Source organism: Benincasa hispida, chromosome 11 (assembly GCF_009727055.1).
Source record: "Benincasa hispida cultivar B227 chromosome 11, ASM972705v1, whole genome shotgun sequence".
In the NCBI taxonomy this organism is placed as follows: domain Eukaryota; kingdom Viridiplantae; phylum Streptophyta; class Magnoliopsida; order Cucurbitales; family Cucurbitaceae; genus Benincasa; species Benincasa hispida.
The window spans coordinates 75929499-76001587 of NC_052359.1; the positions used below are offsets into that span (position 1 = coordinate 75929499).

The 72089-nt window shown below is 32.3% G+C and overlaps 2 protein-coding genes and 1 long non-coding RNA gene across 4 annotated transcripts; 2 read left to right on the forward strand and 1 right to left on the reverse strand.

The window, feature by feature from the left end:
- Positions 1-2148: 2148 nt before the first annotated feature.
- On the forward strand, positions 2149-3509 carry LOC120091788. The gene is made up of 4 exons (XR_005485835.1): positions 2149-2306; positions 2861-3087; positions 3176-3263; positions 3345-3509. It is a non-coding gene; the product is annotated as an uncharacterized LOC120091788 (long non-coding RNA).
- A 21271-nt stretch (positions 3510-24780) lies between these two features.
- On the forward strand, positions 24781-30659 carry LOC120090932 (bZIP transcription factor 17-like). The gene is made up of 2 exons (XM_039048629.1): positions 24781-26785; positions 29900-30659. The coding sequence occupies exons 1-2, from the start codon at positions 24940-24942 to the stop codon at positions 30343-30345; spliced, it is 2292 nt and encodes a 763-aa protein (XP_038904557.1). The 5' UTR covers positions 24781-24939; the 3' UTR covers positions 30346-30659.
- Positions 30660-37665: 7006 nt separating this feature from the next.
- LOC120091120 (probable mediator of RNA polymerase II transcription subunit 26b) lies at positions 37666-41776 on the reverse strand. Of its 2 annotated transcripts, none has more exons than XM_039048975.1 (9): positions 40479-41776; positions 40320-40388; positions 40118-40200; positions 39549-39601; positions 39310-39449; positions 39160-39187; positions 38771-39063; positions 38601-38691; positions 37666-38373 (listed from the first exon to the last, which is right to left on the reverse strand). In XM_039048975.1, exons 1-9 carry the CDS (start codon positions 40947-40949, stop codon positions 38249-38251), a joined length of 1353 nt encoding a protein of 450 aa, XP_038904903.1. In that variant the 5' UTR covers positions 40950-41776; the 3' UTR covers positions 37666-38248. The 2 variants fall into 2 exon arrangements, with proteins under 2 accessions (XP_038904903.1, XP_038904902.1); XM_039048974.1 differs by having other exon boundaries at positions 39310-39455; positions 40479-41775.
- Between the last annotated feature and the right edge of the window lie 30313 nt (positions 41777-72089).

Consider the following 72089-nt stretch of genomic DNA (forward strand, 5'->3'; position numbering starts at 1 on the left):
ACGCCATTAGTAGCAGAGGTTCAGAAAGGATGAACGTGCCTAACGTCAGACTTAGAACAGTCCAATTAATGTTGTCGGTGGCCAAGCTCTATAAATAGAAGCCGATGAACTCAAATTCATTTTATCCAGGTTTTTTGCCTAAGGATGAATCCAAGGTTTTCGCCTAAGGTTCGCTTATGGCAGATCCTTGTGATCCAGACAAACTGCGTGAGAAGATGGCTGAGAGTTCTTCACCTCCTTCATCCATTCCGAGTGACGATCGGAGCCTTCGACTGGAGTTAGATCTCGAGAGAGTCAGCTCCTCCACCCATCCATGGCACACCAGTAGCCTTGACGCACATCCGCTGGAAGCAAAGTTTTGCTTCCAGCCGGTCATTTCTTTTTTCTTTCCTTTATTTTCTCATATTATATTATATAACATTTTGGAATTAAGAAATTAATACAATGTGTTTTAAATGCATTTCTCTTTTCCTTCGACTTCATCTCCATCTTCTTGCTTAGCATCTTTACTTTCATTGCAACACTTAGTGGGATTGCTTGGGTATTGCATACTTAGTCATTTGGATTAGGGATATGAAGTATGTAGCAAACTACCGAGAGGTATGCGTTGCGCGAGTATGTGAGTAATCTTATTTGCTTAGTGTGAAACTGCTGCAATGCCTGTCTATGGGCTAACGCATTGCTTGTCTATGAGTGAAGTTAGCAACAATCAACTGACCAAGAGGGTAAGTGGTTGGACGCATTAAGCAAGGTATGCATTGTTCACTAGGGATAGTAACAATCGTAGGTCAGCGAAGTTTATGCGATTGTCTTGTATTATGTATGCTTCATTCGTCCATTAGGGATACTTGGGAGGGTAGTCTAAGGACAGGATCTAGGCTTGGGAAAGTCAGGTCAGAATTTAGGCTTGGGAGAGCCAGATTAGAACACATAATACCAGAGATAGGCGCTTAGAAATAAGCACTATTTGTTATTAACGCATCACATGCATCCTAGAGATAGGATAGGATTGAATGTGGTCACCTTGCTTTCATGCATTTTGCATCATCGCATAGGACAAGAGTAGAGACTTAGGAATAAGCTCTATGGACACTTTACTTTCAACACATGCGTCCTAGAATTAGGAGCACAGCATTTCCATTGGAAAATGACTTGTCGTACGTGGTTGTTACATGATCACATAATCTGACGCTGACTAAGGTTCCCTTGCGGTCACTCTTAAAGGTTACAATGAAAACATCTCCGTATTTTATCCATTTTTCCATTCATTTATTTTATGTCAGGGTTTGTCGCATCTCTACCTTTCATGCATATTCTTATTGCGTTGTCTGATAGATAGGACTAGGAGTAGGATTAACGTAGCAATATCCCCTCCATTCTTTTATTTATACCGCTACATGCTTAATCACCGCAAACATATAGTTACAAGTCCCTGTGTTCGACCTCGGATTACCCGAGAAACTTGCATTCATGTTATACTTGGCGTGAACGTAAGAAAACTGTGGCAAAATGCATGGTCATCGGCATATATTGTTGGCAACATTTTCATTCCAACGCATGACCATCAACGCATGGCTATCAACACATATTTTAGGAACATGCATCGCATAATGCATCCACAGGATTGGGTTGTCGAATAAAAATTGACTTCTAATTTCCACGCATCAGCGGGTCCCGCAGGGACCCACCTTGTTCGAGTCGGGATTCCCCAGTTTGACCGGGGATGGGGTCAAACCGGGGAATTTATTCGAGGCCCTGTCCGGGGATGGGGACAGTATCCCCGCCCGACCCTGACCCCGATTAATCCCGTCCCTGAATTTATATATATATATATATATCTTTATAAATATATATATATATATATATATAATTTTTAGAAATTTTATAGACTTATTAATTTGTATATAAACAGACCCAAAATAAAAAAAGTAAAAAGCCCAAAAACCCAAAATTAAAAGAAAACCCAAGCCCAAGCCCAAAATTCCTCTCCTCCTTCCTTTCTGCCAAAATAGTAAATCCCTAAAACTATTGTAAGCCTATTGCACGGCCGTTGAAGTCTGTTGCTTCTGCCTCCAGGTGATTCGTTGCGTTGAAGTCGTGAAGAGTCTTCTGCTCCAGCCGTTGAAGTTGTGAAGAGTCTTCTAAGTCTCCTCCCTCATCCGCGTCCGCCTCCAGCCTCTGCGTCCGTGTCTAAAACTAAATCCCTCTGCATCTGCCTCCATCCTCATCCCCATCTGCCTCCAGCCTCGTCCGGGTCCGCCTCCAGCCTCCGCGAGTATGCGTCCGTCCGTTCGGTGCCATTTCAGGTGAAGACAATGTGCTATTTTAAAAAACAGACTTTCTGCTCTTTTAAAAAATAGACTTTGCCACTTTCTATGTTTAGATAATGACTAATGAGTCTTTGTTTTTTTTTATATATTTTCACGGTTCTTGTGTTGTTTTTCTTTCGAAAAAAATAGACTTTGTGCTATTTCGAGAGGCAAGATCTATCCGTTCAACTTTCAAGACTTCAAAGTTCAAGCCGGTGCCGGAAAAAATTTTCTTTCGTTCTCTTGTTTGACCATTTGATATTTTTGAAAAGTATGCTTGAAATTAGTAAATAATATGTATGAAAAATATGTTTGTGTATGTTTGATATTTGACTGTTTTTAATTTTAGTCTTGAATATGTTTGGAAAATATGTTCGTGTATGTTTGATATTTGAATGTTTTGAATTTTAGGCTTGAATATGTTTGGAAAATATGTTTGTGTATGTTTGAAATTTTAGTCTAGAAATTTAGATGGAACCTCACAGAATATCGAATTTAATGATTTTAATGATTATGACTTGTTTGTATCAAATTCCAATAATATGAATCAGATGCAACAGTTTGATGCATATTTGGATGAACCTGTCTTACCTCGAACATCCGATTTTGACCTTTTGAGTTGGAGACATATTAGCCATCCCGTTATCTAGTGTTGCATCAGAGTCTGCTTTTAGTACCTATGGTAGAATTGTAAGCCCACATTGTAACAAACTTCATCCAAAGATGATAGAGGTTTTGATGTGCGCTCAAAATTGGATTGCAACTGAAGTTTTGACAGGTTAGTATGTTTATTTTGTTTTACATCTTTCTACCATTTAATATATTAATAAATATTTTCTTTTATTACAAATATTTGACAATGTAAGGTACTAGCACGGAAAAGAAATAGTTACACATTTAGCAACTGTTTTAGAAGATGCAGATGATTCTGATAAAGATTGCCTGGTGACTAAGGTATGCTCAAGGATTAACATTATTTCGTGGTCTAGTTTTTTTTTTTAATGATATTATTTGTTTATTACATTTTAAATGTAGGAATGAATACAACTAAGGATGTGATGATGCCAAGAAAGGTGAAAGATTTGATTGTAACGTCGTTGAAGAGAGAAATACGAGCTTTATTGAATTTTAAGTTGTAAACTTATTTGAATGTATAAGACGTTTGACTTTAATTGACTTCCTTATTCAAACTTTATTAAATTTTAAGTTTTAAAGTTTTTTAATGGATTTTTTAGCTTTTAAATTGTCAATTGATTGTCAGTTAATTGTCAATTGTGTTTATTTCATAGAATAATCTATTGTTTTTTGTTCATTTGTTGTGCATTAGTCAAATTTCAAATAAAATCACTTGAATTAAAAAACGTGAAATTCGATAAACTTATTTAATGGATTTTTTGTGGATTAAAAAAATTTTAATTAAAAAGAATGGGGAATCCCCGCAGGGAAACGAGGAATGGGGCCTCGTGGGGACCCCATTTCCTCGACGAGGAATCCTCTTGAACCAATGAGAGGGAGGGGCCCCATTTTTCAAGACTCAGAGTCGGCGCTTAAGGGAGCAATTCATCTACTTACCCTAAAGACGAGGAGTGAATTCCATCTTGTAGCTATGTTCCCAGCTCCCTACTCAGATAAATCCCAAAAAGGTAGGCATATTGAGTCATCAAATCTGACCACTCTCACCCATACAGATCAAAGGACTACCCTCATAGACATGAGTTCGTAACTTACTTAGGATTAAAATCGAGTCACCTATGGTCATCCTATGAAATGTTAATTTCTTCAGTTAACGATATTATAAAGAGAGAATAATCATTTTGCAATCCAGTCTTATACAAACTCTTTGTATAAGATACCCCCACTAGCATGTCTCCACACGAACGATTAGGATCAAATCGTTTGCAACACTTTACAGCTCTTGTAACAATTAGAAAGTGAGTCAAATCCATATTGTCACTAGGATAAGGCACCCAACCTTATTCATATACTACAGACCATTTAAGTTATTACTTGAACATGATTCACCTATATGTCGACCACATACTATTCAAGTTTCATAAAATAACCTTGAATCTTTCTTTAATGGATAATTGTATATATAAAATAATCAACCATTATTTCAAATAACATATGAACTACGAGGCCTTAGGACATATATCCCAACAATCTCCCACTTACATTAAAGCCGGTGAGACATGTATCCTAAGACATACTCTATACCGACATACTGCCCTAGCACACTAGAGACATGTCTCGTAGTCCTAGATATTCTAGGAGATCATCTCACGATTTAGCCTAGAGAATCCTTTATATTATTCAAATTTGTTGTGTCAATAAATACCATCTGGTCACCACCATGATGTTTTGCTCATTTTGTTTTTATTCCTACAACTTGGTATTTATAAATATCCTCATACTTAGTCCTTATTCATAAATATCCTCATACTTAGTCCTTACACCACATTATCTCATAAAGTAAATAGGCTAATTCATATTTGAAATGGCTTTCAATACTTAAGATATACTATGGCTATGCAATTATTACTTCACAAGCAAAAATATGTCTTGTAGTCCAATTTACACCACATAGGATAAAACATGGATTTCTCTAAATCTTGTATGAAACAGTGTATTCTGTAAAAGATCAAATCATAAATTTTATATACCAACGTCTCATTATTCATAAGTTTTAATGTTTAAACTCAATGGTCATACCATCGATTTAACCGACATGACTAACCAACTGTATATTAGATGTTAATTAAGTCTCGTGTAAAAATGAGTTACATCCTCTCAACATTTGAACGATCTTATGAAACTTTTCCTTAGACATATCAACTTCATTGTAGAATGAGGCATTACCATTCCATCTGAAGCTATTGCATCGAACATTCAACAAAAACTTTGTAAATGTAAGATGCATGAGACAAACTTAACATCATGTCCTTAACACCTCTATGTGGATATTTAATATACAAAATCATTTCAAATCAACTATTTGCAATTGGTTAAATAATCAAACTTTCATACTGGTCTTTACTTCATCCATAATGAGTAAATATCAATATAAAATAGATAAATACCCACTATTCATTTTCTTTTCATTGTCAACGTTCAAAGTCATGGGTTATGATGTTGGGATTGGTGTCCTAATTCTCCTGGTAGTCTCGTAGATTATAAACACTTTGTGAACATATTGTTATTAATAAAATACATGTCATTTTATAAGCATTTACTCAAATCCAATAAACTAAGATCCATGGTTATTTCATGTAACTTAAGCATGTATGTGGAGACATACAAGTAGATCATGCCTTAAGTAATAACCTAAATGGTCTATAGTAGATGGATAAAGAAGGGATACCTTATCCTAATGACACTACAGATACGGTCCACTTTGTAGATGTTACAAGTATTGTAAAGTACTACAAATGGTCTGATCTTGACCATTCAGTGGAGACATGCAAGCGGGAGTACCCTATACAAAGAGTTTGTATAAGACCGACCACGAAATAATTGGTCTCTTTATATAACGCCGTTGATAATTGAGACTTACATTTCACTAGAATGACCATAAGTGACATGACCTAATTCTGAGTAAGTTGGGAACTCCTGCCTATGAGGGCAGTCCTTTGATTTGTATAGGTGAGAATGCCAGATTGCCAACTCAACAAGTCTACCATTTTGGGGATTCATCTGATTGGAGAGTTAGGAACTCAGCTACACAAGACAAAATTCACTCCTTCCCAAAGCAGGGGTAAGTAGATAAATTGCTCCCTTAAGGGCTGATTCGGGATCTTGAACATAATAGCCACACCCTCTCCTGGCTCGAGATGACTTAGTCATAGTAAGACTATGACTTATTGTTCATTAGAGAAATCAAGGGTACTTAAGAAGTTAGATGTAACTACATGGGGCAAAACGGTGAATTGGCCCAATTGTACTTACGAGCAATTTGTGAAGGGTCATCGTACTATTGATTGGTTTATGTCTATAGTGCGAAGAGTGCAATTGTCGGTTTTAATGGAGTGACCAATAGTTAACGAATGGTGGATCTCGTGATTAAAGAGTTTAATCAGTTATTCACGTACTGTTGAAGCTTCAAGTTATAGGTCCATGAGGTCCCCTTGGTAGCTCAATGAGTTCAAGTTGAGATGACTTAGTCATAGTAGGACTATGACTTATTGTTCATTAGAGGAATCAAGGGTACTTAAGAAGTTAGATGTAACTACATGGGGCAAAATGGTGAATTGGCCAATTGTACTTACGAGCAATTTGTGAAGGGTCATCGCACTATTGATTGGTTTATGTCTGTAGTGCGAAGAGTGCAACTGTCGGTTTTAGTGGAGTGACCAATAGTTAACGAATGGTGGATCTCGTGATTAAAGAGTTTAATCAGTTATTCACGTACTGTTGGAGCTTCAAGCTACAGGTCCCTGAGGTCCCCTTGGTAGCTCAATGAGTTCAAGTTGAGAACAGATTTTAGGTTAATTTGAAGTGTTTAAATTAACAAGAGAAAATTCAATTATATGTGATATAATTGATTCAATGTATTTGATACATTATCATTGGAGAAATTAATATAAATATGATTTATATTAAATACCATAAAATAGAAAAAGAACTATGGTTTATATATTTCATATGATAAAATATTAAAAATATAGGTTATAAATATAATATAATAACTTGGTTATTATATTTATTTATAACATATTCATTATATGATAATTAATTATTCTTTTTTTTCTACTAACCGATTTGAGTGGGAGGTTATTGGAAGTTTTATGGTAACTGTGAGATAAAAGAAAAATGGTTTTCCAAAATTCAGTTGATGATTCATTCGGAATAATCTCACAAAAGGCTATCAAGTAAAAGTGTTCTATTAAACAATAGCATAGAGAGCATACACGATCGAGTTACGAGTTTATGATGCGATAGTTACTCATTTACTCATTGCTACACGATCGAGTAGTAAAGTCTATACGATAGGCTTCGTCTTTATAAACGATCGAGTATCTAATCTATACGATAGGTTTCATCTCCCACTTACTCGATCGTCTACCTCCTGCTTTCCTCAATCCAAAATCATACAGAGTCCACAACTCCTGGATTCTCACACCGAGAATACCAAGGTAACCATTATGGTGGTGTTCTAGTTCAGTTCGAGGATCGGGTTGAACTTGATTGTGATCGAGGTGCATCCAGTCGTTCGCTAAGATCGTATTCTGATCATTGCATTCGAGTTCATGTTGTTAAACGAGTTGTTGAACGATCAAGGGATACTTGAAGAAATGTTCTTCAAAAGTTTACATACTCTATCCCTTGTTCAGTCTTTTAAAAAAGCATGCTTTAATTTACTGTTTATGCATAATAGTTTCCGTTTAGACTATAATTGTTTGTGTTCTTTCTTAATGGAATTTGGAACGATCCGCTTCCGCTCACTGGATCTCAATTTAGAGTTCCTTCATATGATACTATCAACCATTATTCTCAAAGATCTTAATTGTGAAATTTATTTTTGAAATGAACATCATAATTTTGCAAACCTTTTACAATTGGATCTTTGAAAATTTGCTTGAATTTGTGTAGATGCATTGAACTTCTTTTCACAAAAGAATTAAATCATTTTTACATATCTCATATGGAACAATGAATCAAATAATAGATAAAAACTCTATTATAGTAACTAGTGAGAAAATTGACTCATAGTCTTTTCATCCACCAGTTCCATCGCTAGTTTTCACCTTACGCCAAGAGTCTTATTTTAAAGATCTCTATCTCCAAGTTCTACACTTTCGAGTCTCCCTTTTGTAGATTCATATCATTTAGGTTCTCCCCATCAAGAAAATCTATAAAAATAGACTGAGATTGAATATATATGCTTTATCTCTAGTTTTATGACTTTGACATAATTTATTTTGTCAACATTATTTAATTTTTGTCATTCATTATGACAACTTTGATTTTCAATAAGTCATAGCGAAGGTCGAATCATCTCATAACTCTCCTACTACTTTTGAGATTTATATGTTTTCATCTTGTCATCTAATATGACAATAGACTTCAAGTAAGTCTTTATAAAGGTTGAGTTATCTCCTAATTCTCCCACTATGATCAAGACTTATCTAGTTGACAATTAGAAATTGACTTTTAGATGAAAATAAATGGTTAACAACACTTGTTAATTATTAAGTAGTTCTACTTGGAACTAGTTCATCAACACAAATTAACTTTTCTACAGGTTTGTAGCCTTTTATATGACAATCCTAATAAAATTAGTATTTGCCACACAAATATATTATTTTATTTTGGAGTGTACAAAAGGTCATTTTATAACTCCTTTAAGGACTATCTACATTTAGGTGTAATTTCAAACATTTGTTTCGCCACGCGTATTTATTAAAGGTTCGTTTTGACACGAATATCTCAACTTATCCAAATACTAAAATGTTGTAAACCGATTTTTCAACACTTTCATAATCCAAAATTGTTTCTCAAATATTTTTGGAGGAAACAATGTTAAAAAATTGCAATCTCTATTGCATGTTCTTAGTGGAGTTTGGCGTCGGTGTAATGAATATGTTTAATAAAGTACTTAATATATACTAAGTTTAACAAGACCACGTTTCTCCTGTTGCAGCACAATTTCATCCAAATTGTACCTAATGCTTGAAGTTAAGATCTTATCTCATCTCTATTAATCAGACATAGTACATTAAATTTCATGTACTAATCATTATGATATGATCATAATGTCACTGATAGCACCGAAAATGTGCTATCTTGCTCTACTTAATTCGTGATTTTTCTTGTATTTTATGTGTTTATTTGGCTATTTTACAGGTTTTAAGCACTTAAGTGGTAGAAGGGGTCGTTAGTGATGAAATGGATTTAAAACAGGCTAAAATGGAGCTTAATTGCATCAATTGGGAAAGAAAATGCCAAAAATGACCAAAATTCCTTTGGAGGCATAGTGCATAGCATAACGTCTAGTGCTCGACACTCTTTCCAGGAGCACCGAATTTGGTGCAATGCCACGACACTGCCCTATGGCACTGCGATGCTTTGAAATCAACTTCACAAGGATTTTCGTCAGCATCGCGACACTGCACCTTAGTGTCGTGGGGATATCAAGATTTTATATAAATATCTGTTTCTACTGCCTAGGTCAAGGGTTCTGCCAATCTGCCGATTTCAGCCAACTTCCACTGATTTCTCTTCTCTTATCTTCTCTTTTTGTTCAGTAGATATGTCCAAACTCTACCCCATTGATCAGCATGTTGATAATGGCTAAGGTACTTAATCTAGCTTGGATCTTAGGATTTTTCTACCTATTCATGTACTTTGTAAGTATTTGAACTTGACTTTATTTGTATTACCTGGACTCAATTCTACTTTAATAGAATTTTATCATATTATCGGACGCTTGGGGATTGTATGATTTTTGCTTTTTGATTAATGTATGATACGTGACATTTAATTATACGTTAATATGCAAGAAGCAATAGGTTAGTTTAACTTGTGAGGGGTTAATGACAAGCATTGTTCTAATCAACCTATGATTGAGTCAAACAAAGGATTAATTAATACTTTTCCTGTTAGATATTCGACTTAACTTTGCCTTTGAACTTAATGCTATTAGACCACTTGGATTTGTTTGCTTTTCATCTAATCCGATTTGGGTTAATAAGATAATTGGGATGATTAATTGTCTTTACCAATTAATTCGGTTAAATATAACAAATACTGAAATTCATGTTATGAGAATTCTATAAGAAAATATATTGAATAGGGAAATTTTGCAATAACAAACATTTTTCTCATTTTTATCACAACTACTCTATTTATTTTTATGCAATTTAATTTTCTCGCAGTCAATCAATTTCAAAACCTTCATTTGGTTACCTCAGATAAAAAACTGTTTAATTGAAAAATTCGAAGGCTTTTTGAGTTTGATCTACTGTTACCACTATAACATTAGTTTTGAGTGGATATGGTAAAGTTATTGGTCCAGATTTAGGCTACCAAATCTACTTGAACCAAATTAGCATCGTCGCCTAGGAGCCAAGTATTTTCTCTTTCAAAGGATTTTTAATTCTTTGTTCGTTCTTGGATTTTTCTTTTTCTATATGACCTGATCCTCTTAGGATCGAAATTTTTTATTGTATTTTGAAGAGCTTGGTAGGGAGGAAAAAAGATGAAAGGGAGAAACTAGAGAACAAAGAGCTAAATAAGAGTAAATCCATGCAAAAGGCACATTGGAGGAAGATCATTTAGAAGAAGAAGAGGAAACGATGGCCCAGCCTAAGATGGAACGTACATTAAGGGACCTTGTTGCACCTAATGTTAATCAGCACTAGATTAATTCACTTACTACTTATTTTCTATGGTTTGACATGAGGGGACCCGCCCAAGCACTTAAAGGAGTTCCATATTGTATGTGATGGTATGATACCTCATGGTGTTATAGAGGAGCAGATAAATTTGAGGGCCTTTCTCTTCTCCCTCAAAGACGAAGCTAATGATTGGCTTTACTATCTTTCTACTGGATCAGTGACCTCCTGGGCCAAGAGGAAGAAGAAATTTTTGAAGAAATTCTTTCCTACCTCTAAAGCTGCAAGGATCAGGAAAGAGAATTAAGGCATCACCCAATTTGGAGGCGAGACCCTATATGAGTATTGAGAGAACTTTAAGTGCCTTTATGGTAACTTTTCCCATCATCAAATCTCTTATACGCTCCTAATACAGTACTTCTATGAAGAGCTTGTCTCTAATAATAGAAGTACCATTGATGCAGTTGTAAAATGAGCCCTTATCAATAAGATGACTTTAAAGGCTAGAGCACTCATCTTCATCATGGCAGCCAATGCCTAGCAGTTTGGAATGCAAGATCATATTTTCAATCTTCTACATCTTCACAAAAGGTAAGTTAACTTAAAGTTGAAATTGATGAACTCCTTATCTTTGTGAAACAGGTCTGTTCTGCAAAGGCTCTGCAAGCTCAAAAGCAAGTAGTTGAAGTGAATTATGTTGGGAATCAACAAGGGGGACGGATGTACAATTACAACCGTTGAGGCAATCGAGGGAACCATGGTGGGAACAGTTTGAGTATGCCCTTAGAGGACATGGTCAAGAGCTTGGCAAAGTCCACTATGCACATCAAGTAGAGCCAAGAGTAGTTCCAGCAGACCACTGCCTTTCACATCCAGAGTATGGCCACCCAGATCTCCCAGTTGGTCAACACGGTTAGTAGGCTAGACACTCAGTATGGGAAGCTTCCTTTCCAACTTGTGTCCAATGTGCGTAATGTTAGTGTCATCTCTGCTATTAACTGCATTGAGAGCTCCTTGACGCTTGATTCAGAGCCAGTGATTGAGCCAATTGAAGTTGTAGATGCTGAGGATGTTGGGGAATAGATGACCTATATCCACCTAAAAGACGTGGGTTACTTTGATAAATCCCTCAACCCCCTTAACCTCAAGATACGTAAAATATTGGTGCTAGAATCTCATCTCCTCCCTAATGAATCTCTATGTATTTTCTCTCAAGCTCTCAAGCTCTCCCTTTACACAAAGTTAAGAATTAGAAGCCCACAACTCTCTAATGTTTCTCATCCTTGAGAATAACAAGGAAGGTCTCGTGGTGGTTTCCTCTTCCTTGTTGTTGTATTCATGGTGTCGGGTTCGTGAGATCGGGAGAAGAAGACATGTTGTGGAAAGGAAGTAAGAAGACGGTACTTCAAGGATATGTGATATCCTTTTCCCTTCTTCTCTCTGTATTTTCACGTAGTAGCATGCTTAGGTCGTTGTTTATCCTTAGTTTCCATCACTTTGTATTTTGAATGTTCTGTAAAACGAATTTAGAAAACACGACTGCCAATTGCTTCCGCTGCGAGGAATTCCAATCCCGTCATGACTAAGGGTAGAATGGCTACTTTTACTATGATTATTTAGGACATTCACGAGAAAATAGTGAGTATAGTTCCTTGCAGTGATGTGTGAAAGCTAATGCCCCTAGGTAAAAGAAATGCAAGTTTAGGGTACCCTAGAGTTTAATTTCATGCACCTTAGTTGAAAAATTACTGCTTTGATTTTTTATTTTTTTTTTGGCACTTAATGGTTAGTGCATGAGCCAGTTTAGGGAGAAAACAAATTGAAAGCCATTAATACCATTTTGGGTTGCTAGAACTTAACTAGAAAGGCTTTGAACTCACTCTTGCATGATCAAGTCTATAATTAATTTTAAATTGTGCTTCGTTGATTGAATATGGATTGATTTCATTGTTGAGTGAAAGTTGAATTCTAGGAGATTGTTTAGACTTGAGTAACGACACATCATGTGAATGAGCATATCATTTGTATGAATATGTATTTATTCCACCTTGCTCGAGGACGATGAAAAATTAAGTTGGGGGTGTTTAATAGCACAAAAAATATTCTATCTTGCTCCGCTTAATTCGTTATTCTTTTTGTATTTTATGTATTTATTTGACTATTTTATAGGTTTTGAGCACTTAAAAGGTAGAACAGGGTGTTAGTGACAAAATGGAGTTAAAACAGGCCAAAATAGAGGTTAATTGCATCAATCAGGAAAGAGAAAGCCAAAAAGACCAAAATGCCCTTGGAGGTGAAGAAACTCTTAGAGAAGAGAACCTTGAGCAGAAGCAAGATTGAGCCAAATCCATTTTTCATTAAATATAAATTTTACAATAAACAAGAGACAAGATATGCATTTATTTATAAATTATAGTATGCTAATGAAAGGGTTTTAGAAACCTCACCTTTGAAGATCGTTCTTCAAGAATTCCCTCGAACAGCACACGAACCTCTTGAAGACTTTCTCCCAAAAAAAAAAACCTTGAACAAGTTCGAACACAACGACAAGGTTTTCTCGGTATTCTCAGGGTGAGAACTTATGAGTGGTGGGCTCTAGCTATTTTGGATTTGAGGAAAAACTTAATGGTAAGAGGAAGGATTGAGAATATTCTCAAAAACTCAAATACACACAGAACTCTTCTGTTGTTTTCTCACTGTCAATTCGATTCTCTTAGCAAGAAAAAGAAACCTTTTCTTTTTCTACATGCCAAAAATAACCACCATCCGCACTGGGTTGAGAGAAAAGAAGGGGAAGGGAGTTGTAACTCTCTCCCTTATTATTAAAATAATAATTAATATAATTATAAATATGACAACTAACTTATCATATTTTATATATATACATATATATATATATAGATATGTATACTATTCTTTAGTTTTAATATTTATCACATACAATATAAACTATAGTTTCTTTTCTCTCTTATATGACATTTGATAATAAATTATATTTATTAAAATTTAACAACTATGAAATGAATCCAAAACTATATTTAAATCTTATTTAAATATTAATTTCCTCTCATAAACTATAATGTATCAAATACATTACAATAATTCTAGCACATATAATTGAAACAACTTAATATATATATTCCTCTATTAATTTGAACAATTCAAATTAATCCAAGAACTGGTTATCAATTAATCCTATTAAGCTACCAAGGGGGACCATATGAACCTGTAGCTTGAAGCTCCAATGGTATAAAATAATTAATTAAACTCTTTAATTAAATTATTCACCATTTGTTAATGTCGGGCACTCCACTAAAGACCGATAGCTGCATTCTTTGTACTACAGATATATTTCTATGTCTATTGGATATAACCAATCAACAGTATGATAATCCTTCACAAATTGCTCGTAAGTACAGCTAGGCCAAATTATCATTTTGCCCCTGTAGTTACATCTAACTTCTTAAGTACCACTGATCCTTTTAATGAACAATAGAACATAGTTCAACTATGACTAAACCCCTTTCGAGCTAGGAGAGGGTGTGGCGCCACATTGTTCAAGACCCGAAATCAACATTTAAGATAGAAATTTATCTATTTACCCCTACCTAAGTGAAAGAGTGAATTCCATCTTGTCTAGCTGTGTTCCCAACTCCCTATCAGATGAATCCCCAAAATGGTAGGCTTGTTAAGTCAGTGATCTGGCCACTCTCACCCATGTAAATCAAATGGTTGCCCTCATAAGCAGAAGTTCACAACTCACTCAAGATTTAGAACATGTTACCTATAGTCATCCTGGTGAAATGTAAGTCTCTATTATGAATGACGTTATATAACAAGACTAAACATTTCATGGTCTGATCTTATACAAACTCCTTTGTATAGTATATCTCCGCTCACATGTCAATACACAAATGATCAGGATCAGATCATCTGTAACACTTTACAACAATTGTAATACCTACAAAGTAGGCCATATTCGTAGTGTCACCAGGATAAGGTACCCAACTTTATCCATCTACTACAGACCATTTAGATTATCACTTAAACATGATCCACCCGTATGTCTCTACATACATGTTTAAGTTACAAAGATAACCTTGGATGTTAGTTTATTGGTTTGTGGTTAATGCAACTAAAATATCATATATTTTATTGACAATGAATTTGAATAAAATATCATATATTTTATTCAAAACACAATGAGTTTGTTCAATAATGTTTACAAACTATAGAACCTTACGAGATTTAGGGCATCAACCCCAACAATCTTCCACTTAACTTAAAGCTAGTGGGATGTAAAATATAGTCAAAATACAAAGTACACAAATAATAAACTAGAGCATAACACGCGCCTAGTACAAATCTCCCACTTGCCCTAGTCTAGACGTTGCCTGTCCTATAGACCCATACTCTGCAGATGACCCTCAAACACCTTAGCCGTTAGGGCCTTTATAAACGGATTAATAACGTTATGCTCTGAAGCTATCTGCGTGACAATCACGTCCTCTCGATGCACAATCTCTCGGATGAGTCAATGATGGTGGAGTCAGCGATACACCTTGGTCACTACATACTCAGTCTCTATGGTGGAGTCAGCGTTGCACCCTTGCTTGCTGCTTCACCATTCTACTGCTCCTCCGTTAAGAGTGAACACTGATCCTTATGTGGATTTCCTAGAATCTTTATTAGTCTGAAAATAAAAGTTCGTGTATCCCGTAAGGATCAAATCCTTAGAACCATACACAAGCATGTAGTCCCTCATTCTCCATAGATACTTGAGGATGTTTTTAACGGTGGTCCAGTGATCTAATCCTGGATTAGATTGATATCTACTAACTAGCCCTACTGCATTACAGATGTCAGATCTAGTACATAACATCGCATACATCAAATTGTCCACAGTAGATGCATAAGGGATCCATCTCATATCCTCAACTTTTTTAGGAGTCTTAGGACATTGTGTCACACCTTGTACCAGATTACCCTCCTAACCTGGACGGAATAGTGACTGCAGCAGTTACCAACCCTTTTGCTGGCACTTACTGCCTATTTTACTTGTTAACTAATACTCAAACCCTGAATACACATATATTAACTCAGAACTTAATACATTTACACTACAAGGTTCCGCAACATTATTATACATGGATATTACCACCTAGTGAGCCCCATCAAGAATACTAGTCACTAGATAGACACATGTGTACTAGCTAATATAGGTCTTCAATTACGCTTCCCTCAACCTGTTTCTTTGAGTGGCAGAGCAGCAGCAGAAAAGTCTTTTGGGAGCTAACCGCTACCTGGAAAGGAAAACATTCGAAGCGTGAGCTAGAATCCCAGTGAGTGACTTAATAAAATGTAAAACTCATGCTTAAACTGAAAGCTTGAAAATATAATACTAGAACTTAAAATATACCAAGCAAATGTGTACTTAAAACCTTTTAAACCAATGTATCTGAAACCTGTATCTTAGTTGAGAATGAACATTCACTGCTCTAATTCCTAACATCAAGCCATGGCCAGATGAGACCTCTACTTCAACCTGTTCACATTAAACTATGGCTAGAAGAGATACCTACATCGATCTCTTTAAGTATACCGATGGCATCTCAAGCAACATCCTTAAGACATAAACGTTGATAACAACTTTTATGCATCAATAATCATCATTACATCCTGGTTGAGAACGAGCATACACCGCTCTAGCTCCCACCGTCTATTACCAGCCAAAAGACCTATACCTCGGCCTCTCATTCAGACTTGCCTACATACACACGGAGTTTGTTACGTACCGTCAACACCTTAGGTAAATCTATTCAAATACTTTCCCTACCATTATCCCTACTCATTATGTTTAGAAATACCAATGCATGTACTTTGGCAACTTTAGGTATTTAAAACATAGTACGTCAAGCTTCATTCAACCTTAGCTTTAACCCTAACGCATGCTTCATATTTTGTGAAATAAGTTACTAGCTTGTAAAACCACTAACATGCATTAGACATGAAAAACATACTTGGAAAACTTATACATTAGTAAACATCAAACGTTGATAAACATTCACAAGCATTAGAAATTTCAAACTATCCTTCTAGCCTAGAAGAATATATGACTGCCTTTATCCTTAGTTGAGAGTGAACTAATAGTTCTAACCCTCAACGTCAACCTTAGTCGGGGAGAACTCTTTTGCTCAATCCCTCGTCGTCGTATTACCTATGTGCACGTGGTTATAACTGAGTACCGTCGTACCTTATGTACCTGACTAGGATACCTTCTCATTGTCCTTCAGTATCCTCAGGTACTTCTACTCAGATACCTTCTCAAACGTCCTTCAGTATCGAGCTGCTAAGATACCTACTCATATGTCCTTCGGTATCAATTTGGCCGGATACCTTTTCAAAAGTCCTTCGGTATCAAATTGGCCAGGTACCTTCTCAAGTGTCCTTCGGTACCAGTTAGATACCTTCTCATATGTCCTTCGGTATCAATTTGGCCGGATACCTTCTCAAAAGTCTTTCAGTATCAAATTGGCCAAGTACCTTCTCAAATGTCCTTTGGTACCTTGTTTTAAGTAAAACTAGTCATAAACATTTAATTGAAAGGATACCTTCTCATTGTTCTTCAGTATCCGTACGTAACTAGTCACAGCATTCAGTTGAACACTAAAGATTAGTGCTCAGATCATCATACTAATTCATCCATCATACTAGTTTATCATAAAAATAAAGTTACTTAAACATGCTGAAAGCATTTGAAAAAGATAACATATTTAAATCATATCAATTCCATGGAAAACATGCTTTACATAGCATGAGAAATAGTTCCACAGTTACGTTGCTTGGCATTTCATCTATACACTTAGCATGAGAATAACTTTAAAGAAATCATAATTTCTAAATCAATAAAAACATTAATTCATCACATAGTCACTCACAGCTTGTTGGCCTCTTAACGAGTTACATGCTTCTCTTAGCTCTTCTTGGCCTGAAAGGAATATTTTCCGATTAAACCACTGAGAATTCCTAGTAAAATACCTTAATTAATTCATTTACTAATACAACTTTTATCAATAAAAAAAGTATTTCTAGCGAGAAAATCATCATGAGCGAGATCACCCTTATGAGCGAAATTTACCATTCCCAGCGAGATTTGGCACTTTCCAGCGAGATTTAGTGCAAACCAGCGAGATTTAGTGCAAATCCAGCGAGATTCAATGCAAACCAGCAAGATTTCCGTCCCTAGCGAGATCCACCTCTCGCTCTCACTTCCTCTTGCTCTCTCTTTCTCTCGCTCGCTCTCGCTCCCTCTTGCTCTTGAGCTACCTGCTTAATCTTTCTAAGCAGCTGTCTGCTTATGCCCAGATCCTCTGTTACAACTTTAAAAATTCATAACTCAAAATCTAAACCTCTTTTGAAGAAACTTCCTTCTACAAACATATTTAGAATTGAGTTAGCTTTCTTATCTTAAAATTTTAGCCACAAATTCCTTATAGTTTGGCCTAGAGATCCAAATCTTCACCTCAGGCTCTGATTAACCCAAGATTTTGTCCCTCCTATAATTTCATCACTTTCCATTCTTCTTCTTCTGCCATCTTTCTCCGGCAAGACAACTTTGAAAATTAGATTCTTTCATCTTTCAAATGGCACTGATTTCACTAAATTTGTTCTTGTAGATTGTCAAAACCAAACTTTCGAAGTTCCTTTTCCCTTTTAATCTTCCTGCTACCTCCTAAATTCAAGGATAATTCGCCACGTCAACTCATATCTAATGACTCAGCCCAAGCCAATAAGTGAGTTTCTTTATTTAATACGTTTTTCTTTTCTTTTCTCCTCAACCTCTATAATCTGCATAGATTTTCACTTATATAATATTTAGTATATCATTCCTTTGGCGAAACATACTTGTTTAGGAACTCGGGGTTTACACTTAGCTTACATGAGCTTATTTCTTCATGGCTTCATTCAACTCATTAAGAGACATCTCATTACTTTCTCTTACTTAAAATAATTAGGGTTCGAGCTTTACAAATTCTTCCCCCCTAAAAGAAATTTCATCCTCGAAATTTGCTCGAACCTACTTATAACTTAGGCTTTGACAACATCCTTTGGTTGTAAACTTTACAACCTTCTTCTATTCCTTTTTACTGCGCTTTCGCTGTGCTACTCTGATATTAACTTTGTTCATTTTAAATAATACTGGTATGTATGAACAATTTGATCATCATAGTTCACTGTATTTGTCACATTCCTCTGGTTACTCTTTCATTTTCCATTGAGTCATAGTATTCGTTTACTACTAGGGTGGTCATTTCCATTTCCTAATAGTACTATTGGAACACTCTTTTCCAGTTGTTATACCCTTGAATTACTATAAAGTTTTAGGACACAAATCCTAACATAAACTACCTATGTCAATATCGATATTGAGATTTCCATTTATGGATATAATGATGGACATATCGATATCAACAAGTATTTATGTAAATAAAAATGTTATAAAAAATTATTTAAATCAATAATTAAATTGTTTTTAATTTCAAACCTATATATATCATATTATTAGTGTACATATTTATATTGAGATCAATAGATGTTTATATTGATGTTGAATCCTCTAATTTACAAATTTTAAATATCAATAGGTATTTCAAGCCTTCAACAATAGAGGGATTTAAGTTCTTTTCCATCATATTCTTTGAAGGAAAAAAATATGAAGTTCGAGATAATGTATATGTAGCTGGTTTAGTTTTACCATAACATGAATATTATACAATTATAATAAATAAGAAAAGTGAGATGACGTGACCAGATCGTAGGAAGCACAAGAATGTTGAAGTTGTCAAGCGTAGTTTGAGCATTATAGATGGGAGCGAAACTTCTCGTACTATAATGTAATTCGAGGATGAATCAAGGTAGAAGTTTGTGGCCATCTAACACCTAAGTACATTAGCAGTACACGAATGAAATGAATTCATACCACATTCAAAATGAAATGGATCATCAGAATATGCAAGTATCATTAAAAAAGAATACTCAAACGTCATTTGGTAACCATTTGATTTTGTAAAAAATTAAGTTTATTTTCTTTCAATATCTTACCATGCTTTTCATCTTTTTTTTTTAAGTAAAATAATATAATTTTAATCAAATTTTTTTAAAAAAATAATTTTTTAAGATACACATAGGTAAAGTCGAGACGAGACAATGAGTAATTAAATTAAATAAGAAAAAGGGAATATTAGGGTTTAAGAGGGATCGAAGGGGCTTGAGACAAAACCATGTGAAGTGAGAAAAGACAAACGTAACGGCAAAGAGACTCAAAAGCAAAAGCAAATCAAAATCCTTGTTCAACACGTGCCCCACTCAAGAAATCTCTAGACTCTACCATTCCTCCGCCACTAATTTCCCCCTTTCTTTCTTTTTAATTAATTATTATCAACTCTCCCACGCGCCCACTCTTCTTTTATCTTCCACGCGCTTACCTACCTTTATTTCATATTCTTCTTGGGATCCAAAATTCCATCGAAAACGTTGATGTAAATATATAATTTATAATAATATTTCATGGAAAATTCATTTTTTTATCCTAAATCTTTTTTGGTTTATTTGATTTTTAATATTTAAAATATCACCTCGTTAAGATTTAAGTTCGAATTTTATTCATATATTTCAAAATGTTACAATCTTATCTTAAGTGTTGAATTTGTTTCAATTTAGATCCAAGATTCATACTATTACTCTTTATTTTTTTTCTATTAAATACTCACTTTTCGTCATTATATCTATTAATTAATTTAAAATAATTATGAAGTAAAATTTTAAAAATATTTTTAATGGTGACGGAAATAGTAAAATTGAGTAAATTACAATTCTTTTAATTTTTTAATTATTTTAAATTAATTAATATATATTAACATTCAACACGGAAAGTAGATATTTAATGAAAAACTAACATTATAAGGATAAATCTTGAAACATAAGGATCAATTAAAACAAAATTCAAATCTCAAAGTAAAATTATAATATTTTAAAACATATGGACTAAATTAAAATCAAACTCGAAATTTTAAATAGGTAACATTTTAAAATTTAAGAACAAAATGAAAACTAGACCAAAAATTTTGAACCAAAAAAGTATTTTTTTTCCTAATATTTAAATTGATAAATAAACTTAAAGTAGATCTTCCTCGATTTCATATAATGAAAATTTTGATTTACCTCTCACATTAATGTTGAACCTATAAATATATGTAAATTTTAATTAAGATGTTGATTGAAATGTCGACATGTTGACAAAAATTTATAACATTTTATAAGATGTCAATTATCATCCAAATCTTTCTAATTTATTTTGATTTCTAACCTTCATAATTGTTAAACTAAGAAAATCAACTTAATTATATCATTTGTTGCCTTTTTGTGAAAAATGATACTTTTAGTCATTGAGATTTAAATTAGGTTTGCATTTTTTCACTTTGGTTCGTCAAATTTTTTTTTTTTTATGCCCTATTATTTTTATTAAAAAAATATTTCGTTCCCAAAATTTTAAATTATTGATTTTTTTTATAAAAAAAAATTGTATTTGTATTTTTTTTTTTTTTTCCTTTCTTCTTTTACTATCGATGGCAGTTGCCGCTGCTGACTATAATTTTCTTCTCTTTAATTTTTATTATTCTTTATTTGTTAAAAAGAACACAAACTAAAACGAACGGAAATTTATTTTTAGTTATTAATTTCCCTATTTGATTTTACACTGCAATTTCCCGTTCACACTATTATTTATTTCTGCTAAATTTCGCTTAATGTAAATATTTCTTAATATCCTAAAAGTATTAAACTATTATGATACTTAAAAAAAATCAATTAGGAAAAAAAAAGGTGTGCAGATTTAGTTACATTTTAAAATGAAAAATTCTTATAAATAGAAAAGTCTACAAAATATTTACGCTGTGTAACTTTGTACGTTTGAAACTTTTTATTACAAAGTGTAAATATTTTTAAATATTTTTTATATTTAAAAAGATCTCTTTTAAAATAGCGAAATCTTTTTTTTATCAATTATAAATATATATTTTAGAATATTTTTGGATATCTCCATTTTGAACCTAATTTTTAGGTAGTTTATAAATTTTAAAATATTACACTCTTACCTTTAAATTTTGAATTTAATTTAATTTTTTTTCTAAATACTTATTTACCGTTCTTGATATTAGTTACTATTAGTTAACTTAAAAGAATTAAATAAATTCTATTCAAATTAGTTTCAACTAATTATCTATCTCTATTAAAATTAAGTAAAAAAAAATTACACCATAATTATTATAAATGAATCAATTAAAATTAACGTCAAAGACCAAATGTGAGAACTTCAAATTCCAAGGTAAAGTATAAAATATTAAAACATAGGAACCAAATAAAAATCGAATTAAAAAATTTCAATGATGAAAATGTATCATTTAAAACTTAGGGGTTAAATGGAAACAACATTCATAACTTAAAAAGTAAAAGTATAACAATCTGAAACCTAAAAACTAAATGAAAATTAGACTTGAAATCTAGATAGTAGAAAGATATTTTCTCCAATATTTTAAATTACTCGATAAATTTTTTTTCCTTTAAAGTAGCGATAGATAATTAGAAATGTTCACGGGGCGAGTCGAGGACAAGGATGACTGACCCGTCTTCATCTCCACTTCCCATTTTATTCTTCATCCTAGCAAAAATTTCTACGGAGATCGGGATGGGGATTCTCCAAGGAGAATTAGCGGGGATATAGCTTCCATGAAAATTGTTTTCCCGTTTGATTATTTTTAAAAAAAAAATCAATTAATTTAAATCACTACTATGGAATATTTTTATTAAGTAGTTGAAATTTAAACATAATATTTATATAATAATTGTTGTTGACAAAATCTAGACATAGAAACTCACTTAACCTGTGCCTTCAACGGGAATTTATAAACTTGGGGAATGAAGGCGACCTGCAAGGTAAACGAATAAAACATCGATATGGTGTCTGCCACAAACTTCCAGTGCTTAAGTCACTATTTAGCAAAGGGTCAAAGTAAGCTAGAAATAGGAAGAAAAACTTACCTTGTATGATGGCTATGACCCCTTATTTATGGTGGGATGGATTTAGTGTTCTGAATATTAGAGGGATTAGGAAATGTCAATTCAAGTCACCCACATAGGCTAGGATCGTGACCCACAAAAGGTGGACCTTCATGGATGGAGGATAGCTTGCCTCGGAATTGGCCACCAAGGGTGAGTTGGGCCAACTCATTTCCTTTCCCCTAGTCCTTTCCTCCCTTGAGCCCGTTTCTCACTCTTCCCTAATCCTCACATGATGATCACTTTTGGTTCTACCATTCGATAATCCATTCTTCTAAACTCATAATTATTGGTCCCAAAATGATTCATAACAACAATAACAATAATAATAACATAACATTAAATTAGTATAATAGATTAAAAAAGAGGCTAAAGGGGTGGGGTCGGCATCCGTCCATTTGACCTATGAAGAATTTTCCCTCACTCCCTCCTCCACTTTACAACTAAATAAAATAAAAAAATTAAAAAAAAAAAGTCTCCAATAAAAAAATGGACATCTCTATAGATAATATATTTAGCATAATAGTTTTCTTGGAAAAATAGAAAACAAATAACTTTAAATAGATAAAAAAAAAAAAAACACTCTTTTTTGTAAAGGGTAAATCCGCAAAAATGCAAGCAAATTTTCCTTTTATGAAACATTTTCCCTTCTTATTATTATTTTTCTTTTATTTTAGATTTTTCCTTATTTTATTTTTGTTGCCGTTTAGGAAATATTTGTACTTAGAAAAAGAATGTGACCTTCAATAGTATATTTTATAAAATTATTTCGGATCAATGTTGAATTTCCTATATGAAATTTAACCATATTTTGAAACATCAACTTTATCATCTTTCAAGTTTAGTGTTTCATTTTCAATATTTACATTTTTATCAAACAAATTCCTACCTATTTTTTTATACCACATCTATAGAGATGAGATGTCGAACCTTCAACCACTAGAGAAGAAGATCATGTTAATTACGGTTGAGCTACACTCATTTTGACATAAATTCCGACTCACTAGCAACCTCAAAATTGAATAACATATGCCCCTTTGGTAACCATTTGGTATTTTGTTTTTAGTTTTTGAAAATTAAGTTTATAAACATCATTTCCACCTTTAAATTTCTATTTACATTTTACCAATATTCTCAAAAACTAAGTTAAATTTTGAAAACTAAAAGAAATAGTTTTTAAAAACTTGTTTTTGTGTTTGGAATTTGGCTAAGAATTCGACTCTTATATCGAAGAAAGATGCAAATCATTGTAAAAAATAGACTTAAAAAACTAAAAACCTAAAACAAAATGGTTACTAAACGAGGTCATGATGATAAACTATTGTGTTATTCTTTTTCCAATTTTTTCTAATTGGTGATGTAGAAGGGTCTCGACCATGTGTTCATTGGAGAGGTCGCAGGCACACTAAAAAGGAACAAGGTGGTCGGAGCATCAAATATGTAGGTTTTTATTATTCTTCTTCTTTAATGGGAAGTGGTGTTGGAGAGGGATGAAGGGGTACGAGTTTGAGGCGCTAGATTTTGTGAATTTTTGTGAGAAAAGGACAAGAGAGAAAGAGAAGAGACTGAGAGTGAGAAAGGAGTGAAAGCACAAGGCCTAATTTGCATGCACGATATTCCATTTCAGTAATTTTACGTGGATATGATGTAATCTAAATGGTACAAATTTCGAAATTTAGAAAGTATGACAAATTTCATTTCGACCTTTAAATGAAGGTCATCTATATGAAAAATCCTTCTTTCTTTTATTCACTACTTTCACTAATATTTTTTTTTACCTATATACTTAATTATAAATTTAATATCTGTCGAACTAATTACCTTAGTAAAAAAGAAGTGAAGAAATAAATATAATTGTAGAAAATAACAACTAACAATAAAATGATTATCAAAGTAAACATAGTTTGACGATAATCAATATATATTTTTTTAAATAAAGATCTTCCATTTCCATAGTCGTCATACAAAAAAAACATCAAAATGATTATTAAAGGAATGAATGTGTTTAATAGATGAGAGAGAGAGAGGAGATTGACACGCGCTTGACTGAGAAAACGTTGGGCAGTTTCGTTACGCCACAAAGACCAATTAAAACCCCATTCCCTTTCTTCAATTTCTTCTTCTTCTTCTTCTTCAATCCAAAATCCAAATTCAACCAGGAATTCCAATCCAAAACCCTAACCATGGCCGACCCATTTGAGGTCGTTTCCCCCTCCGATCAAAACCCTAATTCCACTACTTACGCTTCCGAATTTGATCCCCTCCCAATTCCCCCTCTCGACTCTCTGTTTTTCTCCGATCCCAATCACGACGGCCCCGCCGACCCTTTTCTTTATTCCACTGCCTTGGATTTGGGTTTCGACGAAAATGATGACTTCGAGCTCACCTTTGATGATCTCGACAACCTTTACCTCCCCTCTGAGGCTGACGATTTCCTCATCTCCGATAATTTGGATCAGACTACCAATTCCCCGCACTCGCCTCCTGATGTCCCACTCCAGGATGATGCTAGTGTTCGCGTTTCCAGCCCTGCAGCCTCTCCAGGATCGAGGAGCTCTGCGGTTTCTTGCGAGCAATCTCCCGATGATTGTAAGTTCCCAAACTATCAATCTTCGAAATTAGGAACAGCAGATAGCGAGTGTGTTTCTACTGATTCTAGTGGATGGGACTCTAAGCGTTCGAGGATAGTGAATTGTCCTTCCCCCGATGGTAGTGATCATGAATTCTCCGGCGGCCCAGCATCTTCTCAGGGCTCGGGTTCGGGCATATCTGAAGGAATGAATTGCCCATCTTCTAATGCGGAATGTTATGATGTTATTTCCGACCAGAAGATTAAATCAGAGGAAGTGGGGAAAAATTGCATGACGAAGAGGAAGAAAGAACAGGATGAAGGGAACGCGGATTCGAGATCTGCCAAGTATAGAAGGTCATCTGTACCTGCAGAAACAACCGATCCCCAATTGGGTCCCTGTTCTGTCAATGTAGATGATGAGAAGAGGAAAGCGAGGTTGATGAGGAATCGAGAGAGCGCGCAGCTTTCCAGGCAGAGGAAAAAACATTATGTGGAGGAGTTGGAGGATAAGGTTAGAAACATGCATTCAACCATAGCTGAATTAAATGGTAAGATATCGTATATGATGGCTGAGAATGCAGGTCTAAGACAGCAGCTGAGTAGTAGTAGTATGTGTCAGCCTCCTCCTCCTCCTGGGATGTATCCTCATCCTTCAATGCCTCCAATGCCTTATACATGGATGCCATGCGCTCCTTATGTTGTTAAGCCACAAGGGTCTCAAGTCCCTCTGGTTCCAATTCCTAGATTAAAGCCCCAGCAACCTGCACCTGTAGCAAAGGGGAAAAAGAATGAGAGTAAGAAGGCTGAGGGAACAACTAAGAAGGTTGCCAGTGTTAGTCTTCTGGGTCTAATGCTCTCTTTTATGCTTTTTGGTGTTCTAATTCCTTTAGCGAATGTCAATTTTGAAAATGTTGGAGGAGGTCCTAGTAAGTTGTCATTTGTTGGTGATAAGGTATACAATCATAATCGGAGGAGGATTTTGAGTGTTGATGGGTATTCAAATTTATCTGATGGTGTGAGTGTAGAAACCCCTTGCGGGAAATCTGGTACTTTGAATAGCTTACAATGTGAGAGAATCTATAGGAAAGGGCGGGACTTGAAATTTGATCAACGAGGAAAGGGATCGCAACGTTTAAATGATTTAGATGAGTCTATTAAGCTTGGAAATGCTAGTGAACCTCTCGTTGCGTCTTTATACGTTCCAAGGAATGACAAATTAGTGAAAATCGATGGGAACTTGATAATTCATTCTTTCCTTGCTAGCGAGAAAGCTATGGCCTCTCGCAGGGCTTCTGATACCAACAAGGGTAGGGAAACTGGTCTTGCAATTCCTAGAGATCTTAGTCCAGCCCTCACTGTCCGAAACATCAGGGCACTTACTTCTGGTCAAGAGGACCATACTAAGACAACTGCGGCTGATGGTAAACTCCAACAGTGGTTCCGTGAAGGCCTTGCAGGTAATACTTAGCTCACCAACTTTTTAATTATGATTATTATTATCTATATACAATTTTTACACATGGAATGATGATATTTGAAAGTTTTATTTGTATTGGGGTTTAAATCTAATGGTATCAACTATCAAATGGCTGTTGAAACAAGACATTTGACGCTGGAATATATGCGAACACTGTATCCTTTCTTTGGTGCCCATATAATTTGAAAAGTAGGCAGAAAGATTGACTCATTGACTTCTTGTTTCCCTTGTTAGCTTTTGCACTGATACAAGAAAAAAATTGTTATAAGAGTCTTGGATTTGAATATTCAAGGGATTCTTTAATTAATCTGATTGTGGCATAATATAATACCCTTCAAAAGGTGTCTTGATCAGTTAGACCATATAACATAGTTTCACAGGTGGATTAGGATGATTTTTAAAGGTTGTTGGAGTGCTGAGTTGAGATAGGATGTTTGAAGTTCATATGTATGTGGAGTTCATATATCTGTGAAGTTCATATGTCTATATTTGGGGTGCAGAGTTATTTGGTCTGAGTTTAAATGTCTGTGTTTGGGGTGTAGAATTGAGTTCATATGTCTGGGAGTATTTGATGCAGTTTTTTGAACTCTAAATAATTTGCTTTTATGATTACTATTTTTGTTTCGAAACTTTTTTATTCGATAATTTTACCTATCTTGTTTGAATAAAATATGAATTGCAATTTTTTTCTTTTAAGTTTCAAAACTTTTCTTTCTTTCTTTTTTAGTCAATGAACAATAATTAACCTATTATGTTTCTTACAAAAATATGGTTAAATAAAATGAGAAATCAGAGGAATCAAAACTTTTGATTCTTAATTTTTCTCCATGAATTTCATTATCATCTTTTTCTTTTTCTTTTTCTTCTTCTTCCTGTTATTGCTCTATAGTTTTGAATTTTCTTTTAATTATATCTGTCCCATCATCTTAGCAACCAATGGAATGTCACCACATTTCTTCAACAATTTCACTTTAAATTCCTCTAAATTTGGAGGATCATCACATCAAAGATCTCCATTTTTCACTAATTCTTGCTTGAAAATGTTCCAAGAATTTTTTTTATGATTATTTTGTTATGTGTTACATACTTTTCGTCTAAATATTTTTAACGCTCATTTGATATGTGAATTTAATTAAATAAAAAGATTATTTCACAAATTTTTACGTATAAATATTGTAATTAATGTAGATAAAATACTATTATTTATATAATCAATAACTCTACAAACATACTTTAACAATCATTAGTCTTATAATAATCGAAAGTGGTTGTCGAAGTTGATTATTGAAAATGATTTTCGTTGGAGTTTGTAGTTGGAGGTGGTTGTTGGTTGCATGAAGGTAGTATTAGAGTTGGTCGTCAAAGTTTGTCATCGGAGGTGGTTTTCGGAGCTCGGAGTTGGTCAGGCGAAGGTGGTTGTCGAAATTGTTCATCAAAGATGATTTTTGCCAGAGTTTGTAGTCAGAGGTGGTTGTCGNTGAAGGTGGTCGTCGAAATTGTTCATCAAAGATGATTTTTGCCAGAGTTTGTAGTCAGAGGTGGTTGTCGGAGCCCAAAGTTAGTCGCATGAAGTTGTTATTAGAGTTGGTTGTCGGAATTTGTCATCGGAGATGGTTGTTGAAGCCCTGAGTTGCTTGTCCAAGTTGCTCGCTCAAAGGTGGTTAGTGAAGGTGATTTCCGTCGTAGTTTGTAGTTGGAAGTGGTTGTCAGAGCCTACAAAGATGGTTGTCGGAGTTTGTTTTTGAAGCTTGAAATTGGTCGTCGAAGTTGGGTCACTAAAGGTGATTGCCGGAGCCCGAAATTGGTTGTTAGAGTTGGTAGTGCGAAGGTTATGGGAGCTCGGAGTTGGTCGTCGGAGTTGTTATTGGAAATGGTTGTCGAAGCTTGGAGTTGGTCATCGGAGTTTTCATCGGAGGTGGTTGTTGGAGCTTGGAGTTAGTTCCCAAAAGGTGACAATGGTCAATGGGTGAGCCATTGAAAACATTGGAAAAAGGGAGAGTGGGGTGAATTGGTAAAATATACCTACTCAACTCCACCAACATTTAAAGTTGGTGGGCCAAACAATGAATTGGTATATTATACCAACTCAACTCAATTCATGTTGGTGAGACAAATACCCCCTTAATCAGATATTGATGCATGCATAAGAATAGCTTTGGTCGTTGGAGCCTGAAATTGATTGTCAGAGTTGGTCGCGTGAAGGTTGTCGGAGCTCGGAGTTGGTCGTCGTAGCTATTATCGGAAATGGTTATGGGGGCCTGGAATTGGTCGTCGGAGTTTCTCGGGTGTGGTTCTCGAAGTTCGGAGTTAGTTCCCAGAATGTGACAATGGTCGATGGGTGAGCCATTGAAAACATTGAAAGGATGGAGAGTTAGGGCGAGTTGAGGTGAGTTGGTAAAATATAACAACTCAACTCCACCAACACTTAAAGTTGATGGGCTAAACAATGAGTTGGTATATTATACCAACTCAACTCAATTCATATTAGTGAGACAAACACCCCCTTAATCAGATATTGATACATGCATAAGAATAGCTTTTCCACAGGTGTGTGATAGACTGTTTGCACGAATATAATACTTTTTGCCCATGAAATACCATTGTACCAACATCTACCTGATACTTGTTGGAACACTTGCTGGGAAAACTTGCTTTCCATGTCTACGATAAAGAAGCGGGGACATAAATTGAAACTAATGAACTTTTGGGATTCCATGTTATCATGATTGTCTTGCTTATATCTGATTGTGTATGTTATAGATTGATAGATGTATGTCCATTGGGGTCAGGAGGCTGTTGTCATGACTTTCACACTTATTTATTTTCTTAAAACGATTCTCAACCCGGTCACCCAGTTTCTTTCTTTACAGAATCTTGTTGAAATTAGACCCTTTATGTTTTCCTGATTGTTCACAGTAGTAGGTGGTAAATTGATTTTGGTGGACTTGTTTACTTGGATTAGGATTTGATCAAATGATTATGTGATGTATATTAGATGGGTATCAAACTTCAATATGTCATTATTAATGATCTAATCAGGTGCGGGTTTGAGTTCATCTTATAGATTCTTATGGTTTTCCTTCTCCATCTGTAGGACCGATGTTGAGTTCTGGCTTGTGCACCGAAGTGTTCCAGTTTGACGTTTCGTCAACAGCTCCAGGAGCAATAATTCCAGCATCTTCCATTGCCAATACATCTTCTAGAACACATCGTAAGAATGGTAGTCAGGTTAATAAGGGAAAGAACAGGAGAATCCTGGGTGGTCTTCCAGTTCCCTTAAGCGGATCAAACTTCAACATCACAGAAGAACCTGTTAGAACCTCACACAAAGACAGCCTTCCAGGTAACAATAAAACAGCTTCGTCCATGGTAGTTTCTGTGCTCATTGATCCCAGAGAAGCTGGTGACAGTGAAGTTGACAGCGTGATTACGCCGAAGTCTCTTTCGAGAATATTCGTGGTAGTGTTGCTCGATAGTGTCAAGTACGTCACATATTCATGTGTTCTTCCCCGCTCAGGTCCTCATCTCGTGTCTACTTAAAACCTGGAAACCATTCTGCCAATTGATCTATATACCACACATTTTTGCACATAACCAGGACAATTGGCAGGGTTTAAAGAATAACCGTCTGATCATGACTTTGAATTTACCTTGTAATGCTTAACTTTTAGGATTAGTTTAGTTATAGTCAAGTCTGTAATGGACTGTTATTTAGTGGCTTTGTTTTAATCCTCAGTCATAAATAGACATGGGGAGAGAGTATCACTTTCTGCATAGAAAGCAAAGTGTTAGAAACTCAGATGTTTGACTGAACACTATTTAACTACCTCCATTACATTCCCTTTTCTTTTTCACTCTTCGATTTTCCCTGTTTCATTTAATTGTAATTCTGCGTCTACATTTACAATGAAAAATGGAGGATAATAATTAGGCTAAATGAAAAGGTGGAAGTTGGACTGACGTTAGGTTGGATTGGATTGATCGGTCCACCTAGGGTGAGTTTGCTCTGTCTGCAATGCGCTCCTGGCTTGATTGGCTCACTCCTTTGATCGGCAATGTGCTCTTGGTCTTTAACTAGTTGGGTTGTGCTTTTGATGTTGTTATCTATGTATGGATTTGCATGGGATAACATCAATTCTATTCCAGCGTCCTTTTTTTTTAGTTCTAAGAAAAATAACTAGGCTGAATATATAATTTGAAATTAGAGTTTTAATATCTCACTAAAATATGTTTTATTAACTTAAAAGTTATAATGTTTTGTTTTTTTTTTTTTTTTTTGAACTATCACATTATGATTATCATAAAAAATAATACATGAAGGATAAAATTATAAATATTAAAAAGTTATGGGTGAAATTGAAAAACGAGGTAAGAAATAGGGTGGGTTCGGTATCTTAGTCGATTCGTATTTTATGTTTTGAAAACCAAAGGATACAATGGATTGTAAGAATTTATAATTGATGGGCCAAACTTCAAAATTGTTTTTTCCTTTTCTTTTTTCCTTTTTTGTTTTTTTGGAAAATGAAGTTTGACCTAAATTCTGAAAACGACTTTTAATTGTTTAAATTAAGGATTTCATTTTGAATATAATGCAATGTCCTTATATGCAAGAAAAAAAAAGTTAGTGGGTCCCTTTTAAGTTTTTGTTGTAGACAAAAGGCCCCTTTTGAAAAACAGAGTATTTTTGGAACCCACGAAAATTTTTGAATGAGATTACTTTTATTTTATGCCCTGACCCAATTAAACACAATATTAGTTAATTTTCAACCCTTTTTTAAATTAAATTGCCAACCTACACTAAAAAAAATGCCAATTCATTCCATTAATTGTTGTACTCCAGAATTAAAAAATAAAAAATAAAAAATTTACTCTATCATTTCCATTAATTCATTAATCATCCAACAAATTTCTCACATTTTTCACCTTTCACTTAGATTAGGAAAATTGTGATATATAGCTAAAGAAAACTAGGTAATGAAAAATGAGAATTAATAATATGTTTGTAAAAATATCTAGCAAGATTTTGGTGGAGAGTGAAGAGATTTATGTTCATTTATGCCTCTCATGTATATATTTATTCTATAATCAAATAGTTGTTAAATGATAAATTTTGAACTAACACGTTATTTCTCAAATTAATGGCAAAATTATAAATGATCAAACTTGAAACTAATCAAAAGCCGACAAGTACCTCAAATTGAAATTGAAGATAAAAATTGGAGGATTTTAATAATGCCACGAGCCTTCGTCATGGTTTTGGATTGAATAAATTTTTTTAATTCAATTGAGTTATAAAGTCTAATTGAGCCCAAAAATAGGTTTTTTTTTTTGGTCAAAAAACCAACCAAACCCAAAAGCTAATTAATTGGGTTCAAGGGCCATCCAAGCTCAATCACACATTGACTCATGAAAACTCTATAAATAGAAGAATTCTTCTTCATCTAAGGGATCCATAAATTTAAGGCTCCAATGAAAACTTTTGAGCGAATTCATCCAACCATTAAAACTTCTTAAATTCTTGAAGATCGAATGACACTTAAAAATTGAAGCCCTTTGAAAGATATAAATATTCTTTCAAGATTTCAACTTAAAAAATATTCATGAATCATGTTTCTCTAAAAAAAAACCTCACGTAAACAGCAATCTCAACTGATTTTTTTTTTTTAAAAAAAGATATTGTTTTGGATTCCTAAGTTAGGAGAGGAGTGTGAAATGAGTAATTCCAAATTTGGTAGAAGGTTAGGGTAGAGCAAGTTCTGTTGAGTTGTGGTGCGTGATGCCCAAACACGTTTGCCTTAAGTTAGAATGCTCCTAATACAACTTGTATTTAAAGACTCAATAGATTTGCAAGATTTATACTGCAATTCCCACCAAATATCGCATTTCACTATGTTCTACATCAAATCAGGAGCAGAAATATCTGTTATCGAGAGTCATTGTAAATAATACGATAAGAATGCTATGCTCTTGCACGCCGGGGACGAGGTGGGGGCAGGGGAAATTGTTTGTTGAAGTAAAGAAGAAAAAAAGGATGTAGATGTATGAAAAAGTTTGTTCATGTGTCTAGATCATACACTCACAAAGACTCCCAAAAGGTACTTTTTGAAAGAGCAATGGTACAAAATATAATCTTGAAGGTGATCCAATTTCGACAAAGGGAAGTGGGCTGTCGGCCCACAGATCCAATTAATGTCGGCAACAACAAACTTAGCCACCAAATAAGTCAAACCTTTTGGATTTGGTTGTTGAATTGCGATTAATTAGCTTTTGAGTGGGGATTAGGGTTTTTATATCTCTTCTCTAACCATCCAACCACTTTGAGTTTTTATTCCTCATATTACATTCACAACTCATTTACAAACCATTTTTTATTTTTGTTTTTCAAATTTTGTGTACAATTACGAATATAGTCACCAATAGGATAAACCATTTAAGATAAGGAGTATGAAGAATGAAAGACTTTCGCTCCTCCAGAGCCTTCTACGTAAGGGCATTTTGATTATGATGAACATTAGAAAACGAGACAACTCCCAAATCACAACCCCAATCTTTCATCGCATCTATAAAGAAAGAGACTTCATAAATATCTACTGCCTCGTCATTCAACAAATGAACAGTCTAGAAACAATCAGACTCCACTAATAGATTCGAAAGATCTAAGAAATTTTGTTGAATTTGAATCATACTTGTGTATTCAGAAATCAAAACTAAGAATCAAGGGCAAAAAATGGAAATGTCACTCAAGTCATGGTTAGAGAGATGAAAATGTCAGATGTTTTTAGATAGATTTCAATGATATTTGCTTCAAGAAAAATAGATCATAGTTTAGGAAAACATTGGTGGTGTGTTAAAAAAAGTTTCGATAAGTCAAATAAAGAAACTAATCATAGTAGTAAGAATTCGTAGAAATAACAAATTATATAAATGAAAGATATACATCTAGTATCCTTTTCTTCATTGAAATTCAAATTATTATTTTTGTTAGATGTTAGAACATGATTCACATTATATGACATTAGTGATTTTCGAATTGAGATTATAGGAAATTGGCCTTCAATTAGATTAGTTGATGGTTTTTTTATATTTAACAAGAGTTCTAATTTTTTGCAATGGAATATTTTTTTGTTTGTTTAAATAACTCATAAAATCAGCCCAAATTCAGTGGATTTTGAGAATATCATATAGCATCTTGTAAATGTTTGACCTTGAAACTTGGTCCTTTTTTTTTTCTTTATAAAATGAGTTGGTGGTTAGGGGAAAAAAATGTCAACTTGACTTCCTTTCTTTATTGATAATAGAATTTTGAAAGTTTCAATACCTTTTAATTTCTTTTACTAGCCTTTCTAAGTCAAACAATACCTAAAATAATCCATCAATTTTGAATCTCATGTCTTTGAGTCTATTTTGGTAAAAACAAATACGAGTATAGCTCAACTATTTTAAATTTGTATAATTAATATTAAAGTCTCATCTTCGATCTCATAATGTCAAAAATAAATTAATAAATAAAATCAACTGTTTGAAGGGTTTTTTTAAAAAAAAAAAAAAAAAAATTACATCATTTGCTCATCATCTTTTAGGTTTGGGTTTATTTTGTTATTGAATTTTCTAAAAAATATATAATATAAGTAATTAAATTTTCAATCCGAGTATTCAATAGATCCCTGAGTTTTCTACTTCATGTCTTAATAAATTTTTGGCCTATTTGACATTTTTTCCTATATTTATGAACCCATGAAACAAAAAATTTAGAATTCATATCATTAAACCTAAAATTCTATTTTACATTTAATATGCTACTTAATTTTAAAATAATTGAATATTTTAAGAACTTATTAGATATAAAATTGAAAGTATAGAGATATATCAGACACAAAAATAGAAAGTTTAAGGACATAATAGACACTTTTTAAAGTTTAGAGACCTACTTAATATAACGTTGAAAGTTTAACCACTAAACTTGAAATTTAACCTATTTCAAATTTTAAGTTTTTAAATATTTTATCTTAATTATTAATTTTTAATATTTCCAATATTTCTTTCTACTTTTTATTTTTTTATTTTTTGAAAAATGAAACCCATTTAACCTAAATTCTGAAAACAACTTTTAATTGTTTAATTTAAGAATGTGGATAATTAATTTACTTCCATATAATCATTGATTTATATAATTGATAATTAGGATAAATATTGATTAAGATAATTATAGTAATTATTAATTTGACATGTGTTAAATGTCTTGAATAGTCAAAAGGGCATGTATGAGTTTTTCTTGTAAAGTAATTATTTATTTCAATAAAATATTTGTGTTTTTTCCTTCTTTTTTCAAAGGAAATATTTGGATTTTTAAAATAGCCAATACCATAGTAACGCGGGAATGGTTTATTTACTATAAAAGAAATGTACCGTTTATGCATAGATAACAATACAACAAACCAGCAGTTTTTAAAAGAGTTGTTTTCAAATATAAGAAAATAAGTTAATTTATTAATAAATATAGCATAATGACATTGTCTATCAATATCAATGAATTGTTTTCAAATATAGGAAAGTGAGCTAATTTGTTAATAAATATAGCAAAATGACATTATCTATCTGTCGGTACAAATCGCTAATAGACAGTGACATTTTGCTATATTTAAAAATATTTCCAGTAGTTTTACCATTTAAAATAATTACATGTTTAAATCCTATAATCAATAAAGAGAATTTTTTACCGATAGAAAAAATGTCAAACTATTTTCAAAAATAGCAAAAAAAAAAAAAAATACTAGTAGACGACTTATATCAACTCTATTAATGATAGACTTGTATCAGTTTCTATCACTAATAGACACTGATAGACTTCTATCAGTTTTTATCACTGATAAACACTACTGATAGACACTAATAAACTTCTATCAACGTCTATTTGTGATAGATATTAATAACAATGTCTATTACAGCTATCTAAAAGCAACAAAATTTTCAATAACAATGTCTAGTATATGTATCACAAACTATCTTTAAAAAAAAAAAAAAAAAAAACTACCAACAACTCGTAACAACAAAATGATTATCTATTGATAGGCAACTGATAGTAGTATATCATTGTATATCACTTGATAGACTACTATTAGTATCTGTCTGTGATAGATAGTGATAACAGTGTCTATCACCACTATCTAAAAACAATAAAATTTTCATATTCAATAACAACATCTAATGTATAATCGATGGCAACAAAATTATGAACAAAATCATTATCTATTGATAGACCAATGATAACATTATATCACTATTTATTACTGATAGACAGTGACAGACAACTATCAGTGTCTATTTGTGATAGAATGATAGATAATTACAATATGTCTATGATTATCATTCTAATTACTATTTTGGGACTAGTACAAAACTACCCAAACTACTATCATTTAGTATATAATTTGGTTTTTCATTATCTATCATTGTCATTCTACTTAACATTTTTGAACTAATGAAGAAGAAAAAGAAGAGGGGGAGGAGGAGAAAGAGGAGGAGAAGAAGAAAATAATTAAAATTTATTATCTCTTGTAAATATTTATCTTTTATCTTTTTATTTTTGAAAATCCCCATCAATAAATTGGTGACTCAATAAACATCTAGTATGATTTTTGAAATAGTGAAAAAGTGATGTTTTTTAAGAGGATAATTCTAAAAACACTTTTAAAAAAAAATGTGTTTCTAATACTAATTTTGTAAGAAGTGCTTCCCTCAAAACCATTAAATTTAAATGCCATTTGAAATCCACTCTCAATTATGGTAGCCTTTCATTATTTTTTAAAAATGAAAATAATAAGGATGTAAACTATCTAAAATATGAGGAAAAAGATATATTTTTCTTTAGGGAAGGGCAACTTAGGAAAAATATTGTGCTCTCATTTTTCACATTTAAATATATAGGCTATAAGAGACGAGGAAGGCATGTGGGTTGATAGAATCTATTCAGATAGGGTATAAGGAGAGAGAGAGAGAGAGAAAGAGAGAATTGCTTGCAAAATTTGAAATCTTAGAAAATTATTAAAAAAAAAAATGAAGAAAAAAAGGGGGGGGGGGGGTAATGCTTTTTGAGGTGTGTGGCAAAGGATAAGAACAAACATACATATGGAAACCCTTATCTTCTGCAAATATTAATTGGAACCAAAGCAAATCAAAACCCCCTTTTCCCTTCCCCACTACTCCAATGGATTAACTCATCACCACATACTCTCTCATACCTAAACCCAAATACATTATCCATCATCCCTTTTCTTTTTTTACTTTTATCTTTGATCAGAAAGTTAGAGATTCAAATCACTATTCGAAGTTGATAGTATATAGTTTTATTCCAATTGAATTATACTTATACCTAGACTAAGGATTAGATGTGAGGTTTGATGGGGAAAAAGTGGATGGGAGGTAAAGGGTTGACTAATAATAAGATGGATTTGAAAAGAGAAATGAAAGAGGTAAAAAAGAGAAACCTAGGCTTTTCTCATGGTTGTTACCTACCACTTTCAAAGAAAGTGCAAAACCCTTTTGTCTTCTTGTGTTGGGAGAGATCTTAGCTGTTGATCCAAGAGAGCAAGAAAATTCCTTAAATGGGAAACATTTGCTAACTATCCAACTTCGTCTCACCTTCCTAACTACCTTTTTTAATGATGAATTTGTGTATTTCACCAAAAGTAAAATATGTCAAAGAACCATCCACAGCCTTTCCATGGTTTTATGAAAACATTCATTTCATGTTTTTGTTTAAGAAACGTATCTCGAAGACAAGAAACGAGAAATGAGAGACCGCAATCGTCAGCTTTAGAACAAAAAGAACAGCATTTGAATGATTCATTGGCTATCATTCCATGAGAACAAAAGCTAAAAATTGTGAGTACAATTATTGCCATTCATATGAAGTGGTATACAGATTACTTTATACTGTTTATGGGACTGCACCTGGTTTTTGTGCAAATTATCTTACATTATCATTTATCTCATAGTATGGAAGGAAGCCTTCCTTGAATGTAAGAAAGAAGGGGGAAACTGTCTATAAGAAGTAGTCACTGGTCAGTGAAGTGAAGAGGATTCAAATGAGGGGTTCTATACAGTCATTATGTAAGAGATAACCAACCAAGTCAAAACTCCCAGAACAACCACTGATAAAGCTATATAACCTGCCTCCCAAATTCCATTAGAAATTCTCTATACTTGAAAATGTACTTAAAGTAGGAAATGGGTTTTTTTTTTTAAATTCCAACTCTCCTTTGAATCGGAATCCCCTTCTCTGGCACGACAGACTGAAACCAAGTTTTTTGTTGTTTACCTTCAAGCGAGTCAGTCAAGACACTGTTTGCCAGGGAGCTTTAGCATGATCTTCCACCTGATTCTGGATGGAAGTCACCTGGACAGTATGCTGGAAGCATCAGTTTCTACCTTATTATTGACGATCCTAACGACGCCCATTTGCCCAATTCCGGTTGTAGCCTCCAGATTTTAGGTGTGGATTTCTGTGGCCAAGTCCTTGCTTGGGAAGATCGTGTAATTCCATAACCTGTATCGTACGCTGCTTCTTGGCTGTTGAATAAACACCACGAATCAGAATTTTTGAGAACTTTTATAGTTATAATCCACAAGTTTACCGAATGCAATTAAGAAAGCTCTCATTTGGATGTACTAAGAAAATTGTCAAACTCGAACATATTTAGCTAAAGTTGATTTGATCGATTGATAAACCTTTTATACTGCCTATGAAATTGGTATCAGAATTGATAAAAGTAAGGATGGGAAAATAAAGCAAATACCATTTTCAGCTTGTTGGTAACTCTCTTGGAGTTTCCTCTTTGTAGCTTCTAGTTTCACTTGAACTGCAACCTCATCCGAGCACTTGTAGTTCTGGTGAACACAAATTTTAAAAAAATCAGGTAAAAATACAAATGTCAAACCGAATTACTGACGATATGGATGTACTTACGACTTGCTGATTCCTCTTTGGGATTGTAGGTTTATCCAATTTGCGCTGGAACTTCTCATGGTTGTCCTTCTGTTCTGTGCTTAGCTTCTGTGGCCTCAAAAGCCCAGAATTTGTATTTGAGGATGGCCTATTTGGCTTCACAACTTGTTCCTTCATTTGGGTCATATTTTCCTTAGCAAGCACATTGACCTCTAGAGCGGTTTGTTGGTTACTCCTTACAGGGTTTTGATTGCCATTTGATGTTTTTCTCACATTATTGCGGTTCTTGACGAAGTCACCACTATTTCGAGGATCTGAAACAACATATATCCCAATTCGTAATCATGAATCTAAGAAATGGGAAGCTTAAGTGATTAAGAAAGGCATAGGATATTGCATAATGAACTCACTTCCATCATCGTCCATGCCATCAAAGAACTTCACCAAAGAAGGGAACAGAACGGAAAGTAAAATGCAGTTGATTAGAACCGACGCAGCTTAAAGCAGATAACTTTTCTTCAGAATAAACAACCCAATACAACAAGAAAATAGAGACATACTTGTGAGAGCTCCATAGATGTGGGCTGAGTGGTAAAAAATGCAGCTTCATCTAAAGGAGGAGAGGGAAGCCCTTCTTCTTCTTCATAATTATCTTCTTCTTTTACCGAAGCAGACTTGTTTTTTGAATCTGGTGTGACCTCTGCACCTTTTTGTCAACATAAACAAAAGCATTTCTATATAAAGAACTCGCGAAAATGGGCATAAAATCATAGATGCACGCGTAGTGAACAAACTCTACCTTGAACAGCAGCTGTAGCCTTCACCCACTCGTCCACCATTTCTTTCCACTCCCTGCCACCCATAAAGTAGATCTTTTACTCTCAAACAAAGTAAAGCAACAACAAGCAGTAAGAAGAATCTTGAAAATGATATCTTCTTTATCTACTAGCATTAGATGAATAATGAATGCAAACATTATCAAAGACCAGGTTCTTATTCGATGAGAAATTTCAGAAGATAAGACATGGCAGATGGGGAACTCTCTCAGTGAACAAGTAGTTGAAAATACACGGATGAGCTAGAAAAGCTCTTCATCCACTCAATAAACAAAATGATGGACACCTAATGGTCGAAAGTGATTATTCTTTGTTGATCCTACGGAGCAAGCCATACATAGAACTCAAACAAAAGAGAGAACAAATCCATAAGATCTACAGAACTTTGGAGGCAAAGCAGCAGCAGACAAATGTATACAAATCCAAAAGAAGCATATTGAAGGTGCCATAAGGAGAGTCGACAGAAAATTTACTTTGGGCATTCATCAAATATCATCTATACTTAATGAACTTTGAAGGAAATATTTAGTACATGATAAGAACTCGAGCAAGATGGCGGATGTGCTTTGATCCATGCTTTCGAAGACCATTAACAGCTTTGCCAATCTCAGTCGCCTGATAAAGGGGGAAAAAACCTCAAAACTTAAGTCCAGATTTTATTTAGAAACTAGAACAACCAACAAAAACAAAGTCCCCTCAAAAAATGCAAGAGCGAACAAAACAATTCAAATCACCTGCAGAGTATCAACTGATAAAGCCATCAATTCAAGTCTTCTAAGTGATTCAAACAACACTGAATCAGACTGCACAAGAACACACAAAACAGAACAATGATTATCATGAGAGACAAAAAAGACATCCCAGAAAATGAAAACAGTCAAAGCAATCGTTACCTCTTCTTCAAAATTATTCAGAATCTCTTTGATCCTCAAAACCTCTCCAACAATCTGAGATTCTTGTTCAATTTCATCAGTCAATGCTTCAGCTTCACCAAAGCTAAAATTACTAACCCGGTTACAATTCATCTCCCCTATATCATCTCTACTACTATAAACCTTGCTCTCTTTGCTCCCACCAGCCTCAAACTCACACCCATCTCCGGCGAAATCGCTTTTGAAACCCGTTTCACCGTCATCGCCGTCGATGTCTCCGGCCACCGCCAGCTCCACTCGGTCGCAACCCAAACAACGAGTCAATCGGCAAGAGAACAACTGCTCCGCAATTCGATCTCTCCTCAACCTGAACTCCTTAGGACAATCGGAAGCCGCCACCAAGATTGCGTAATCGATTATGCCAAAAATATCCGAATTCGCATTCCGGAAGTAATTCCTCCAGGAATCCAGCGACCCAGACTTGGCAGCCATGAACGGAATCTGGAGAAACTAACCTCGATCAAACACAGATGAAATTCAAACGAAATACTCAGAATCGAAGTGGGAATTCCATCGCCTTGGGGAAACAAAAACCTAAATATGAAGAAAACGCAAGCAATTGGGGTTGAACCCAGTTGATTAAAGGTGGGTTTTGAAAGAAATCAACAGCCAAAACAGAAAACCCCCCCTATCTAACACTAATCCAGCACCACAAGAATCCGATTCCCAGAAAAAATCGTTTGCAACAAACCCATTAACAGTCGGAGTTTCATCCGTTCATAGGCAGAAAATGAGTTGGTTAATGTGTGTAGAGTAAGTCTTGGTGCTCGATTTCGTTTGAAAATTGAGGATCGGATCAAGAACAGAAAACGGTATTGATCAAAACCCAAGTTGTGGTTTGTGGGATTGTTCAAAAATCTGGGAATGGAAGTAACAGAGGAAGGAACTTGGTTGCTTTTCTTCAATCCCGGAAAAGCTCCGGGATTTCCTGGGGGAAGAAATATCGGGAATATGGGAAATGGAAAGAGAGGAGAATAGAAGAGAAAAAGAAAGAGAAGAGAAAATAAGAACAAGAATTCAATCTTTCAATCTCTCTATCTATTTTTCAATGGAAGAAATAAGAATGGAAATGGGGGAAATGGGTTTTCTTTTGTTTGGGTTCTCTCTCTAGAAATGAAGAGATTAGAATCAAACTGGGTGCTGCATAAAGGGCACAGAGAATTTGGGCTATACTCAAAACCAAAACTCCTCCCTTCAACATTCACAAATATGTTCTTTCTTCCTTTTTTGGCACCAAATCCACAAAACCTCTCTCCTCTCTCTCTTCTTCTCTCAAGCTACTATTTTTTTTATATTATAAAATATCTATTTTTTTATTTTTTTTAATTCAATATCTCAAATATTGAGTAGGGTAGATGCTAAAGAGATTTTAACGTCAAAGGTTGGATTTTTTATTTGTGGAAGAAACACTAGAATAAAATCATGAATAACTTTCTAAATATTTACCATTAAAATACTATCTTTTAAGCACTTAAAAAGTCATTTCAAATCAACTCTAATTAAAAGTACCTTGTTAAAAAAAATAGGAGGTTAAGAATTAGTTCACTATCTGAGAGTGGAAGTCGTTAGAAATCAATTCATTCAATTAAAATGGGATAGAATAAAAATATATTTTTAAATTAATAAATAAATATTTTTACACTATTGAAGTAAGTAAAAGTATTTATTATTTTGTTGCTTACTACAAATCATCTCTTATATCAATAAAAATTTATTGATATATAAAAATATTGGTGAAAATGTTAACGTATGAGATTAAAGATTAAAAACGTTTAATCTTTTAATTGAAATATATATTAAGTTATGTTCAGGCGAATTGTTAGAATAAGGTTTTCACGATATATTTTGAAGTTGAATATACAAAATAATGAGAAACATGTGATATTGAAAGATTTTAGCCATACGAGTAATTCTAATTCAATAAGTAATTCTTTTTTTTTCTTGGTTGAATAAAGAAAATATAAAATAATTCTTTTTTATTTTGAAAAGAAAAACATAATATATTTTGAAGTTTTCTGGATAGGTTGTCTGTTGTAAACAAATTCCACAAAGGCGAAGTACGGCTGTATTCTAATTTCTAATTACGTGTGGTTTTTGAATTATTATTAAATTTCTCTTCTCAATAAAAATTTCATTATTAAAAAAACAATTTAAATACAAATATATTTGATGCATTTTTAAGATTCCATCTATTAAATTCTTAAAATTTTAAAATTATAAGAGAATTTAAACCTTCAATAATGAGATATAAACTTTAGAGTTTATAATTTAATACTTTACAAATGCATGTGTATTTAATATTTTGAATTATTTTTAAATAAAGAAAAATGAGTTAATTTATTTATAGATATAGCAGTCTATCACTAATAGATACTGACATTTCGCTGTACTTAAAAATATCTTCATCCATTTTACTATTTGAAATAATTACTCTAGTGTTTTGAACTTTATAAATTTTGTTTGTTTAATGGGTCATTTGACTTATACAAACTCTTTAAATGTTAATTAATTTAACGAGACTTTTGACTTTCAATTTTATGTCTAGTAGGTATGTGAATTTTAATAAACGGTTGAATAGATCAAACGAGATGACTTAAAAATATTAATTTTTGAAAATTAAGTTTGTATTAGATATAAAAAAATTTTAAAAAAAAAGTTAAAAAATTTGTTACATTTTAAAAAAAATTAATAGATTAAATAGATAGAATATATTATTATTATTATTTGGAGAATCAAACACTTAAAAGATGAATTTGAAAATTAATAAACGAAAATTGTAGTTTTGTTTAAAAAAAAGATGAAAAAGAAAATAAAGGTGGACGGGTTGAGTAAAAGTTTGACTCGGACTATTTTGTAAACATGATAACGTGTTGAGTTGGCGCGAGTCAGGTTCTTTTTTTTTTTTTTTGGGAGTCAAATACGCATAAGATTATAATTTTTTTTAAAATTAATAAAAATAAAAATTTTGAAGTTGGCTCAAACTCGGCGTCTCGGCCGAATGCTAAAATCACATGGCTGTGAGACAGACAGTGACTGTCGTATTAACACGTCGCGTTTTGAACACCGTTTGGTTGATAACCTCATGTTTTTCCGGATTCCACGTGGCCCCCACGCCCTCCAGCCGTCACCTACTACCATTGGTTTCTCATTTTTATATTCCAATTTTGGGACAAGATTTTAAATACCTACTCTATTATTTATTATAAATACCAAATTTTACTTTTTTGACAAATTATAAAAACCATCCCTAAAATATGGTAATAGTTTCAATTATACTCTTAAACTTTCAATCGTAAGAACTGAGTCATAATACTTATAAGATGTTAAAATTAAACCTTCGAACTTAAATAATTGTAGAAATTGTAACAATTGTATAAGTTTGAGAGTTTGATTTTTATCATGTAGGAGTCTAACTTCTACGACTATGATATGTTTGAGGGTTTAATTTATATATTGGTAGAAGTTTGAGGTTCCAATTTTTATATTGAAAATTTGAGGTTGTAACTGTAATTACTATTATACTTTAGAGGCTTTTTTTTTTACAATTTTTCTTTTGAGCTAATAGGTGCATTTGAGTTAACATTAACATGACTCAACTGATATGAATTTAAACTGTCAATTTTGTGATCGGATATTCCAATCTCCCTACCTTACACATTGTTTTTTAAAAAAGGGTGATGATCTTAAAATTTTAAAATATACTATTTTAGTTTTCAAGTTTTATATACTATTTTAGTCTTCGCATTTTTTAAAAAAAAGTTTAAAGGTTATTAAGTACTTTTTTATTTATTTATTTTAAATATTGACATGATATTAAAGTTGATTGAGAAAATGAGAATGAAGGGAGGGGAGAGAGAAAGCTGATTTTCTCGATTTATAATTTTTAATATAAAATATAATGTCAATGTTTAAAATAATAGTAAAAAATTATTCAATAATATTTTTAACTCTAATTTAGAGACTAAAAAACATTATATTTTGAAAATTCAGAGACAGAGAGTAAAAAATTCAGAACCAAAAATACAAATTTTCTTAATAAAATATTATATATTGCATGATCTCTCTATACATTGAATCTTTTGTGCAACGTCTTCTTTTTTAATTATTATTATTATTATTATTTTCTAAAGAATTGGGACTTGTTACTACCAATCCATTCTGATGTATCAATTTAAGTAATGAAATATATAATGAGAAAAGTTATTATTTTTCTTTTTTTCATTTCTATATATTATTTTTAAAATATCGTATTAGATTTATGTAAAGGGCATCATGAGTCAAATTTATTGAGCATTATCGATTGTTTGAAGACTTCAAAACCACGACAATCTACCACAAAATTAAGTTATAAGCTATTTTTAAAAGCTATGTAAGTTTTGATAACTCAAGAAAATGGTTTTTAAAATATTGTTTTTATTTTAGAATTTGATTAATAATTCAACTTTTTACTTATAATAAAATATAAATCATGGTATGAAAAGGTGACAACATAAAGTTAATTTTTAAAAATTAAAAAAAAAACTATAATTCAAGCATATATCTCCTATTCGATAAAAGTCATTGTATCTGATATTTTTACATCTTCTCTATTTTTCTTAGGGGTTTCGGAGAAGACCTATGTGGGGCACACTTTGGGTGTAGGGTGTTCATATTGTTTAACCTCTGTATTCATCTCGTTCCTTATTAATTTGGGTGTACTGCATTTTCAAAAGCTTTTTGTTGAACCGACTTCTATTTTAATCCATATCGGATCGATCAATATACCAATAATCAAGTTTTTCATTCAACTGGCAGAATACATAGCATTAACCTGGAAGCATTAGTAGATTTGGTATATCTAAATTCACAAAAATCACGACTTATTTAAATTATGTTAAAATTTAAACTTTATCTTTATGCATTAACAAATAAAGAATCTAAATTTAGGTATAACTATTAAATTACTTAAAACATACTTCTTCGCTCAAGAGATTAGAGTTCGAATTCTCCATCTTCAAATGTGAGCTAAACAAAATCTCGTATGATTTTATTATATTGGTAAATAATAAATCGCAATAAGTATATATATCATAAAAATTGTTAGTTTTAAATAAAAATAAATCGTTAGCATGTTTTAATATATTTAAATTAATTGCACATAATCTTTGACTTGGAGTTGTGTGTTTGGCTATGGCTATTACTTGTATTAATTGTTTATATATTAACTTGCATTTATAATTTTAAGATAAAAATGGACTATTTTATATCATGACTAAACTTGTTAGAGAAAACACCCGTCTTTCATAATTACATGGTCATTATATATTATTTGGTATGTTAGGTTAAGAATGACAAGATGTTTTATGATTATTGTATAGTTAGTTTAAAAAAAATTGAATGGATGACATTTCATGTTCATGTCTTATTCATGTAAAAATGAGCCTAAGCATGTTGATCGAGTGATTGAGATAATGTAAAAAGTATGAGATAATTAATTAACACTAACTCGAGTTAATATGTATAGTAGGTTAAAAGAGACGGTAACTAGGAGTGCAACCAAAAAATTAAAAATTTGAAAACAAAACTCATCCGTTGATTTGGTTTGACTTTTTAATATAAAATTTGACATCTTGACTTTTATTTGAAGAAAATGAAAAAATTATTGGATCGGATCACTATTGAAAAAGTCAATTTAAATCGAACTGAACCGATGATATACATATACCTTTAAAATAACCTCTAACATTAGGTATCTTTTAGTATTTTAATTATTATAATGCATATATATCTATTCTTTGGAGAGAGAAAAGATCAATTATTATGATGCATCTTATTTTTTGTTTAGAAAAATATGAAGAAACAAATATATATATATATATATAAAAAAGAAAGAAAGAGGTCCAATTTTACTTTTAAAATAATAAAAGGAATAAATTCAAAATGAAAATCGAAAATAAAAATAAACCAAATCAATAATAAATCAAATTAAATAAAAACAATTTATTGATTGTGCTAGTTATTGAACATCCTTTTGGATCTATTTTTTATAAAACCATTTAGTTTGGTTTGTTCTTAGTTGATTCCAAAATTGCTTTAATTGATATTTAATATGTATCAGAGATGAGACACTTCAAAATGTTTTTATTTCAATTTAACTGAATTCTTTTCCATGAATTTTGATTATTTGACTTTGGCCAAAACCATTTTTATGAGACTCAAAGTGATACAATTTGATTGAACTAATTAACATCGTTCAAATAGACAAATGACACTTTTTTACATCTTTTAATGTAATTAATTTGAGCATGACTAATTTTTTAATTGGTCCCAAATTTATAAAGTTATACTTTCATCATTAATCCAAATTAATGATTTCATTAAATTTGAGATTTTTTTTTAGAGTAATAGACTAAATTGGGACAATTAAGATTAAATGAAATGAAAATCAAAATATACGGTCACACATATATGTATATATTTCTCTCATTTTAAATTTATCGTGATAAATAGGAAAATTCTCGTGAATGAAACTCGTTTTGGGAGCATAATTATCGGCGTTGAATAAAAGCAAGAAAGGGTTCTGATTCCTTGCCAATTTGGTCCCTATCGTTGACTTTAATTCACAGCCGTTGGATCGTCAACTATTTTTCTAACATGACGTGGATTTTTATATACCACAAGATTCTTAAATCTTGTATTAATTTTATTTTGTCCTAAAATGAAATTTTTAATTTTATAATAAAAAGTGATATAAATTAAAAGTAGCTTTTATTCCCCCCATATTTACCATATGGCAGATCTATTTTACAAGATGTTGGGGACCATCGTTGAGCCCTTTTTTTCTTTTTGTTTAATTTTAGAAAAGCAAATGAATGCTAATCTATATTTAATTATCAAAATCTATTGAGTAGATAAGGTATATTTGTTTTCTTACTTTTATTTGTGTCGTTTTATCTTTTTCTAAATATATCCATTTATTTTGATGTAAACCATCCCATTAGTTATAATTAAAAGGTAACGTATGGAATTTGGTACCAATCGTGAATTTGTAATAATTGGAAACAATCGAATAATTATTCTATAAGATAAGACAATCTTACACTGATGTGATGCTTAGCCGTTGACATTCTGACAATCGAGTTAGTAAAATTTAGAGAGCTAAAAGAAATGAAGAGCTCCACATATTTTCAACGTACCTCAAATGTTACAATCCTTATTGATTATATATAAATATGGTTTCCTAATGGTCATTTGATAATTAACTTCTTGAATCATTAATCAACCTATTACTAACTGTTATGAATTGCCAAATTAGTTTTACTAACAAATCAATAGATAAAATCTATTGAAGACTCATGGGCGTTGGATTTTATGGTTCTTGTTGATCTCTTTAGTTCCTATAATTGAGTCAATGAGTCAGTCTCTATACTTAGCTAGATAACTCACTTCTCTTGGAATGATCTTATGGATCGTCCTTATAAGACTAGATACTTAGTCGTACTTTTTTGGACTCATAACATAACATGTATCAGTGAAACATAACTACACTTTCAATTTCGGTTATAATAAAATTTATCATGAACATCATAATTTGTCAACTTGAGCACAGTTTCAACTGATTGTATAGATCAAACACTCTTGATCAAAAGGTTAAGTTCAAATCTTTATACTCTTTAATCGTTGTACTAATTATATGTTTCACACACCCATTTTATTTTATCCTACGAGCTTCTCGTTTGAATCATGTTTGTGTCAAACTATCACTAATTAATTTAATTATAGGATAAATATTTTTATCATGCACAAATATTCAAGTAATATTAAGCATCCAAAATAAATTTATAAGGTTAAAATAAAAATTCAAGGATGTAATAGTGAACATTTTTAAAGTTTTGAAGCTTAATAGATATAACTATCAAACTTTTAAAAGTAGATTTGTAATTTATCATTTTGTATTTATATAACTATATGACATATAAAAGTGTCACATCAATTCTTACCTAATGTCTCACTAGTTGTTAGTTAGTTACATACACTTCAGTTAGATAAATAGTGTTATTTTTCTTCTAAAATGAAAAATTCAAGTATTAAGGCCGGTTTTGGTAACTATTTTATTTTTTGTTTTTGTTTTTGAAAATTAAGCTTATGAATACTACTTTTACTTATAAATTCTTCATTTCTTATCCACTTTTCACCAATTATTTAAAAAATCAAGCAAAAATTTGGGAACTAAAAAAAGTAGCTTCAAAAAGTTATTTTTGTTTTTGGCATTTAGCTAAGAATTCATCCATTGTATTTAAGAAAAATACAAATCATTATAAAAAATGTGGATGAAATAGATTTAATTTTAAAAAACAAGAGTAAAAATCAACTGATTATCAAAAGAGCCCTAAAAATAACCCAAGGCTAGAACAAAAAAATACATTTGATTTGGTTCAATTTCACTTACTTTTTAAACAAATTAACATATATTTTATATTTTATTATCATGAATTTCATTTATATTAATTTTCATGTTCTTTTAAAACGAAAAAATTTATATTTTTTACAAAGTTTATAAAAAGAAATGAATTGAATATTAATTTCGATTTAAATTTTAAAAATTTGAACTAATTTTAAAAGAAGACAATTATATAGTTGATAGCATTTGTTTTGAATTATACTTCTACATTATTAAAACAAATAAAATTCTAAAGAAATGACATCAATTTATTGTTTTTTATTTTTTAAATATTGAATTATCACTATTGGATGAGTAAAATAAATAGAAAATTTCACTTTAGATTTCAATTGAAAATAAATTGAGTTATATATTGTACCATTTAAATGGAATTTACTTTATATCGAAATGGAAAACATGAAAATATTTACTCTTAGTTGCATATTTTTTTTAAAAAAAGGGGTAAATTGAACATTTTCAAAGAAAGAGTTTCTTTAAAAAGTGTTTATTTTTAATCTTACTAAAAAGTATCTATTTTAAAACATAAAAAAATAGAAATTAATTTTTTTAAAAAAATAAATAAAAACATAAATATAGTTATTTGTATATATGAAAAAAAAGAAAGAAAGAAAAAAAAGTAAAAAAAAAAAATGTCATCAACATGAGAATCTCAAAAATTCATGTTTCAAGCGAACATCTAAAATTTTTATGATGGTAAGGGCATCCCCATGATTATCTCTATATGTCTCGACATCTTACATTATCCTAAAACAAATGCTCTGATTTAAGGCCTGTTTGATAACATTCCCATTTCTTATTTCCTATTTCCCATTGCCTGTTTTTGTTTCATATTTCCTCTTTTTTTAGAATAAGAAACAAGAATACGTTTGATAACTATTCATGTTTCCCATTTCTTGAAAAAAGAAACAATAATAGAAACTTGTTTGATAACTATTTTTTATTTATCATTTTTTTTGTATTTTTCCCCTTACATTTATTTTCATATTTTATAATTTAAATATAATCTAATTATATATATATATATATATATATTAAAAAAATAATGATCAAATATTTACATTATCAAATACATATAAGTCTTGATGTAAAATTAATAATAATACAATTGTTTCTATAATTCATTTGTTGATAAAATTTGATTTACAATATCATTTTTCACTCAAGTCATTTGTTTTAAATTTTAAATGATAAATACTCAAATTTAATTCAGTTATATTATGAAAAATTTTCACAGATAGAAAAAATATCAAACTATTTACAGAAATAACAAAAAAAAAAAAAACCATTGATATACTTCTATCTGCATCTATCAATGATAAACTTCTCTTAATTTCTATCACTGATAGATATGGATAAACTTCTATCTGCCTCTATCAGCTTCTATCAAATAAAATTAAAATTTTGTTATTTTGTGTAAATAGTTTCCCTTATTTTTCTATTTGAAAAATTTCCTATTATTATGTAAATGTCGTGATTGTAAAAATATTAAAATGAATTTAAATGAATATCTTAATAAACGAAATTTATATGTGGTGAAATTATAATTGGTTTCATATGTAAAACAAATAATAAAATATTATATTTAAAATAATATATAAAAATGCATACTACAAAATTTAAAATTTAAAATTCAAAAAATATTTATATATATATATTGAAAAATTTGAACTTTGAAAATCAAAATAATATATAAATGTAAATATTTGAGAATTTAAAATTCAAAATTAAATTAACATATCGATAAAAAAGTAATAAAGAAAATAAATATAAATAAGAAAAATAAAAAATATTAAAAATATTAAAAAATATAGAGAAAAATGAAATATAAAAGCAAGAGAGAGAAATATAATAAAAAAACAAAATAAAACAAAAAAAGTCTCGCCTAAGATTCAACACCATGACCATAGGGAGTGTTTTGGACTTGCTTGACTAACTAGTCAAGTTTGCAGTTTGATACATACTAAAAACAACTTTAAATAAAAAAAAAACGAAATCTCAATTTTAGTTCCATTTTTAGAAATACTTCTCAAATTTGAACAAAAAAATAAAAATAGTTATAAAATAGGTCAGTTTCTTAAAAGATAAGGAATATAAATAGAAAATAGAAAATGAAAACGCTATCAAATGGACCCTTAAATGTTCATTCCATAGAACTCTTGGATCACCACAAAACAAATGGCTCAAAAAAGTAATCAAGTTAATTCCTTTAAAACATTAAAAACTATATAGAGCAGAAGCACGATTATTTCCATGACAACAAAAATGTTTAGGTCTCAAATCTCAATTTAACTAAAATGTCGATACAAATATTGATAAAAGGTAAATGTTGATAGATATTACTAAAATAATTATAAAAAAAGTAGATATTTTTAAACTAATAAATAAATATTTTATGTTTTTTTTACTTAGCTATTTATATTAGTGACTTTTTGTTGCTCTTTATTTATGTTTTGTAGATTTTTTATAATATAATGAAAATGCCAATTTATCCCTCATGTCGATGTTAAAGCCATAAAAATATAGAAATATCAATGAAAATGTCGATATATCGAGAAGTATATTATGACAACTTATATATTATTATTTTTTATCAGTTCTCTTATCATATCTCTTTCCAATCAATTTCATTCTTTTGTACATATACATATATTTTTTCTTTTGTCATAGTTACCTTTTTTTAAATAAATAAAATTTGGACAACCATTCAACAATAAATAATTACTAATAATGATAAATTTTCATTGTCAAATATGTTGTAGCAAGTTATTATCGTCAATAAAATGACTTAGAAATTAGATATTTCTAGTACGATACGAATATTTAAACAATGGTAATCATTAATATAACATTTATAGTGTCACTCTCACAAAACGATTATAATGTCACTATGTAGTGTCAAGAATACCATGAGATCATAACAAACTTTTGCACCAACATCATACGATGACACCTATTCATCGTCATAGAAATATTGATGACTATTTGACATTATCAATTAAATATATCTCATGATAGTTTGATAAATGTCGAGTACGTTGCGCCCAAAAAATTGCCTCTTGGCCCTTAAATCATAAGGATTAAAGAGAAATAAAGTGTAAAATTAGGGACTAAAAGTAAAATATATACATATATTGCAACAAAAAGAAGGTGATCAGAACATGTGGAGGAATTGTCAAATGTTTTCTCAGCTTGAACAGAGACAAAAAATGAGAGAGGCAGGAGGGTTGAGATACACGTGTTAATCACGTTTCGGAAAAGGAGGGTGACACGTGTCAGAAGGACAGTTGAGGAGGGCAACGGCTCGGGTTAATGACGTGTACAATCTTATCTAACTTTTCCGGTTTATTAAAACGCTCCGTATCTCACGCGTTGTACCCCATATTCTGACCCCTCCAATGCTTGCTTGCCACGTGTATCTTGTCCCTTTCCTTCCTCGTGATTCTATCATATCCTTACCAACCATAATGCACTTCTTATTGCATTTGCCTTTTTGTTATTGCTCAATTATTGAATCAATTTTTTTTTTAATAAAGAGAATTTATTTGTTTATCTCTACGTCTGGAATTTAATTTCTATTTAATTTTGACTTTCGTTTCAATTTATTTAAGTTTTAAAATATTACAATTTTAATATTGATTTTTGAATTTTTATTTAATTTGATTATATATTTCAAAATTTACATTTTTAACCTCGATTATTTATTAAATACTCATTTTTCATCTTTAATATTAATTTATGTTAATAACTTAAAAATCATTAAAATGATTATAATTAATTAATTTTTCACTATTTTTTTATCACTTTTAAAATTAAATTTAAAATTTTACTTCATAAGCATTTTTAATTAAATAATGACGTCAATGATAAAAGATGAAATATTTAATGAGAAATTGAGTTTAAAAATGTAAAATCTTGAAACTTAGGGATCAAATTTAAAACTTAAATCTTAAGGGTAAAATTATAACATTTTGAAATCTAATGACTAAATTTAAACAAAATTCAAAATTTAAGGATCAAATGTGTATCATTTAAAAACTCAGGGATCAAATAGAAACAATATCAGAAAAATTAGGGATCAAAAAGGTATTTTCTCGAAAGTCAATTATCATTTAGGAAAATTATTCGAGTATTGAAAAGGTACATTTAAATGCAATTGAATACACATATTCTTCCAAATTTAGAGATCAGAAAAAAGTAAAAATTTTAATTATTCAGAACTATTTTTGTTAAATTAACAATTTTATTTCTGTGAGGGAGGAAATTACTAAACTACTAAATTGAATAAGAATGGTTACATCTCACGCCATCAACCTTTTAATTACTAAAGTTAAAATATTATCTTGATCCATTAATTTGATATTAAAAATATATATATTTTTAATAATATTAAAAGTATTTTGATATTTGTACTTTTAAATATCTAAATTCAGTATATATTTAAGAGTGATTTTGAAATTGTTTAATTTTTAAACAAATCATGTTAAATATCAAAGGACTTTACAATAAAACGTTTACTATGATAAAGTCTCATTATATTTGAGAGTGTCTGCCATAAAGTCATGCTACCTATCAGACTTTCATAACGTTTAATTTTTTAATAAATCAGATTAAAAAATTAAATAGATAAGTAATAAGAATTTAGTACTTTTTCGTGCAAGCGCGATTATCCAAACCCGACCTCATTCATTCGACTGAAATGACGGCAACCACGTGTGGTAAAAGAGTTATACTTCCACCACCAACACACTTTGGACTCACATCTAGCATGCCTTGGTATTTATACCCTTTAGGCATTGCTAAATTTTCCAACATCAGACAAAGCTCTCCCACTCCCTTAACTTATGCTATGGGCCTAAGCCCATAAGTCATTTTCTACACCAGAATGGTTGGTTTCTAATAGTAGTCTGATACTATGAACTTTATCCTACATCTAGGGTTGTTAGTGTAAACCCTTAGCTTTGTTTTACTAGTTAATTATGTTTAAGTCCTCTTAATTATGAATTTAAGTTTTTGTAAGTGTCTGTGTATGATTATTGAATTAGTTGAAATGTATGGGAAGCTTAAAATGTATGTATGTAATGGAATGAACACATGCATAGTAGAAGAAATAACGGATCTAAAGTACTCTAATTAGGTTAATTTCAAGGAATAAACATGCAATTAAATTAAGAACAAAAAGAAAGAAGGTATACAACTACAACCTTTATAGTCTCAAAACTTTTCCATATCAGCTCCAATCTCCTCACGAATGATTCGTAGACCACCACAAGAGTCTCCCCGACTATTCTCCAGCCTTAGAATGGGATGGTGAATCCGGTGAGTGACTAATTTGGAGAGGAAGAGGTTAAGGATTTGTGAGAGAAAAAAAGTTAAGGATTTGTGAGAGGAAAATGTTGAAATTATCAAATAATCTCATAAAATTCCACTTGAGCAAGAGTTGTAAAATTCATAAATCTCTTCTTTTTATAAGTTATTTCATGCAAAACATACAACTTTGAGTTCGATGAGAATTTGACACTAAAAAATCCACTAACTCAAAGTGGGATTAGTGGGGCAAACGTCTTCAAATGAAGACAACACTTAACAATGCAAATGTTGAAATTTTCCACTCACAATTGTTAAATATTTTCACTAACTTGGTCAAAAGTCAAAGTTTGACTCTCAAAGTCCAAAGTCAACAATTTTGACTTTCATTGCATTTTTGACATAGTCAACAATTTTGATTTTTATTGCAATTTTGACCAATTCCATATAATTTCAAAATTAATTCTAATAATTAATTTGAAAATAAATTAATATTAAATAATTAATTAAACAATTTAATTAAGTTAATTTAATATTAAATCTAATACTAATCCCAATTAATATGAATCCCTATTCATAATCTTGATATTTAAATCTTATTTAAATATCTCCTATTTTCTCTCTCTTTGTGTTTAATTTACAATTAAACATTAGGTTAAATCGTATATATTTCACGCTTTGCTCCAAAAATCAAATTTGAACACTTCAAAATCGTTCATCACACTGTTCTAGGGTTTAGTTCGATATGAGCTAGTAGGGGGACCTCATGGACCTACAGTTCATGGACTCCAACGATCTGAGATTAACCGGCTAAACTCTTGAACCTAATTAACCACCATTCACTAACTACTGGTTCATTCCACTAAAGCCCAGTAGTTACACTCCCCTTATTATAGATATATTGTATCCACTCGATATAACCATGATTAGTAAGTTAACCCTTTACAGGTTGTTCGTAATAACAGCTAGGTTAAAAGCTATTTTACCCCCGAGATTACATCTTGCTCCTTAAGCCCCTCTGATCCTCTAATGAAAAATTGGTTTGTGATCTAGTTACTAAACAAAGTCCCTCTCGGGCCAATGAGAGGGTAAGGCCTCTTGTTCCAGACCTAGAGCCAACACTTAAGGGAACGACCTCTTTACTATCTCTAAAAGCGGATAGGAGTGAATTTCGTCTTGCACCCTATGTCTCTAGCTATCTACCCGATCTTACCCCTGAAATGGGAGGCTTATTGAGGCGGTGCTGTTGAGACAACCCTCACCCATGAAAATCTAAGGATAAACCTGAATAAACAAGAGTTCGTAGTTAGCTCGGGATTAAGATCAAGTTACCTAAGTCATCGCTTTGAAATAGTCAGTCTTAAAGAGTAAACAAAGTTATAAAGTAAGACTGACTTTTTTCTTGGTCTGATCTTATGCAAACTCATTGCATAGGATGCCCTCGCTTCTTATGTCACTACATGAACGAATTAGAATCATTTCTTTTGTAGCACTTTACAACAAATTGTAACAACTACAGAGTGGATCACATCCGATAGTGTTACCAAAATAAGGCACCCCAACTATATTCATATACTATAGACCGTTTTGGCTATTTACTCGAACTTGATCCATCTTTATGTCGCCACATAAAGTTCAAGTATTCATATAATAGCCATGGATCTTTAGTTTATTAAATTTAGTACAGGTGCAATTTACATATTCAACAACAGAATAACATCTTTATTGATAATAGAATATGTTTAAAATTACAAACTGCGAGTTTTTAGGACATACAACCCAACAGTATGTAAGGTTGAATGGGGAAAAATCTTCTAAGTGTTAGTAAGTTATACTCTTGGGTACTTAGAGGGCATAAAAATATGCTAAAAGTGGAATGTTAAGCTCTTGGGAGAAGTAGAGAGGAGTTAACACTTAGAGGAAAATAGAAAATTTCATGCGATGAAGTTATGTCATGCTATGTGGCCAGTCTTGTTGAACTCTGCCGCCAGAAGTCAAATAAGGGGACATTACGACTAAGTATAGCTATGTGGTATACAGAAGGCCATGGAAGAAGTGAGATGGCTCTCGGATGAGAAAGAATGGTCGAGGTTGGTATAGAGGGAGTATGCAACTAACCTCATATGAAATTGGTGAAGGTTAATGTAGACAGAGTGCGAGTGACCAAGTTACTTAAGTAGGCACTCCAAAAGGATGCAAGGGCAGTGTGTTAGGAGGGTCGCGAAGTAAGCATCGACAGAAAGGCTAAGTCGGCAAACAAGGCGGCCGTGGACTGAGGCGATGATGGTATCACTCAAGTGATGCGATGAAATAATTTAAGGAAGTTAATGGCGGAAGGCTATTCAAGTAAGTCTTACCAGGAATGTTTAAGGTAAGATAATGCGATAATGGCTAGAGTATGCGATGACCAGGAAAGGACTTACGTGATCATAAGCTCAATGCAATGAAGTTGAGTTGTTCAACTTAATTAGTTAATAAATGGGTTATGTGGCAGCCTTAGATGAAGGAACTCTTAACAAAGAGACCCGTGAGCGGAAACGAGATCGTTCCAAACCCCATTGTGATAGAACATATACATTTACAATCAAACAGTAATAGTTATCTAAATTACAGCATGCTGCGAACGGGAAATACAAAGGTTCAAGTGAACCTACCCTTGAGGAACTATTCTTCTCGTTCCCTCGAACTTTGCTGCACGACCGTTCACCAAACACGAATGTCAGGGTTCAGAAATCTCCTCGAACAAGTACCAACAACACTCGTCCCTCGAACAGTAAACAGACACCACCAGCAGGCTATCTCAGTATTCTCGATGTGAGAATCCAGGAGTTGTGGGCTCTGTAGGATTTGGTAGAGGGTAGGAAGAATTTTCAGATCGTGTAGACAATCGAGTAAGTGGGAGATAGTTTTAGTCTATCGTATAGACAGTGTACTCGATCGTTTAGAGAATAAGTGACTATTGTATAGAAAACTTGCTAACGATCATGTATGCTCTCAATCTATCGTATAACTTATGCTTTTGATCGTCCGATTCTCAAAATCTTAATGATCGCTTAGTGTAAAAATGAAAACGATTTTCATTATAACCATCAGTTACCATAATTGATCACAACTTCCCACTAAGTTGGTTATGGAGAAAAACTATAACCAATTATCCCATAATTGATTTAATTACAAATATAAATAATATATTCATAACCTATAGGTTTAATATCACATCTCATGCAATATATAAACCATAGTTCTTTTCCTCCCTTATAGCATTAAATAATAATTCCTCCAATCAATGTATCTAATACATTAAGTCAATTATATCTCATATAATTGATACAATTTAACTATATCATATATAATCAAATTTTCTCATGTTAATTTGAACATTTCAAACTAACCCAAAAACTGATTCTCAATATTAATCCATTGAGTTACCAAGGGGACTTTATGGACCTATAGCTTGAAGCTCCAACGGTACGTGAATAACTGACTAAACTCTTTAATCACAATATCCACTATTTGTTAATTAGCATTCCACTAACAATCGATAGCTACACTTTTCGCACTACAGATATATTTCTGTGTCCATTGGATATAACTAATCAACAGTATGATGACCCTTCACAAATCGTTCGTAAGTACAGTCGGGCCAATTTACCGTGTTGCCCCTGTAATTACAATCCCATAATCAACCCTTAAGGGAGCAATTTATCTACTTACCCTTAAATCGAGGAAGGAGTGAATTCCATCTTGTGTAGCTGAGTTCCCAGCTCCTAAATTAGACAAATCCCCAAAGTGGTAGGTTTGAGTCGGCGATCTTTCCACTCGCACCCATACAAATAAAAGAACCGCCCTCATAGGCAAGAGTTCCCAACTCACTCAGGATTAAGGTCATGTTACCTATGGTCATCTTAGTGAAATGAAAGTCTCTGTCATGATTAACGTTATATAATGAGACTAAACATTTCGTGGTTCGGTCTTATACAAACTCTTTTGTATAGTGCATCATCGCTCGCATTTTTAATACATAAATGATTAGAATCAGACCATTTTTAGTACATTACAATACTTGTAACATCTACAAAGAAGTCTAGACTCGTAGTGTCAACAGGATGAGGTTTCTCTCCTTTATCCATCTACTACAAACCATTTAGGTTATAACTTAAAGCACGATCCACTTGTATGTCATTAGATACATGCTTAAGTTACAACAATAACCAAGGATCTTAGTTTAGTGGTTAATGCAACAAAATATCTCATATAGTAAAGACTGTAGTGAAGAAAATATCTCACATTATTACATCACAAAAGGATTGTTCAAATACATGTTTACAAACTACTGGACCCAACGAGATTTAGGACATCAACCCCAACATTAGAAACGTTGAATTGAGGATTTGAAGGAACCAGGAGGTCCACTGTGAAAACGGGATCGTCTCAATTTTATTTTTACAGAATAAAAATTACAGTACAAAAATTATGCATCAAATAGAAAATTTACAGCATACTAAAATATATGAGATCAGAGAAGAAATTTGCTTACCCTTGAAGAATAACTTCTTCGCGCTCCTCTTCGATCTGATCACGAACACTTCCATGAGGACACCACCAAGCGGAGCCTTTTGTATTCTCTTTTGGGTAGAGAATTGGTAGAAGGTATGGGCTCTGCTTCTTTTGGAAGAGGGAGGAGGAATTTTATAGGGAAATTTTCTTAAGGATATAGAAAAACACGTTGGGAGAAGTCACTGTCAATCTTCTGTGAAGAAGATGAAGTAATCGTAAAACTGAATCATCCACTCCCCCGCACACGTTTGATTGAGAGAAAAGAGTAACTCCCTCCCTAATTAATTTTAAAAATTAATTTTATAAAATAAACAATAATTTCTTTTCTTTACAAAGCACTAAATTTCTTTTCTTTGAGTAATTTAATCAAATTATCTTTTTCACAACTATCATGCTCAAGAAATTTAACTTTGTCAAGCAAGGCATTTTTCTCGTCACAATCAAAAGCATTCTTGTCACAAGAGATATTCATTTCATCAATATGCATAGCATCATGCTCATTCTCTTTTAAGCAAACAATTTCTTCAAGTAAAGACTTATTTTTACTAGATAAACATTGTATTTCTTTTTAAGCACAACATACTTGAACTAAGTTTTTCTAAATCATTTTGCATATTTTCAAAAGCTTCGAACAATTCATATAAGAAAGAGGTTCTAGAGTTACCTCATCATTTTGTTCATCCTCTTTGTCACTATGAGCCATGAAGCAAAAATTGCCCACTTCTTCATTATCACTCCCACTTTCGCTTTCATCACTATCATCCCAAGTAGCTTTCATTGCTTTCTTCTTGGATTTCTTGGATGATTTGAGAAATCGGTTCTAATATGACTGGCTTATGCATTCATAGCATATTACCTCATCCTTTTTGCTCTTTTGACTCTTTTTGGTTGGAGAGATGCTTCTTGAATTGCTTCTTTCTCTTGATGAAGTTCTTATACTTACGTGAAAGATAGGCAACATCATCTTGATCAAGGTCATCTTCATCTTGGGAGTCAACTTCTAAAGAGATGGTCTTTAAAGCTATACTCATTTCTTTCTTTTTCTTCTCATCCTCCATGTTTTTCTTGATCTTTATCTCATGCGTCAACAACGAGCCCATGAATTCATCAATGGAGAGAGATTTGAGATACTTTGCCTCTTGAATGACGGTGACTTTAGGCTCCCATTGTTTAGGCAAAGACCACAATAGCTTCTTTATCTTCTCAAGATTTGAGTACTTTTCTCCAAGTCCTTCTAAAGCATTGACAATGTTAGTAAATCTAATAAACATATCGGAAATAGCTTCATTTTCATCAATTTTAAACATTTCATATTGATGAACTAACATGTCAATCTTTGTTTCTTTTACTTGATTAGTTCCTTCATGAGTAATTTCTAATTTATCCCATATCTCTTTAGCGGTTTTGCAAATAGACACTCTATTATACTCAACTTCATTCAAAGCACAAAATAAGCAATTAATAGCTTTGACATTTAAAGAGCATGCTTTCTTTTCATTTATTGACCATTCTTCCTTAGGTTTTATAGTGCTAACACCATCAACATCTTTTATTGGAATTTTAAAACCTTCCTCAACAATATCCCATAAATCATAATCAATGGAAAGCAAGAAAAATCTCATTCTATTTTTTCAATAACTATAATTAGTACCATTAAAGAAATGAGCCTTTGTAATAGATTGACTATCGGTAAAAGAGATAAAACCTAAAGTTGTCATATCTAAAAACAATTAAGTTTATCAAGAAATAAATATTTCAAGAAGAGCAACCCGCTCTGATACCAATTTTTGGGTCGATATGGCAATCCTAGAGGGAGTGAATAGGATTTAAATTAAATTTTTTTTTTCTAAATTAACCCAATCAAACTAATTAATATACTTTTTTATAAATAATAAAGAAAAATTCAAATTATGCAACAAATAAGATGACAAAAAATGGGATAATTTAATTCTATCAAATTTTAGCAAATAAATAAGAACAAACTAAAACATACAATAAATTGCTTAAATTAATTGCAAAAATAAAAAGAAAAGAGTTAGAGAAGAAGACACCAGAATTTTTATAGTGGTTCGATTAAACTCAACCTATCCACTCCCCAAGCGCCTCTTGAGAATTTGAATAAAATCTTTCCGACTCTTTCCATGGATTAGAGCCCAACCGTTACACCACCGCTCCTTTTACGGATTCAAGAGCAAACCCAATCATTTCCACGGTTTAGGATCAAACCGTTACAAATGTTGGAATTTTTTAAAAACATAATACAACTCTCACTAGAGTGAATTTACAAGTTTAAGCACTCAACAAGTTTATCCCCACAATACAATAACACTCTCTCAAGAATAAGATGAAAAGAAAAAAAATTGGGAACTTAGAGAGAGCAACAATGGAACTTTTGAGTTTTGGAGGATTATGAAATGTAAAATTTGTTGGTTTAAAATTTGGAGAGGATGATGGTTTTATATAGAGATGGAAAAATTTTTAGATACCACAATTAATTTGGACCATTGGATTTTGGAAAAGAAAAATCAATGGTGGAGATTTTAAACTAAACTAGTCGTTAGATACAAACAAAATATAATATTAAATTCCTTTTCTTTTGAAATTCATTTTCATTTTAAAATTAATCCAAAAAAAAAAAAAAAATACCATGTGTCAAAAACTAGCCGTCAGTCACAAACATAAAATAATATTAAATTCATGTTCTTTTAATTCATTTTTTTTTAAATTCATTCTCTTTAAAGTCAATCAAAAAATAAAAAACATACCATGTGTAAAAACTAGTCGTTAGACACAAACATAAAATAATATTAAATTTATTTTCCTTTTAAATTTTTTTAAATTTCAATTTTTTATTTATTTTAAATCAATCCAAAAATCAAAAGTCCATCATATGTTAATCTCTTAATGATCCACCATTCAACCAATATGCTGCCACATGTCTACATGCAAATGGTCTGGTTATGCATGTCATCCACTACGGTATTTTATCTATAGATTGTTTCGGTCATATCGTCTTCGTTTTAGCTCCGATTTGAGTGATTCAAGAGGTGTTGGAATCGTTGTTCCGAGCTCTACGTTATGGACATATTAAAACACTAAGATTTTCAGAAATTAAAAATTGAGTTTGTTATCATCAAAACATTGATTAATTAATTAATTAAAATTAATTAATTTGAGATTAAGGGCCAAAAAGCCAACAATAGTTACATCTAACTCCTTAAGTGTCATTGATCCCTTTAATGAACAATAAGGTATAGTCCAACTATGACCAAACCCTTCTCGGGCCAAGAGAGGGTATGGTGCCACATTGTTCAAGCCCCTAAAACTATCTTTTAAGGGAGCAATTTATCTACTTACCCCGATATTAGGGAATGAGTGAATTCTGTCTTGTGTAACTGTGTTCCCAGTTCTCCAATCAGAAAAATCCCCAAAATAATAGGCTTATTAAGTCGGCGATCCACTCTCACACCCATACAAATCAAAGAACTGCCTTCATAGGTAGGAGTTCACAACTCACTCGAGATTTAGGTCATGTCACCTATGGTCATCCTGGTGAAATGTAAGCATTTCCTATTAACGACGTTATATCATGAGACTATTCATTTCTTGGTCCAGTCTTATACAAACTCTTTTGTATAAAACACCTCTGCTCACACTTCTTCATTATCACTCCCACTTTCGCTTTCATCACTATCATCCCAAGTAGCTTTCATTGCTTTCTTCTTGGATTTCTTGGATGATTTGAGAAATCGGTTCTAATATGACCTGGCTTATTGCATTCATAGCATATTACCTCATCCTTTTTGCTCTTTTGACTCTTTTTGGTTTGGAGAGATGCTTCTTGAATTGCTTCTTTCTCTTGATGAAGTTCTTATAACTTACGTGAAAGATAGGCAACATCATCTTGATCAAGGTCATCTTCATCTTGGGAGTCAACTTCTAAAGAGATGGTCTTTAAAGCTATACTCATTTCTTTCTTTTTCTTCTCATCCTCCATGTTTTTCTTGATCTTTATCTCATGCGTCAACAACGAGCCCATGAATTCATCAATGGAGAGAGATTTTGAGATACTTTTGCCTCTTGAATGACGGTGACTTTAGGCTCCCATTGTTTAGGCAAAGACCACAATAGCTTCTTTATCTTCTCTAAGATTTGAGTACTTTTTCCCAAAGTCCCTTCTAAAGCATTGACAATGTTAGTAAATCTAATAAACAATATCGGAAAAGCTTCATTTTTCATCAATTTTAAACATTTCATATTGATGAACTAACATGTCAATCTTTGTTTCTTTTAACTTGATTAGTTCCTTCATGAGTAATTTCTAATTTATCCCATATCTCTTTAGCGGTTTTGCAAATAGACACTCTATTATACTCAACTTCATTCAAAGCACAAAATAAGCAATTAATAGCTTTGACATTTAAAGAGCATGCCTTTCTTTTCATTTATTGACCATTCTTCCTTAGGTTTTATAGTGCTAACACCATCAACATCTTTTATTGGAATTTTAAACCTTTCCTCAACAATATCCCATAAATCATAATCAATGGAAGGCAAGAAAAATCTCATTCTATTTTTTCAATAACTATAATTAGTACCATTAAAGAAATGAGCCTTTGTAATAGATTGACTATCGGTAAAAGAGATAAAACCTAAAGTTGTCATATCTAAAAAACAATTAAGTTTATCAAGAAATAAATATTTCAAGAAGAGCAACCGCTCTGATAACAATTTTTGGGTCGATATGGCAATCCTAGAGGGAGTGAATAGGATTTAATTAAATTTTTTTTTTCTAAATTAACCCAATCAAAACTAATTAATATACTTTTTTATAAATAATAAGAAAAATTCAAATTATGCAACAATAAGATGACAAAAATGGATAATTTAATTCTATCAAATTTAGCAAATAAATAAGAACAAACTAAAACATACAATAAATTGCTTAAATTAATTGGCAAAAATAAAAAGAAAAGAGTTAGAGAAGAAGACACCAGAAATTTTTATAGGGTTCGATTAAACTCAACCTACTCCACTCCCCAAGCGCCTCTTGAGATATTGAATAAAATCTTTCCGACTCTTTCCATGGATTGAGCCCAACCGTTACACCACCGTCCTTTTACGGATTCAAGAGAAACCCAATCATTTCCACGGTTTAGGATCAAACCGTTACAAATGTTGGAATTTTTTAAAAAACATAATACAACTCTCACTAGAGTGAATTTACAAGTTTAAAGCACTCAACAAGTTTATCCCACAATACAATAACACTCTTCAAGAATAAGATGAAAGAAAAAAAATTGGGAACTTAGAGAGAGCAACAATGGAACTTTTGAGTTTTGGAGGATTATGAAATGTAAAATTTGTTGGTTTAAAATTTGGAGAGGATGATGGTTTATATAGAGATGGGAAAAATTTTTTAGAATACCACAATTAATTTGGACCATTGGATTTTGGAAAAGAAAATAATGGTGGAGATTTTAAACTAAACTAGTCGTTAGATACAAACAAAATATAATATTAAATTCCTTTTCTTTTGAAATTCATTTTCATTTTAAAATTAATCCAAAAAAAAAAAAAAATACCATGTGTCAAAAACTAGCCGTCAGTCACAAACATAAAATAATATTAAATTCATGTTCCTTTTAATTCATTTTTTTTTAAATTCATTCTCTTTAAAGTCAATCAAAAAATAAAAAACATACCATGTGTAAAAAACTAGTCGTTAGACACAAACATAAAATAATATTAAATTTATTTTCCTTTTAAATTTCTTTTAAATTTCAATTTTTTATTTATTTTAAATCAATCCAAAAATCAAAAGTCCATCATATGTTAATCTCTTAATGATCCACCATTCAACCAATATGCTGCCACATGTCTACATGCAAATGGTCTGGTTATGCCATGTCATCCACTACGGTATTTTATCTATAGACTTGTTTCGGTCATATCGTCTTCGTTTTAGCTCCGATTTGAGTGATTCAAGAGGTGTTGGAATCGTTGTTCCGAGCTCTACGTTATGGACATATTAAAACACTAAGATTTTCAGAAATTAAAAATTGAGTTTGTTATCATCAAAACATTGATTAATTAATTAATTAAAATTAATTAATTTGAGATTAAGGGCCAAAAAGCCAACAATAGTTACATCTAACTCCTTAAGTGTCATTGATCCCTTTAATGAACAATAAGGTATAGTCCAACTATGACCAAACCCTTCTCGGGCCAAGAGAGGGTATGGTGCCACATTGTTCAAGCCCCTAAAACTATCTTTTAAGGGAGCAATTTATCTACTTACCCCGATATTAGGGAATGAGTGAATTCTGTCTTGTGTAACTGTGTTCCCAGTTCTCCAATCAGAAAAATCCCCAAAATAATAGGCTTATTAAGTCGGCGATCCACTCTCACACCCATACAAATCAAAGAACTGCCTTCATAGGTAGGAGTTCACAACTCACTCGAGATTTAGGTCATGTCACCTATGGTCATCCTGGTGAAATGTAAGCATTTCCTATTAACGACGTTATATCATGAGACTATTCATTTCTTGGTCCAGTCTTATACAAACTCTTTTGTATAAAACACCTCTGCTCACAAGTCTCCACATGAATGATTAGGATCAGATCATTTGTAGCACTTTACAATAATTGTAACATCTACCAAATGGGTCGTATTCGTAGTGTCACCAAGATAAGATATCCAACCTTATCCATCTCCTATAGACCATTTTGGTTATCACTTAAATATGATCCACCGGTATGTCTCTACATACATGTTTAAGCTACAGAAGATAACATTGGATGTTAGTTTATTGGTTTTGTGGGTTAATGCTACTAAATTTCGAATAAATATTGCATATTTTATTAAATAAATAAATCGTTTGTACATTACAATTACAAACTATAGAACTCACGAGATTTAGGGCATCAACCCCAACAATCTCCCACTTGTTCTAAAGCTAGTGGAGTGTATATCATAAAAGTCACACTAATATAAAAGTACACAAAACAGTAAATTAGGGCATAATACGCGCCTGGTACAAAATCTCTCACTTTCCCTAGACTAAATGTGGCATGTCCTGTAGACCCATACTCTACAGGTGATCCTCAAACACCTTAGCCATGAGGGCCTTGGTAAATGGATCAGCAACGTTATGCTTCAAAGCTATCTGTGTGACAATCATATCCCCTCGATGCACAATCTTCCAAATGAGATTATACTTTCGCTCTATGTGCTTCCTGCGCTTGTGACTCATAGACTCTTGGGAATCAGCCACAACACCACTATTATAACAATAAAAGGTGATGGGCTTAAATATGTCTGCACCACTTCCAGATCTGTTAGGAACTTCTTGAGCCACATAGCTGAAGGAACTCTTATCAAAGAGTACCTATGAGTGGAAGCAAGATCATTTAAAATTAATTGTGACAGAAATACCACATTCACAAACAAACATACAAATTATGCATTTAACAACAAATTATGACATGCTTTTCAAACTTAAATAACAAAAAGACCGAGAGACATAACTCTTGAAGAATTTTTCTTCTTTGAATCTCCTACTCTCGTTAGGATCGATAACTCACGCTGTCGCTGTGATCTCCAAGTTTATTATCTACCAAATCTCGTTGTCGCTCACCACCGAATGGTCATCTACACGAACAAGGCAGCAAGGAAGACATCACCACTCAGTAACCTCGGTATTCTCAGAGTGAGAATCCAGGAGGTGTGAGCTCTGTTGGATTTGGTAGATGGGAGGAGGAAACAACGATCGTTTACAACGACCAAGAAAGTGGGAGAGATATAGTATGTATCGTGTAGATGGATGCTTGATCGTTTAGCAAACGGTGCACGATCGTTTAGTAAATTGGTGCCGATCGTTTAGGTAAATCCTCGTGCACGCGATCGTTTAGAAAAGACTATGCGATCGTTTAGGTAAGTTGCGTGTGTACACGATCGTTTAGGACAACTTGAGATAACATGTATGCTCTTGTTTACTAGATGATGGGCAGTGTACTAATCGTGGAGCGATTGTCTAATCTCTTTGCAAAATGAAAACTATTTTCTTTCTATCCTTCAGTTACGAAAATTGAATGTAACCTTCCACTATCTCATTCGGTTATGGAGAAAAGCTACCAACAATTATCTCATAATTGTTTAATTAAAAATAAATATAATCATATTATATTTATAACCTATAGTTTAATATCACATCATATGCAACATATAAACCATAGCCATGTTCTCCTCCACTAGATATAAATCATATTTATATCCTTTTCCTTCAATTAATGTATCTCATACATCATGTCAACTATATCAGATATAATTGACCAGTTTAATCATATCATATATAATCAAACTCCCTCTTGTCAATTTGAACACTTCATACTGACCCAAAACTGATTCTCAACTTGAATCCATTGAGCTACCAAGGGGACCTTATGAACCTGTGGCTCAAAGCTCCAACGGTACGTGAATAACTGACTAAACTCTTTAGCCACGAGATCCACCATCTGTTAACTGCCAGACATTCTACTAAAGACCAACAGGTTCACTTTTCTCATCACAGATATATTTCTGTGTCCATCGGATATAACCAATCAACAGTACGATAACCCTACACAGATGCTCGTAAGTACAACTAGGCCAATTTAGCAATTTTTCCCTATAGTTACATCTAACTCCTTAAGTACCACTGATCCATCTAATGAAAATACAACATAGTCCTACTATGTGTGGACACCTTTCGGGCCATGAGAAGGTGTGTGGCACCACATCGTTCAAGCTCTGGAACCAACTGTTAAGGGAGCAATCTATCTATTTACATCTGCTTCAGGGAAGGAGTGAATTCCATCTTGTGTAACTGAGTTCCCAACTCCCCAATCAGACGAATCCCCAAAGTGGCAGGTTTGAGTTGGCAATGTGGCCAGTTGCACCTATGCAAATCACAGGACCACCCTCAAAGGCAAGAGTTCCCAACTCAGTCAAGATTGGGGTCATGTTACCTATAGTCATCGTAGTGAAGTGAAGTCTTTGTCATGAAAGACGTTATATAACGAGACTATAACACTTCGTGGTCCAGTTTTATACATACTCTTTTGTATAGGACCCCGCTCGCATGTCTCCACATGAATGATCAGAATCAGACCATCTGTAGCAAGTCACAACCCTTGTAACTATTCTACAAAGCAGCCGCATCCGTAGCTCCATCAGGATAAGGTTCCCCTCCTATATCCATATAATACAAACTATTTTGGTTATCACTTAAGGCATGATCCATCTGTATGTCTCCACATACATGCTTAAGTTACAACGACAACCAGGGATCTTAGTTTATTGGTTTGTTGTAAAGCAAATAAAACATCCCATATTTCATAGACAACAATGAGGAAAAATATCATATATTATTATATCATAAGTGTTTGTTCAATACAATGTTTACAAACTATAGGACCCAATGAAAGTTTAGGGCAGCAACCCTAACAACAGCTTCCTTAGCAGCTTCACAAGTCGCTACGTACTTAGCCTCCATAGTGGAGTCGGCAATGCACCCCTGCTTGGTGCTCTTCCAGACTACTATCCCTGCATTAAGAGTGAACACTTATCCTGATGTGAATTTCCTAAAATCCTTATCAGTATAGAAATCAGAGTGTATCCTATAATGATAAAATCCTTAGAACCATACACGAGCATGTAGTCCCTCGTTCTCCATAAATACTTGAAGATGTTCTTAACGTTAGTCCAGTGATCAAATTCTGGATTAGACTGATATCTACTAACTATCCCACCTACATAGCAGATGTAATGTCTAGTACATAACATTGCATACATCAAGCTACCAAAGTCGATGAATAGGGAATCTATCTCATTTTCTCAACCTCTTAAGGTGTCTTAAGACACCGTTCCTTTAGAAAAAATAACTTCATGCCTGAAAGGGAGTAAACCTTTCTTGAAGTTCTACATCGAAAACTTGACAAGCATCTTGTCAACGTACGATGCCTGAGACAAAGCTAGCATTTTGTTCTTTCGATCTCTAAAAATTTGAATGCCCAAAATAAACTGTACCTCTCTCAAATCTTTCATTTGGAATTGGGTTACTAACCAATTCTTAATTTCAGTCAACATACCTACATCATTCCCAATGAGTAGGATATTGTTTACATACAACACTAGAAAAGCTACTGAACTGTTGATGATTTCTTGTAAACACAAAGCTCATCAACATTCTAATCAAAGTCATAAGATTTGATCACAGTATCAAATCTTATATTCCAAGATTGAGAAGCTTACTTCAATCCATAAATGGACCGGTTAAGCTTGCAAACCTTTTGCTCTTGACCTTGGGTTATGAATCCCTCAGGCTGCTACATACAAATGGTCTTCTCAATATTGCCATTTAGAAAAGCAGTCTTTACGTCTGTTTTCCAAATCTCATAACGGTTTTCTGTCTTTTATTTTGAGTTATCGCAGTTTTAAATAGTTCAGTATTAAGGACAACTTTAATTACTAATGATTTTAAAACATAAAGATTGTCTTCCAATTTTAGTTGCTAACGGTTTTGACCTAATTTGTATGTTTGGGTTGTAAATTTCTTTAACCCAAATAACCCTTATTAAAAAATGAACCCAACCCAACCCAACAATGAAATATTTGGGTTTGGTTGGTTCGGGTTAATTGGGTCATTTATTTAAAATTTTGTTCTAAAAAGAAGCAAAACGTAAATATGGAAAAAACTAATTTAATTATTTTCATATATTGAATCAAGATTAACAACTCAATTTCAATTTATATAGTGAAAATTTTCTTTCTAAAGTGAAAAGAAACTACTTTTAAGAGTTGTTGAAAAATAAATTATTCAAAAAAATATTTGAATTAAAGAAAATTAAAATCAATATATGTATAAATAATTGTATTATAAGTAACAAAAAATATATATTTTAAAGTTAATAATAAATTCGGATTAGTTCGAGTTGGTTTGGATTATATTAGGTGATCTCATGAACTAACCCAACTCATAAAATTTTTATTTATTTGAGCCCAACCCAACCCAAATGAGTTGATAACTCAATCTAAACTATACAGGTTGGTTGGGTGATCGGTTTTTTCGGGTCATCGGGTTTTTTGAACACCCCTAATGGGCTTTGCTTCTTTTGGAGGAGGGAGGAGAAATTTTAGAGGGAAATTTTCTCAGGGATGTGGAAGAACATGTTAGATGAAGTAATCGTAAAACTGAATCACCCCCTCCTCCGCACACGTCTGATTGAGAGAAAGGATAACTCCCTCCAAAATTAATTTCAATTAATTTATAAAATAAAAAAATAAGTAATAATAACAAATTATTTAATAAATTATTATTATTATTATTATTATACATATATATATATATATATAATAACCACCTTATCATATAGTATATTATAAACTCTATGTTATATCAAATATAACACATAACCTAAAGTTTTAATAACCTATAGTTTGTATTTCTCTCAATAATGCATGTCATTTAATATAAATCACATCTATACTAAATTTAATTATATGAATCCAATTCATATAATTAATATTTGAATTATATTCAAATATTTATTTTCTTTTATAATGTATCAAATACATTACATTAATTATATCACATATAATTAATTTAAATTAATTATATCATATATATAATTAATTCCTTCAATTAATTTGAACAATTAAAATTCATCCAAAATTAATTCTCAATAATTCTAATTGAGCTACGGAAGGAACCTTATGGGCTTGTAGATTAAAGCTCCAGTAGTACTTGAATAATTAATTAAACTCTTTTAATTACATTACTCAACATCCCATTAACTGTTAATGACTCCAATAAAGACCAATAGTCGCACTCTTCGCACAGATATATTTTTATGTCCATTGGATATAACCAATCAATATCGATGATGCTTCACAAATTGTTCATAAGTATAGTTGGGCCAAAATTACTATTTTGTCCCTGTAGTTACATCTAACTTCTTAAGTACCGATGTTCCTTCTAAAGAACAATAAGTCATAGTCTGACTAAATCTCTCTTGGGCCAAGAGAGGGTGTGGTGCTACATTGTTTAAGCCCCTGAATCAGCCCTTAAGGGAGCAATTTATCTACTTACTCGTGTAGTTGTGTTCCCAGCTCCACAATCAGACATATCCCAAAAATGGTAGGTTTATTGAGTCGGCGATCTGGCCACTTTCACCCATACAAATAAAAGAATCGCCTTCATAGGCAGGAGTTCAAAACTCACTCAGGATCAAGTCATGTCATCTATGACCATCTTGATAAAATGTAAGTCTCTAATATTAACGACGTTATATAATGAGACTATTCATTTTGTGGTTTAGTATTTTACAAACCCTTTTGTATAAAACACTCCCGCTCACATATCTCCATATGAATGATCAAGATCAGATCATTTGTAGCATTTTATAACAATTGTAACATCTACAAAGTGAGTCGTATTTGTAGTGTCACTAGGATAAGGTATCCAGCCTTATCCATCTACTATAGACTATTTAGGTTATCGCTCAGACATGATCCACCTATATGTCTCTACATACATGTTTAAGCTTCAAAAGATAACCTTGGATGTTAGTTTATTGGCTTCTTGGGTTAATGCTATTAAATGTCGAATAAAATATCGCATATTTTATTAAATAAATAAATCACTTGTACATTACAATTACAAACTACTAGGCCCATGAGATTTAGGGCATCAACCCCAACAGGATTAGCATGCCAGGTGCCATTTGATTAAGATAAGCCTACATGCAAACCCAAGTATAAATAGGACTTGTGAAGAAGAGAATTGTTTTGCCAAAAATTTTCCTACATTTAAGAGGAAGTGTTGGTTCCATCTGAAAGCTTAGAAGGAGTTGAAGAAGTTGTCGACAAGCTTGAGAGATTAAGGGGATTTTCGGCTTATTCAGAGGATTTTATTGCTTAAACTCTAAGGTAAAAAGAGTTAAAATGTTATGAACAAATTTTTAAAAGGGAATTTAATTCGTTGATGGTTGGATTTTAAGTTACTGAATTTAGAAGTTGAGATATGGAATGGTATTATGGATGAATAAGCAGGCATCTGCATCTGAGGGATAAGCAAGCAACTGACCAGATAAGGAATGTGACGAAGCGCATAGACGATCAACCAGGATTTATGCGATTGTAAACAACAAGACGTTCATCGCATAGGCACAAGGTGTGTCTTCATGATTTCTCGAGCACCCAGTAGCGAGTGATGCCTATCTAAAGCC

Coding starts and splice junctions, on each gene's coding strand:
- LOC120090932 (XM_039048629.1), top strand. CDS start 24,940: ATGGCCGACCCATTTGAGGTCGTTTCCCCCTCCGATCAAAACCCTAAT. Junction 26,786..29,899: donor GTTCCGTGAAGGCCTTGCAG/GTAATACTTAGC, acceptor CTCCATCTGTAG/GACCGATGTTGAGTTCTGGC.
- LOC120091120 (XM_039048974.1), bottom strand. CDS start 40,949: ATGGCTGCCAAGTCTGGGTCGCTGGATTCCTGGAGGAATTACTTCCGG. Junction 40,389..40,478: donor TGAATAATTTTGAAGAAGAG/GTAACGATTGCT, acceptor GTTCTTGTGCAG/TCTGATTCAGTGTTGTTTGA. Junction 39,456..39,548: donor GGCTACAGCTGCTGTTCAAG/GTAGAGTTTGTT, acceptor GTTGACAAAAAG/GTGCAGAGGTCACACCAGAT.